The following is a 72,089-nucleotide window of genomic DNA, read 5'->3' as shown; positions in this document are numbered from 1 at the left end:
TTGTAACCTTTAACAGGGTTGGCTCCTATCAGGGCTCACTTGAGAAGAGTGAAAACTGGTGACTAGTTACTTGGTGGTTTTTTCCATATTGGATTTTCATGTTAAATCTGGTGTCTCTTGTGTTCATCTATTTTAATCTTTGCAAGCATAATAATAACTATGAATGCTAGATAATTAGTAATTAGTTAACCTACCGAGTTACAATATTCCTGCACTATTTACCGAGTATCAGCAGTAAATAAGTATTATAGACATCTAAGGGATTTTTGGAATTGTTTTTGTGGTAACTAATTCACCCCTCCCCTCTCAGTTACTTCATCTATATTTTCCAACAATTGGTATCAGAGCCTTTGGTGCTTGTAGGACAAGATTTCAAGGATCTAAGTGAAAGATCAAGATGTCTTATAAGAGGGAAATTCCAAGACTTAACAAGGACAACTTCTCAGCATAGCAAGGGTTGATGAGACTTCATCTAGCTTCTATTGGAGATACATGACTAAAATACCTTGATAAAAAATATGCAGAACTAGCTGGTACATTATCGGTCAATGATATTGCTGAAAAGAATACCCACAACATTATGATGATAGACATAGCATCTGCTCTGAGTTATAAAGAATTTGATGATATCAAGGATTGTAAATATGCCTTTGAAATGTGGGAAAAGCTGAAAGAAATCTATGGAGGAGATGATAATGTAAGAAGAGCCATAGAAAAAAGTCTGAGAGGACAACTTGATCAGATGAGGATGAGAGAGGATGAAAACATTGCAAAATATGTTGAAAGAGTCAAAGCATGTGTCAGTGCAATCAAAGCATCTGAAGGAGATATCAAGGAGGAGATAGTAATAAGTAAAGTTCTTAGAACTCTACTTCCCATTTATGCAATCAGAGTTTCTGCAATTCAAGAAAGAAGATGTGAAGCAAATCACAAGATAAATCTAGAGGCCATAGTTGGAAGATTAACTACATTTGAATTAGACAACTTTGACAACTACGTTCCAGCTTCCAAGAACATTGAATCAGCTTTTGAAGCCAAGCTTTCACTCAAGAAGAAAAGTAAAAAGAAAAAAAATCTCAGTTAGGAAGTGAAGATGAATCAGACCAAAGTTCAGACAGTGATCTTGAGGTGATTGAAGCTCTACTAGCAAGAAAATATTCTAGAGGCAGAGGAAAATATAAAGGTAAAGTTCCTCTAATCTATTTTTCATGTGAAGAAGTTGGTCATATTGCTGCTAGGTGCCCAAACAAGCAGAACAAAGATGAGAAGAAAGGTTACAGGTACAATGGCAAGAAAGACTTCAAATCATTCAAGGATAAAGGTAAGAAAACATGTTTTATGGCTAAAGATTCTAATGATTCTAATGATAAAAAAGAAGATAAAATTGTCTATATTGCTGTGAAAGATGAATCTGATAATGATGAGAAAATGGCACTCATTTCTCATATGAAAAAAAATGATACATGGATCATTGATAGTGGTTGTTCTCATCACATGACTGGTGATAAAATTAAGTTTGAATACTTTGAAGACTATGATGGTGGCAGTGTAAGATTTGGTAACAATGAACCTTGTTGTATAAAAGCAAGAGGAAGAATCTCTCTAACCAAAGAACTTATATGTGATAATGCCAATTGGGTAGAAGGACTAAAGCATAATCTATTGAGTGTGGCATAGCTACTCAATAATGGATTCAAAGTAGAATTCATGCATGGAAAAGCAAAAATTTTGGATGGCAAAGGAAAACTGATTGGATCAAGCACTCAAACAAAAGATAACTTATTTTATCTTGAACTTGGTGAATGTTCATGTTTTATTGCTCAAGTTGAAGAAAGTTGGTTATGGCATAAAAGATTTTGTCATGTCAATTTTGATAACTTGGCGAAGATAAGAAAATTCAAGAAAGTAAGAGGCATTCCTAATATAAAGAAACCTGAGGTTGGTCTATGCAAGAATTGTCAGATTGGTAAAATGGGAAAGACTAGTTTTAGAAATAAAATCTATCAATCTGAAGATATATTAGAAATTGTGCATACTAATTTATGTGGGCCCATTGGAATTGAAAGCTATACTGGAGAAAAGTTCTTCATTATTTTTGTTGATGATTACTCAAGAATAATGACTGTCATGTATCTAAAGAACAAATCATAAGCATTTGAGAAATTCAAATGGTATTTGGCCAGAGTAGAAAAGGAAACAGGAAAAAGATTGAAATGTTTGAGGTCAAACAGAGGAGGAGAATTCATTTCACATGAGTTCAATAAATTTTGCATTGAAAGAGGAATCAAAAGATAGGTATTAGCCCCTGGAACTCCTGAACAAAATGGAATAGCTGAAAGGAGGAACAGATCTATCATGGATTGTGCAAGAACCTTAATGATTGAAAAGAACATTGCTATCAAATACTGGAAGGAAGCTATCAGCACTGCAGTTCATAACTTGAATCGAGTACAACTTTAAAAGGACTCATTCAAAACTTCTTATGAGCTATGGTATGGCTATAAACCTAATGTAAGTTATCTAAAAGTATTTGGAAGTAAATGTTACATTTTGAAAGAATCTAGAAAAGGAAAATTTGATGTAAAAAGTGATGAAGGGATATTTTTTGAGATACTCTTGCAAAAGTAAAGCATATAGATGTTTGAACTTGTCTACTTACAAAGTCATAAAAAGTGCACATGTGAAAGTTGATGAGTTTGCAGAAAGGACTGAAGAAGGAAGCAAAAGGGAACCAGAAGATTATAGAAGGTTTATTTTCACTGAACCTGATACAGTACCAATCAATCAGGAATCTTCTACTCCCGAGTCATCAGTAACCAAGTTATAGGAAGTTCAAACTGAGCTACAGCAATTTGAGTTACATTCTAATGCTACCGAGCAAGTGTCTACCGAGTCTGAAGGACCGGAGCCAATATATATCGAGCTAGAATAACCAAAACTTGAAGTTGAAGTGCAAGAGGATAACAATAAAATTCATTCAAAAGGCAAGGAACCTGTATTAGCAAAATATGGCAGGAGACATCGTTCAGCAAATCAGATCATTTGAGACAAATCTGAAGGAACCATGACAAGAAGTAAGTTGAAAGGCACTTGTTTACTTGCTGATTTTGAACTTAGAAATATCAAGGGTGCATTGGGAAATGATAGTTGGATTGAGGCTATGAATGAAGAAATATAGCAGATAGCGAAAAACAAGACATGGACTCTTGTACCTAGGCCTAAAGATAAAAATGTGATTGGAACTAAGTGGGTATTCAGAAACAAGTTGGATGAAGATGGTAAGGTATCAAGAAACAAAGCTAGACTAGTATGCAAAGGATATACTCAAGAAGAAGGAATAGACTATGGAGAAACTTTTGCTCCTATTGCAAGATTGGAAGGAGTTAGAACCTTACTAGCATATGCTGCTCACAAAAGATTCAAATTTTATCAGATGGATGTCAAGTCAGCATTCCTCAATGGTATACTAGATGAAGAGGTTTACATTGAACAACCTGAAGGTTTTGTTGATCCAGATAAGAAGAACATGGTATGCAAATTACACAAGGCATTGTATGGTCTAAAACAAGCCCCTAGAGCATGGTATGAAAGATTGCATAACTATCTTATTCAGATTGGTTTCAAAGAACGAATGATAACAATAGCTTGTATATAAAGGAAGGACAAGATAATAAGATTTTCTTGGCAAAAATATTTGTAGATGATACTATTTTCATAGGGAATGATGATCTTTGCAAAGAATTTTTAGAACAAATGAACAAGGAATTTGAAATGTTTGAGTTTGGAGAGATCAAATTCTTTGTTGGTCTTCAAATTCAGCAGAATAAAAATGGTATCTACATCACTCAATCAAAATACATCAAGGAGATACTAAAAAAGTTCGGTATGGAAGATTGTAAACCAGTTGGGACTCCTATGTGTACTGGATTAAAACTTACCAAGGAAGATGAATCAAAAGTAGATCAAACATTGTATAGATCTATGATTGGAAAGTTATAGTATGTAGTTCATACTAGGCCAGATATTGCCCTTGCAGTTGGTATTGTAGCAAGATTTTCAGCAAAACCAAGAGAAAATCACATGATGGCAATCAAAAGAATAATGAGATATTTGAAAGGAACTGAAGATTATGGTTTATGGTACAAATTTGGAGGTAATTTGGATTTGAAAGTGTTTACAGATGCTGATTGGGCAGGAAACCTTGATGACAGAAAAAGTACAAGTGGAGGAGCATTCTTTCTTGGAAAGAGGTTGGTTTCTTGGACAAGTAAAAAGCAGAATTATACATCTCAATCTACTGCAGAGGCAGAGTATGTTGTTGCAGTAGTAAACTATTCTAATATTGTTTGGTTTAAATAGTTGCTAGAAGGCATGAAGGTGGAAATCAAAGAACCAGTTGTTGTGTTCTGTGATAATACAAGTGCAATAAACATATCTAAGAATCTAGTGATGCATTCCAAAACCAAGCACATTGCAAAAAAATATCATTTTGTCAGAGAATTGGTGCAAGATAAGGAGATCAGATTGGAATATGTTCATACAAAGGAACAAATTGCTGATATATTCACAAAGCCATTACCTAAGGATGCATTCTTGCATCTAAGAGGTAAGTTAGGGGTCACTCCCCTATATGAAGTTCACTAAAATGAAGTTTTAGTGATGCATCAACGCATACCAAGTCGAAGATCTATCAGTTGATGCAGCATAATCAGAAAATATTGCATATGAATCAGTACTAAAGGTACATTAAAATTCATTTAAGTTGTATTGTCTTTGGCATGTGTTGTCAAAGAGGGAGAGTTTTACTGTCATATCTTTCTGAAATTTGTTTGAGAAGAAAAGTTTGCTATGGAATTCCTTCACAGAGGGAGAATACTAAAAGAGGGAGAGTTTGCTATATAATATAAAAGGTTGTTCTGACAAAAAAAGACTTGTTAAACTTATTTTCAAATTTTATTCTGCCATGACATGTTGTGTTGCCATCAATGCCAAAGAGGGAGATTTTTGGATACAATTTTTAATTGTGTATTGTCTTTGATGTTACACAAATGTCATATCAGTCATCAGACAGAGTCTACCAAGCTCAGATGATCAACACAGCAATTTACAGTGTCTACCAAACGTTCCTAAACATTACTCAGTAAAGTCAGTTCTTACTGAGCCCACTTGGGCATCAAAGGATTTTGTAACAAAAAGTTAGTATTAACCGAACTCCCAAGGTTAACAAAGAAAAGTTAATGTTTACCGAGCTCACTCGAGCATCAAAGGATTTTGTAACAGAAAGATGGTATTAACTGAGTTCCCAAGGTTAACAAAGAAAAGTTAATATTTACTGAGCTCACTCAGGCATCAAAAGATTTTGTAACAAAATGTTAGTGTTAACTGAGCTCCGAAAAGTTAACCTCTACCGAGCTCACTCGGTTATCAAAAGAAATGTGAAAGAGAGTTAGCTTCTACCGAGCTCACCAGGTCACTAATACATTTTTCATCGATTTGCGATGACTAAGTGTCGCAATTATAACCCCAATGTGTCGCCACTGCGACAGTAATAGACGTCATTGTTTTTTAGTTGCAAATTATGTCTATCCTCTACCATTGCAATTACGATGCCTATCCGTCACTATAAAAACACTTTATTATGGCAAAAACCTCGTCGCAATGCTTGCGGCGTATGTTGTAATTGCGATGTTCTCCACAAGCATTGCGATGGGGTAGCGATGGCATCTGGCAACGGGGTCACTGTGGTGGCGATTCCGACATCCGTCGCAATGCCTGCCATAGACATCACAATTGCAACATCAATGAAAAATTGGGGCGGGGGTGGCAACGGCATTTGGCGACAGCGTCATTGTGGCAGCGACGCCGATGTCCGTCACAATGCTTGCGATGGACGTCGCAATTGCGACGGCCACTGCGAGCATTGCGACGGTGCCGCTGTGGTAGCGACGCCAAGTCCATCACAATGGTTGGGGGAATGTCATAAATGCAACGTCCATGGTAGAAATTGTAACGGGGCCGCTATGGTGGCGACACCAACTGCTATCAATGCCATAGCAACCTCACCACAAGCATATTTAGCCTGCTGCTTCAGCCACAAACATATTTGCAAGTTTGACAAGTAGAAATATATCTCCATTTCTCACATTTATTTGATGAATTTTGGAAGTATAAGGAAATATTGGCTGTAGGGATCTAACGTTGAATCATTGAAAAAGTTTGAAGTAATGCATCTTTTCATGATATTTTGACTTCATTATCAACTTTTTGCAGTGTTTGCCATGTTTTCTGAATGGTTGCCAGCAATGTGATTTTCCCTCTATTTTATAGGTTTTGCCCCAACATCAGAATATTGTCTAGCTTCACTTAAACCAAGTCTGTCAGGAACTTCTCTTTATTTCTTTAGCTTAGTACCATTTCCACTAGAAAGTTGCCCGTTTACAAGAGGCATCGGAGTATCACAAAATTTAGCAATATTACACCCATTCTGAACTACACCAACTGTAATTTTAGATGTCTTGGTTTGCTGCACAAAAACACAACCATTTATTTTGTTTGACAGACCCTTTCCACGGGATTGTTGTGGATACTTAGAAGCGACTAAACATGCAAAACTTTTTGCAGCTGGATACTCTTTTCCAGAAGGCATTTTTGTAGAGCGTTTCTGCTTAAGAAAAATGTCAGCCTTCTTAAGCTGTAACTTCGTGCATTTCTTCCTTTCATTGGATCGTTTCTTCCTCAAAATATGCATTGCTCTTAGAAGAAAATGCCCTTTGAAAGACAATGCTTGTAAAAACCGAGGACATGGAAGATGCTTCATAAGCTTCAATCTATTTCTACTAACGAGGTAGTGGTTGTCCTCATGGTGTTTTTGGTACTTTTGGTTGGAAATACATTTAGTTTCTTGACTATATTTCTGCAACCTATGTGGATGCATAGCTTTTACACATGACCCATTAATTTCCCTTCTCTTACAGAGAAAAGTACCATTTTTGCCTCCCTGCCAAAAGGAACATATAAAGATTCATTAGGACTAAAAGCAATTTTCTCAAAAACAAACATATGCATTGCAACATTAATACAAAAAACAAGCACCTGAAATAAGGAACCATCTTCCAGGGATAGGAGCTTAGCAGCCTCACTCTCATTATCTATAGAATTGTGGACCACACTACCATTCTCTAGATGCTCATCAGCTACAAGTTTACCATTTGAATCATTTTTTGGAAGTTTAGTAGCATGATGCCGAGTAATAATACCTGTCAAACCATTTGTAAAATGTTTGACATTCTCATGATCTGTTACCATTAATTTTTGAATAAGCTTCAGAATTTCTACCAATATAGTTCTCATTATCATTGCTCACATCACAGTTCCGAGAATGTCTAACAACCATATCAATAAAATTACCCACATAATCAGTTCCCTTTATTTCAGATTCTTGCTTCTTAACATTATTACTAGACCCATTCGATGTGCATCCATTACTTATGGTATGACTTGACTAGAAGATATTATTTGTTTGAATACCATTGGTTCTTAGAGGCACCATCTGTAATGTAGCATCATGATCTACTAATGATATGGATTTACTACATGACTGGCCATAACTTGTGTTCTTTTCTAGACTTTTTGAAATGAAATTGACATTTGACAAATTTTTTACCTGTTGGGGTATCTTGTTTACACCTGCAACACTAAAAGAGATTGCTATTGTTTGGACAAAATGCATGTTTTCTGTCACCTGGGGGCATTTGAATCTTGTAAGTGGTTTTCCTTTGGATGTCCAATGTTCAATGACACCCTCTTCTTTAGTTTAGAGCCATTATACTGAGATTCAGAGTCACCTGCTGTTTGAATGCTAGTTTTCTTATCTCGTATATAGAATAGCATGTAAGCTTTCTGGGAAAGAACACTTTTCTCACTGACTGAATAGACCTAGAGTACAAAATATCATAAGAATAACTTCAATCAGTCTAAGCGACTTCAATATAATTAGTGTTACCATATAAAGAAAAGGTTCTACATAAAATTGTAGTTCTTTTGTGTATTCTGTTATACACAAATTATAATGAGCTTGCTCCACAAAATTAAACATGTCTTCACAACTGTAGCAAATATATACCCGATTATCATCTAAAGCATGCCAGATGCCTGTGGATGAACAAATATAGTAGAAATGCATCTTCACATCCATTTGGTGAATGCACCATCCAAATTTAGTAAATGTTAAAAGATCAAGCATTTCTGAGGTTATATAACTTCAATTATTTGAACTAAGTGAGGATATCATTTTAATAGAGGCAATCTTGTTTTCTCTCAAAAAAAATATGGATATGGACAATAGGCCACTGCCTCAAGGGCTAAGGATGAGAAAAACACTACAGTCTAAGAATTCTTCACCTAAATCATAGTCTGATCAGGAAAATCTTAGTCTGTAGTGATAAGGGCTAATAATATTCACCCAGGGGACCTTTTGTCTCCTTTCCACTGTAAAACAATTGCAACTTGAGAAAGTTCAAAAATGAAGGTTTGACTCAATTTGTACAAAACCACTATACCCCAAAAAAATAAATACTAAAAGGCCTCATACAGAAATATCTTAGATTTTTTCTAGGGTAAAGTGGCAAGGAATGATATTGCTATCATAGGTCTTTTCAGGTTTTAATGCACAACTACAACAATTTTGGTCATATATGTGCTATTTAAGATTTTAACAAGACTTTATGCTAAAGCTTATAAATGATGGCTCTTTCTATGAAGAGTTTGGTCACATATTGGCTTTACAAATCTCGTGTTGGCCCTGTAAGTGCCCTAGAAGCAGCTTTTCTAACTCAAAATAACATCAAAAAAATGCCTTAGCAAACTATATGACTACATACAAGCGAATGTAATGAGAAATTTGTTCTTATGAACCACTACTTGTGAAACATGGGTCAAGAGTTGAATCCTATTAGCAATATCACAATTTAAGGTCAATTTTTCCAAACAAATCTTGAGAATATTTTTGATGTTCAATATGGTTCAACGAAGTTTAAACATGGGTCATGAGATATGAACTTTAGTTAACCACTAACCACTGCTCATTGAAATATGGATCACTGTAAGTTGAATCCAGATAAACAAGCACAAACTGATACAGTACAGAGCACCAAATATTTGAGTAATCTATACAAATCACAAGATTGTAAGAATTTGGATATCTTAATTAAATGTAGAGATAGCATAATTTGACACACTGCAGAAAAAAAACACTTGAAACTGAATCAATTTGAGAATAAGAACAAGTAAACATGAGAAGGTAACCATTAAAAGTGAGGTGCTAAAGATACATCATGGAAATTGGCACTTCTTATTGAAAACTCAGCAAACATGTAATTTATGTCATTCACAAAAGAAGTCATATAGTCTATTAGTTACAATTTCAATACAAAATTACAAATCATACCAAGGATGTTTTCCATGTCCTCCACAAAGCCCATGTTAAGCATTTCATCAGCCTCATCAAGGACATGAAATTTTAATGATTTCAAGTTTAGATTGCCTCTCTCAATATGATCCTGTGTAAAGAAATCGAAACATTTTTTTACCAATGAACTATTGCATATCAGGAAAGTAGTTAATAAAAGCTACTCACTTACCTTGATACGACTTGGTGTTCCGACAACAACATCTACACCTCTGCGTAGTGCATTCTCCTGTGGACCATACGGAGCACCTCCATACACACAACATGTATTAATGCCAACAGATCCACCATAAAACTCAAAATTTGCATGAACCTACATATCAAAAGTCATCATACAAAGTTCCCAGATTTGCTGATGTAGAGAAATTGCCAAAGAAAGAACATATTTTCAAAATACTAACATAATCAGATAGTTTACAGGTCAATGCTGACATAATACCTATTTTGCAAGCTCTCGAGTTGGAACCAAAACAATCACACTAGGTAGCTTTCCATAGGACTTAAATACGGAACACATCCGATAATTGATAACTTAATGACAATTGTCAATTGATTTATACACGTGCAATCTCCACAAAGAAAACAATAACTTGCAAAGAAAAATTGAACAAAATATAAATGGGAAAATTGATTCTCTTTTGGACAAAGGTATGCTGCTATAATAGGAGTACAAGGCCACAAAGGACGTAGAGTGTGTTCATCAAAATAGTGGACTTTGAAAATCTAAAACAATGAAGAATAGCTCATCACTTTTACAACTCTAAAACAATGAAGAATAACTAATCATTATGTTAATAAGACATCAACATCAGAACTCATAACATAAAGAGTACAATTATGACTGTCAGTGACATTATGCAAAAGATGCAGTGACCATGGAACCATCAAAAAATAGTGGCATTGAACATCAAACTAAAATACATATGCAGTCATGTGCTATAGAAAAAATAATCTAACCATCGACACTAATGACATAGCAGAGATAATGTCTAAAAATAATGGTCATGGCAAGCAAATAGGCATGTTGTTTTACAAAGGCAAAGGGGTACGAGTATGTTGTGATAAACCCAAACCAATGTTACTTGAGTCACAGTGATCAATCTAAATATAAGTTTAAGAAATATGTTAAGGAAATACTATAGTAGTAAGCTTATGAAATATAATGACGTCATTGATGCATCAGTGATAAAGGGAGTGGTCCCCAAGAATAAGAAACTAGTGAGTAAAGAAAACACATAGTTATCAATAATGATAAGAGTCTATAAGTCTCAAATAAGTGAGTTAAAATCCAATTCACAATGATAAAAATTTATACTTGACATGAAAGAACATGTCTATAAAACTGTTATTTAGTCATAAATTTATTAGAGATTCATAATATAGAATACCCAAAATGGATTCACTCCAGATGCATTCTTCACAAAGTTAATAAGATCAAAAGAGAAAATATTATCTCTTAATAATATGATATTTCCACTGACATTTAGTGTCTTCAAATTTCAAACTCAACATTTATCGTTTGTAGTGTCAATTTATTTTCAGCATGAATAAGACATTGAGACTAATATAAACTGAACTCAAGCAAGAATCAAGTCCAAAGGGATTGTGATGACCTGGAACAAAATACTCTTCACCGTATTCCAGAAAATAGTGTTCCAAAACAATTTAGGGTGCACCTCTGAGAGTAGGACCTAGATTCATATCTCTATTATTGAATTCAGAAGAGCAATTAATAGTATTTGAAAACTTGATTAGCTATAAAATGTTCTTGTTTGCTAGAGACACTTGAAAGATTTTCACCATTCTCCCCATAACCTCCAATTGCGTAAACAAGACCATCCAACACTACATAAGAAAATTCATAGTGTGCCACATTCATTTATGTTAGTTTGCTCCATCCAGCACACAGTCCAGTGCCAAGGGCTTATCAATCTGGCATTTCCTTATGCCAGAATGGAGTTAAAGCCTAAAGATATCTGAAATCCAATCATCTCACAACCTTAAAACTATCTCATCTAATCGAATTTAATGCCATAAAACATAACTATTTATCTAATTTTAGTTACATTCAATTCACCATAATACCCTGAAATAAATAAATTCCACACATAGGCTGATATGCAGTGAAAAAAGAGAAGTCGAGGGGAATAGAGAACTCCAATATTCAAGTCATTTACTACCCAATTAATTCGGATTATCTCCTGCTTCAGATGATCATCACCTAACTCCTTCAGTCTGGGCCTCTCCTAACAAGGCTTTTGCCACCTCATAAAGATAAATTGGATCAAGCTATCAATTCGATTGTTGCTTCTTATATGTGAAACCTAGCTTTTCACTCAATCAGCCTACAAATGAGGAAAATAGTATGCACCAAGACAATTATATGACAAAAATAAGGAGGAAGAAATCTGGCTAGAAGTCACTCTCTCCTCCTGAAACTCGTCCAAGAATTGAACAAATGCCTCAAGTGTCAGATAACTAACCTATTGGGGGAAACTAAAGCTTTCAGGGCGAAACCAATCATGTTTGTTGAAAAACATTTTAGCACTTCACAAATAGTAAGGACACAATTTCTACTCAATATAAATATCATAGAAAATACTATCATATTCTTACTAGGTTTTATGAGCAATAGAAAATCCTCATTTCTACTAAGCATGCCCGAGTGACTGGTGCAGGAGCACCTCTATGAGGGCCCTCCCCTTCTTTGTTTTGGTGTGTGTTGTGAATGTCAATAGCAATAACAGTCCTCCTTGTGATGATTGACTCAAGTTTTGATTGTGACTAGGCTAGGTGATAGTCCTAGAGGTCTGCTAAACTTTATGAATGTATTTTGCCCTTTAACTCAAGCAAAATGTCTATTTGAGGATTTTGGGCTTATTTTTAAAAATGAGCATAGGAGTTAGTGGTTAGTGGATTTGTAATGCAAATAAGAGCTTTATAGGACCTAGAAATAATACATTAGGATGAATGATCAAATATTACTCAAGCAACTTAATGTTGATCAAAAAGTTGCTGGCAATTTTTGCCTTGTAATGGAAAAATGGGCAAAGAGGCTTGTCACACCCTAAGACCCTAATACTCACTCCTAAACAATCCTATTTAATGCTTTGAAAACCCTAATGTTCAAGTAGTTTTTATTTTTTAGAGGTTTGGAAGTTGTGTTGTAGCAGACTAGTTTTTCTGAGAAGTGCAGCAGTCGCTGTTATGACTGTGATTTTGTGATTTTGTGAATATAAAAGTGTTTTGTGGAAAATTTGAAGGTTTTCTTTGTTTGTTAGTGTTTATGTTTTGTATTTGGAAGTTATTTTAGTTTTCTTTTACATTTGGTGTGTCATATTTTGTATATACAACTCTGTGTATTAGTATTCTGCCAGTTTTGGAGAGTTTCGTGGAAAATGGGGCTATAACTTTCTTATTCACCGTGGGTTTTCCATGGGAACGTGGATATTGAAGGAAAAGACCCTAATGTATATTGTTACTAGTGCAGGGCCCTTGAACAAACAAGAAAATAGTTTCTTAACAAAGCCCTAGGCGAGTGTGACTATACTCGGCTAGGTTGCAACAGTAGCAAAAAATGTGCTACAACAGGTGATTGGTAAAAAATCATGACCTAGCCTTTTGAGTGAGTAAAAAGGGATATGAGAACATCCCAACTACTGAAGAAGGAGGCTTGCTAAGAGGTGGAAGGCTAAGAAAAAGCCCAGGAGTTTGGAGAGTTAACAAAACCCTTAAAACCCTCACTTTTGGCCAAGTAAATTGTATAGCCTTTTGGGTGCCTGAAACCCCAAAAATCTTTTAGAGGGGATCAATCTAAGAAAGTGTTCTTTTTTTTAGAGGTACTGAATCTTTGATTAAAAGGTAAAACTCCCTACAAATCCAATGGAGGGCTAATTAGGCCTATTCTAATAGCCTAGTTTCCAAAGAAACTATCAAATCGGGTGAATGGGATGAGCAGTTGTGAAAAATGTTTCAAAAACATCTTCAGTTCTATTAGATCTTCCTCTTGAAGTGTGTAATAGCATAGGGAGTAGAAAGATCATTTTAACCTATATGAGGTCTTAGTTGTTAGAATGCAAAGCAAGAAGGTTAATGAAGGAGAGTGTGAAACTTGGTGGGAAGGTTAGGCATGTTAGGGGAAGTCCTTAGCAGGATAAGCAAGCCTATTACATGTTGTTTTACTTTTTATTACTATGCTCAAGAAGAAAGGAGACTGTAATGTCTTCTATAATCGTAATTCATATGGTTAAAAGAATCATATTTGTCTTCCCTCTACTCTTCCTCCCACACATCATTTATTCAATACAATAGAAGTATTTTAAACAACACAAAAGACTAACACATAGCAACCTACTCTAAACAATTATTTCATACTAATTTAACATCTTATACACCTTAGAAGTTTGGAAATATTTATATTATTTTTTATTACATATTGAGATGTTATAATCGATTTATATATAGAATAAATGTTTAGGCTGTGTCAAAACCTTCAAGGGATGGATAAGCAAGACAACACATACTTCATCATGCCCCCAGATACAGTGCCTCTCACATGATCTTTCTATCTCTTGAGTCAATTCTTTTCAATGTTCTTGAGCATACATAGAACAAACCTGCATCCTTTATAAGTTTAGGCCAATCTTGTGAAGCAACAACCTGAAAGTTCATGAATCACGAGAAAAATTAAACATGGAAAAAAATCCAATACTATCATCATTATAATCTACTAGAAATAGAAAATTGTTCATGTCCAAACCTATCAATAAATGCCTAAATGCAACACCTTTTCCTATAGAATAATTCATCTACTCTAATTTTAAAAACTTATAGAAATTATATTTCAGAAGTTTGTTAGGCAAAACACGTAGATAGATATGACATTATTCTCATGCTCAAATTACACATCCAGTGATAGCATAACATATATTAATTCAATGAAACTAATTTTAAGAAGGGTTCAGTAATCTAGATGCGTATTTCACATGTGAGCAGTGGTACTCTGCAACAATCATGAGATAATGTAGTTTAGATTTTGGTGAGAATGTTGAAATGTGATAAATAAACTTAAAGTTTCATCTAGAGTTACTTGTTAGTGAATGTACATGTAACTTCGCAAGGGTCATTTTGATGAAACTAAGTTACAATCATGATTCCAGGAACAACCTGTCAAATAATAAACAAGTTAGAATATGAATTTTATTAAATTTTAAAAGTTTAGAGATTAGAGATTGGGTCTGTGAAATTTAGTTTTACATGTTTAGGGATTAGATCTATGACTGGAGATGTCACTTTTATGCACCCACAAACTGAGGCAAATAATGGACATATGGGTTATGAATCCAAGATTCCAAACAAATATTGGTGATGGGACATAAAATTTTATGAATTGATTTGTGTCATATTTAAACTAATTATTCATTTGTAATAATTCAATACTGATATGTTGAAGTTCAACAGTTTAAACTAGCCTTTCACAGCTTCTATGTCCTATGAAAAAAAGTATTTTCAGTTCTACACTGAACTTATTTTCAAAGCAGCTTTCACAAAATTATAACTATTCTAGCCAACATTTGAAGGAAAGTCAGAGGTAGGTATGAAATAGATTGAGTCGATCTATTAAGTTAGACATAAGCCATTGTGTAGACTCTAAACTATCACATGGACTTAATTCATGCTCGCTCAACAAGTTGAGGGAGGAAACCCTAAAATCTTTGCCACACGGAAGCAGAGCTAAGGGGTTGGTTGTGCAAGTCAATCTTAGGAGATCCATTATTTTCTTCTAAAGTGAAGCTCTCGCCAGAAAATAGGGTTACAAGCATAGTAGCCTATTTGAATGTATTATATCCGACATGTGCAGGTCTTAATTTGGTGCTCCTGGTTACATTCTCCACTATAAAAGATGCTCGTGTCCTTCCACTTGAAAGGGGCCTTAGCAAGACACAGTGTTATAGGTCTAAACATAGGACAAAATAAAGAAATATTTAGTATCTTATTGATCTTCACTTTTTTTTGAGAATAGTTTAATATTCTCTACTAAATAGGGTCAACCACCTGAAGGTGGAAGCTCATTTGGCCCCACTCTCCTCCCTCTAACATCACTCTACATTCCCCATTAACATATAACATTCATTCATTCTTTCAACCATTAATAAAATGTAACATTCAATCAATATCACATGATAAAATACAAACATATCACATGATAACATTCATTAACACATTAGATTCGTTAACATGCAACATTCATCAATATTATGCATTAAGATATAATTCATGAACATTCATTAGCACATAATTAAATTCATTGAGACATAAAATTCAGTCATTATCAATTAAGGTATGTAGATGACAATCATTTCTTTTTTTTTCTTTCTATTTCTTTTTTCTATGTAAGCTCTAAGAGGAGCATCACTATCATCATCAATTCCCCCCTCATCAGTTGTTCTCTTCCCTGTTCTTGATGATATCAAATTCCTATGTTGTTGCAAAGGGGGGTCCTCTGCAATAACAAATAAAAGAGTTAAATTAAAAATAATTTATTATAATTGTTACAAGTATTTAATTATTTTAAATAACATAACTGTGGCACTCTTTACCTGATCTGACCACATCATTTTGTCTGGACTGAATGTCAACACAGTCATGAACATCGACCCCTCGATCCTCTACAGTTGCTATACAAAATGTTACGTTAATCCAAACACCAATTGCAATTACATATAAAAAATTTAATAGCAAATGTATACCTCCACCACTGGGATGCACATCATGTGAACCTTCAGCATCCACAGATTGTGTAGAAGGATTGTCAGCTGCATTCCAACATCCTACACATTGTTATCATTGCTTGCTTAAAACAGGTATACTCACTTTATATTGGAACTTAACATCAAATAGACTAATTGGTAACGTATTCAATTTGGAATAAATTTCATTTAGCTTATTTACCTGTGGCTTAGATGCATCATTATTAGAACCTTCCACACTAATTTTAGTTCGTAGTCATTCAACCATGGCTCTATAGCCTTGTTGGAAGCCAATTCTCTTATCCTCTTCTGTGAGGCATCTCTTGAACTCTGAGCCCTACATTTTTGCGTGGTATGGTGAATTTTACTTGCATTGTTTCATCAACCAATGGGGGGTAGTTAAAATATCAAAAGGAAATAGTAAATAGTTAGTAGGGTTTCCAACCCTTGTTACACCTTATTTTGGTCATGTTGGAGTTGTTCTAAACTATCTTTGGTCTTTGGGAGTCCTAGAGGATCCAATTTCACTCTTGGTTGGGTGTGTAGAATAAAGGTTAAGTGCTGCAATCTACCCTGTCACTGGTAACAGCAAGTTTACCTTAGACCTGATTTGTTTTGGGTTGTGTTGATGTTTGTTTTGGTTCCCATTTATGTTAGAGGGTTGGAGTTGTCCAAAACACTTGGTGTCAAGGTTGGGTGTATGAGGCCTTGAATGGTACAAGGGAGAAGTAACTAGTATGTAGCCTTATGTGATGAGTTGGGTCCATGAATTAAAGGAGTAGACGTTGTAATAGCAGATTAGTTCCTTATTTGAAGGTGAATCAAGCTTTGAATGTTCTTGTAGAGAATAGAGGATTGGGGTGATAACTTGAATTGCTTAGTTATTCCAAGGTGCTAGGAGTTTGTTGGTGCTTAGTGCAGGAGCACCTAGGCTAACCTCTACTAGTTAGTCAATTTTGGCTTGTACTTGACTCTAGCCAAGTCAAGAAGTTAGTGTAATTTGGTTGAGGACCTTAGAAGGTCTTGTTTTATGTTGGCTAGGTGAATAGGTCACACAAATAGCCTTTGTTAGTTGTTATTTAAATTCTTAATGTTAGGAGTTAGGGAGATTGAGTCATTAATATGTCTTAGGCCTAAGAATGGTTAATGGTTATTAAATAAATATGATGATCATGAATGATCTTGGATCCTCAAAATATGTAAGGATAAGAGGCCTATAATATAGGATTAAGGCATCTATCAAAGTTGCCAAGTGTTGTAAGAATGTTGTCATAACAACATTTTGCACTTATTGCAAATATTCCATGCAACATGGATAGCCTTGGATTCCTTTGATTGTGGGAGGTTATTTTTGACCAAATAGGACCTAGAATGGTGGAGAAGACACCTAATGGAGTGATGTCTTGAATCTCCAAGCATTGGTTGCATATTGTAAAAAGTTTGAGTTAATGAAGTGGCTGGAAAACTCTATTTTTGAAGTGATATTTCTGTTTTTGAAGGAACGGTCATACTTGAAGCCTAAAATGTGTTGATACAGTGGTTGAGATGTGTTATATAGTCATTTTGAAGACTTTTTCATGTTATGTGTTAAGGGTTTGGATGAAATCTTGAATATGATAAACCTAAGAGCAAGAACCTTCCCAAATCAGTAAAATGGGATGGAATATGAATGAATTCAACGTGAAGAAGGTCCCCACAATGAAGTTTGAAATTTGTGATGTTTTAGTGGATTTGGCACTTAGATCCATCTAAGTGAAAGTGAGAAAGAGAACCAAAATTAAGGTGTGGATCATCCAAGGTGGAGTTCTCAAGGTGTGACTCTTGTAGTAAAGAGTGAATAGGATTTAGTTAATGATCTAATCCTATTAGGAGATCCTATAGAAGCAAAGGATACTAGGGGATAAGAGAAATCTCTTGGTAGAAGTGGAAAACTAAGCCTAGGAGTTTTATCTTACACCAATGCTTCCAAAGCGTGTTACTCTGCATCATATATTGGTGTGGAGGAACACTGAGATCCAAGTTGAGGATTAGGAGCATAGACAAGCTAGTCTATCCTAGCATTTCCCATCACATTAAATTAAAAAATTGATACAATTTTTCATTTACTAATACTTACAACTCTTGCTTGAAGTTTCAAAAAACCACCAGAGCTAAGCTTGTGTGTCCCGTGCTTTTCTAGTCTTGCCTTTGTTGCCTTTGATGTGTCAAGCAATCTATGAAAAGTTTGAAATATGTTAGATAGTATAAATATAGAGGTTAATTAGTACATAATTAGATTCGCAACAGTATCACATACCTTGCTGTACTCTCCACTGGTGTAATATTATTTTTCTTGTCAGCTTTATACTTTCCATCCAAAATCAGAGCCTGCCACTCAACCTCAAGAACATAGGGCGGATGCTCGTACCTAGGGTTATCCCATAAATTTTTTCTGTATTGGTCCCTAATATACTTCAAAAATAAACTAGCTTTTTCAAGGAGCTTGTTTCTCTCGAATGCATGAGGTCCAAAGAGTTGGGTCATGCTCTCTATAAGATCATCCTTCAATGGTTTGTGTTGGTTATTCCACCTTTTAAGTAAAAAAAAGCATGTTAGACTCATAAATGAAGTGAAGCTACCTTTAATATAGTTCAAGAAATGGATGAAAAGGAAAACTATTATAGCAATGATATGAAATCAAAATAGTGGTTTTGGGTTTTAGTTAGGATATGATGTTCCACCAGGTACGCAAGGTGGGCCCAAATATTCGCAAACACTCATCACCAAGTTTTCTCCAAAAAACATCATTCCCTAGAAAACAATCATGGCATCATTAGTCGATGAAGAGTGATCAAAAACTAAATTACTATTATATCATATAGAATAATAATAACTTTAAAGTACCTAGAACTTTGGCTACTTTTAATGGAATGCCTTCATCATTGCTGATGATCAATATGACATCCTTCACTGTTCCCGTACTAGGAACATAGTAACATCCAGGAAATGATGTTGCAGCTCCTATTGCAAAAAGTTTCATAAGTTTCATAAGTCTTTGTCACAAAGTATAAAAGAACAAATGATAATTGATGTTAAAAAGTTGTAAAAAAAAAAATTGTTTGTTGCTATCATAAGAGAGAAAAAGAGGGATTTGTGTACCAACAGATGGTGCAACAGTCGATGCCTGTAAGTTGCGTGTTGCTGACTCAGCAGTCAGAAAGAGATTTGTGGTTGTCCTGGATGGAGGCGACATCATCATAGGATTCAATTGATGTGAAGCTGAAGAATAAAATTGTTAGAGCATGCATAAATATAGAATGCGTGGACTAGCATGGGCAAGATTGTTAGAGCATTAAAAAAAAGGATTGTTTGAGCATGTATTGTCAATGATTATGATCATTCTTATATATATTCAGTGGAAAACAGAAGTGGGGAATGGAACATGCGATCTACCTGAACCACCTACAACACCCTTATCATGGGAACGGGGCTCGAAATCATGCAAAAAAATCTATAAAGACAATGCATCCATATTTTAATTAATGTCATAAAAGAGCATAACATAAAAACCATTATTGAACTCTTTTTATAATTAAAAATTTCATTAATACTTACTTTTAAGGTTTCAGAGGTGTGCATTAATTCAGATCCCCTATCTCTTATTTCTTGAGTAGTAGGCTTTATGGTTGCCAAACGTAAAATTTCTCTGCCAATTTTCTTTAGCAACTTTTTAGTCGAACCGATCGGGTCATCGGTGTCTGCTAAATCAATATAAAAAGGGTCCTCCTCGGGGGGGGGGGGCTTCTGATCAGGGACTGCAAGTTCCTTTCCCTCCCTCTGACCACTAGCCCTCTGTGACAACAATAGTATTAATATTATCAAAATTACTCCAAAACAATGAAGAAAACAACATTAAAAAAATAACATTTTGCTTCTATCTAGTTTGCACAATTACAATGAGTTTTACCTGCTTGTGTGTAAATGAGTCAGGAACATCGCCAACATCCTCTCCGGGCGGTTGCTCCATATTGTGCCCCTGTGTCAAAGATCAAGTATAAAAATGTTAGCCAAAAATTTATTGACTAAATGGTATGTTGGAGTCATTGATTAGAAGTTGGTTTAATAGTATGTACCACCCCCATGATAGTAGCCTCATTTGTATCTATGCGGTTCAAATTGTAATCAATAAGAAGCTCTTCCCCTGCATGTATTGATTTTATTGCACAGATGAATACACGATTTCCCTCGCGCGCCTCAAATATGCAATTGGGTTGCTTTATAGTTGACCCGGGTCGTGTACTATTTATAAAACCCACAATATTTCCTATTGCTTTTGGCCTTCCATCAATGTATATAGCCACACTTTTACTTTGATTATTGTCTTGCTGTTGTATATAATTTTTCGAGAGGGCATACCTACGCATACTTTTTTTTTATTGAACAAGATGCATCCAACTTTTGTAATCGTAACATGGTCCAACATACTCCATCAATTTAGAAACTTTGTTGTAAGACACCTTTATGCCGTCCATAGAAAATGGGCCCAAACCATGTAGTGATGATGGTGCTATGCGATATATCCTCTCATCAACACAAAAATCAATGTTTATTGGAGGAAGTTCCTTGGGTACCCAATGTTTCTGTAGATGTTGGTACCTTAAGGGCACCTCGATGTCGCCTTCTATCTCATCATCATAAGAACATGACCCCCCTTGAGCAAGGAAAAATTTCATGCGTTTATTGAATTTCCTTCTAGCCCTTTGACCTCTAGTTAATCTTCCTGTTCTAGATAAACTACATGCCTCACTTTCCTCTTCTATTCCTATATTTCCCTCACTCGAGGAAGACACTTCTGACAAATACCTATTCACTGGTACCTACAAATGGGAGAGATCTTAGAAGACATCAATCTTGCTATTGATAAGTGTATTAAATAGATTGTCTATAAGGAGTATTGACTTATACCTGTCGATCCATGAGACTGTGCGGGATGCTCCTGAAAGGGGTTCAATTTTCTGCAAATGTAATTCAATTATCGTGAGCATAATCACATCATAATCATAATCACATCCATAATTAGCATCACATAAAAATTAAAAACATTAAAAGGTACACAATATAACACTTAAATCAAGCTCACATTATAAGCCTACTAGGGAAGTAGGCCTAGTGAAGGGCTAAAACTGGGTTTCTGTATCAGTTGTTGAGTTGAGGGCTTAGTCACCTTGGGGACATGCTATTTGAAGTTGTTTGATGTGTGTGGAGGTGGAGGAAACACCTAGTTAAGGTGAAGTCAAGTTTGGCGCCTATTGAGGCATTGTGAGCATTTGATAATTTGTTGATTAGATTGCTTGGATGAATCCATTGGATGGATTGAGGGACATTCATGGGATTATTCCAAAGATGTAGAACCTAAGGTGGCATAAGGATTTGGTGTGCACTTTGATAGGTTATGGAGTTGGCTTGGATCAAGGAGAGGGATCTTATGAAGATGCTTGGTTGGTGATGTGAGAACACTACGGAAGTCCCTCTTTTTATGAATGATTGGAAGTCCACCTAGGGTATTTGCATCACCTAAAGAGGCAGAATTATTAACCAACAAATTAGGTAAGCACTTATATTATGTTTTCCCTATGAATTTTATTCTAGGTACAACTCCCTTTTATAGATATTTAATGAATTCCATTTTCTAAACTAAACACTTACAAATGCTTTTGACTTGAAAGAAAATAAGGCTCAATACATTCATTCATCAATATGTGTTTTAAATAGTTTTATTTAATTAATTTAGATTAATAGTTAATTTAGATTAGCAGTATTCTATTTGTAGTTGAAACTTGTAGCTTTTAAATAGATAATGAACAAACTATGTAACCATATATATTAGACAAATATATTTCTATCAAGAAATGAATATTAAATAGATTAAGGATTGATGACATACCTCTAAATTTCGTCATCATCATCCTCATCATCATCATCATCATCATCATCATCCTCGTCATCATCATCATCGTCGTCATCATCATCATCATCCTTGCCATCATCGTCATCGTTGTCATCGTCGTTGTCGTCATCATCAACATCATCATTATCAACATCAACATCATCTTCATCATTATCATCAGTAGCAACATCATCATCATCATCATCTTCTTCTTCATGACAATTTGTGTTAGGAACATCATCCAATAACTGTCGATCGTGATCACCATCTACATCATCTTCTACTTCTTTAGTATCTTCTTCTTCCATCATATTATACTTTATTGGCCTTCCTCTCGGTGCATGTCTAACAACAAATGACCAACCCAGTTTATGTGGAACCTCTGAGTAAAATACCTGCTCACATTGGCTTGGAAGAACATAGGGCTCATCCCCAACTGGCTCAAATGACCTTGTATTAACCATTGTAAATCCATTATCATGTTCAATAACAGTTCTATCAAGATCATTTGGATTAAGTCATAGCCTGTACCATTTGACAACGAAGAGTACTAATTTGAAGGAACTAAAGTCACACTCAAGTTTATCATCCAAAATGCCATAGTATCGATTTTCAGACTCTCGAGGATGTAAGTCATTTCTAGATGAAATATTAGTCACTTGAAAGACTGCAGTTATTCCTGAATCACAAGTTTTCTTCGTGTCATCCAACACTTTGACGCGAAATTTCTGACCATTACAGAACATAGCCTTGTGGTGTTTAACTTGCAATAATATGTGAAACATGTCAAAATTATTGTATCATGAGTTGATAAACCTACGGGTGATTAATAAATTTGTACGTACCTGGAAATCTCTTAAACCATGTGCTAAATCTATTTCCCTTTGCGTAACATTGGAATCTCCATTACAATGAGCTTCTTTAACCAATGAAGATACACCTTCCCATGTTAATGTCCAACTAGAGTGTTGACATCGTTCAATCCATACCGTCATCCAATCAAGATTGTTTGCAATATACAAATGTAGTGCATCCCACTCTCGAGCACCTGTACAAAAAAAAATAGGCAACTTACAACCGATTTACTTTGAAGATTAAGAAATAATTTATTACAATAACATCTTATAATTTATTACCTCTCACTTTCCTCAATGTACCTTTCCCCATAAAGTACTCCCCTTCTAATTTTTTTAAAGGCTTGAGATCCCAAATGCGATCTACATGGATATTTGATGCAAATTTAGGAAGATATTTAGTAATGTACACCTTAGTCTAGTATACCATATATCCCTCTACCATAAAACCCTCAAGATGTGCTCTTTGTCAAACCAAAGCCTTCAAAGATTTCAAGTGCCTCTCAACCATCCACATTGACCTACTGTGTACAGGTCCACACAATTCAATCTCCTCAACTAGGTGTATGAGGTAGTGTTCTTGTGCATTGAAAAAAGTTGGAGGTAGACACTTTTGCATTTGACACAATAAATGAGAAATTCTTCTCTTCCAATAGTTTATATCTTCTTTATGGATTTCTTTAGATGAAAACCACCTACATTAAGAGATTCAAGTCACAAAAAATATATAGATACGAGACTTTACAAAATAATATACAATAGATTACATAGCAAGAAAAACAAATCACGAATATAATTAATAAATACAACAAATTGAACATATATTACTGCTTACTTCATGTATTTTTCAAGATCGTATATCACTTGTTTGATGTTATTGTTGAAGGGCTCTGGGAGAGATAGAGGAAGCACATACTGTAGTAATTATAAACCAATCATTTCATTGTTTTCTAACATAACATAACGAACAGTACATGTAGTTTATGAATATATTGTAAATACAAAAGAACATAACTTACCTTGATAAAAGTATGCCAATCATGCGTTTTGAGCCCTGGCCCAAATTCACTTTTTTTTTTATATGAGATTGTTTATGTTCGCAGCAAATCCTGTGGGAAATCAAATTTTTCGTATGACTTCTTTTATGGCATCACTTTGCTGCTCCGTTAATAACCAAGGAAGGGCACTTATATTAATCTGATCTCTGTTGCTATTTGAGTGAATGGAATTCTTCAATGCATGATTGGATCCATGAATGTCATTACAAATTTTGACAATTTTTTCTTTGTCATGCCTTCCATCCAATATTTTCCACAATGTCTCTATTATATTCTTTCCAATATGCATAGTATCAAACAAATGCACAATTTGTAAGTGCTCGTAGTAGGGCAACCTACTAAATTGTCTAGGATAGCTTTTTAATCCCTTTGGAAGGTTGTCAGTACTGCCTTGACGACCTTCACGATCATCAATTACACAATTAGTAAACAAAAATTACAATAGAAATATATAAATTACAAACATAAACCATTAGGTGGAACGACATTACCTCAATGATTAATTCTATTATATTCCAACTTCCATAGGCGAGGTGTCATTCTTCGTGGCTTTGATGTAGTCTCTTCTTTCCCATTGAAAAGATGTTTTTTCGTACTTCGATACTTATGATTCCTGTGGAGGAAGTGTCTACACTCATCAAACACCTACTTTCCTAAACTTTTTGAATGACGAGATTTCATCTTTGGACCACAAACTAGACATGCAATTTTTTCCTTTGTTTGAAGACCTACAAGATAATGATATAATTGGATTATTAAATATGTTGATTTTTATAATTAGAATTATCATGCGCAACTTGAATTCACTATAGCATACCACAAAAATGTGTTAGCCCTGGGGCATCATGTATTGTCCATGCAAGTATTGCATGGAATTGAAATTGTCTTTGTCCTATTGGTCTAGACATGTCATACATAGTGACACCATTCCATAACTCGACCAACTCGTCGATAAGAGGCTCAATATATACATTCATATCTTTAACTTGATATTTACCTACTTAAATGAACAGTAACATTACATAATTATTGTGACCATTTTACTACAAGATTTGTAAGTACATGTAAATGAATAACAATCAAATGATAAGATACTTGGAACAATCATTGCCAACATAATGTGCTCCCTCTTTATTGACATCCACAGAGGAATGTTAGTGTTAATAACAACAACAGGCCACACCGAGTAAATGGATCTCATCTCTCAAATGGATTGACACCGTCCGCTGCCAATGAAAGCCTGAGATTACGAGGTTCTTCTTTGAAGTGTTGCCACTTTTCCTCTATGTGCATAAATGTCGAACCATCCACAGGGATTCAAATAATGTCATCTCGACTTCTATTGTGTGCATGATAATCGATAAATTGAGCCAAGCTACTACACCTGAATAATTGTCACATCCGTGGAATAATGGGGATGTAATGAAGAACCATTTGAAGCACCTTTTTTGTTAGTCGATCTGTTCGATATCTACTCATATGACATACATGACATTGTGTTGCAAATTCATGTTCTTTATAATATATAATATGATCATTTGGACAAGCATGTATTGCTTCATACTCCATTCCAATATCTTTCATAACAGCAGTTAATTCTTGATATGAGCGAGGTAGAATATTTGATGATGGTAATAGAAACTTACCTATCAATCTACAACAAAAAATATAAGTTGTTAATATAAACAATATTAGTGGTACATTATTCACCCTTTGTTAACTATAAAGACATATATGACATACCTTAACATACGTGACATTGTTATGTTGGATAAACCATTCATAACCTTCAAGTTCAACAACAAAAATACAATAGAGAGAAGAGTTGTTTGGGAGTCTTTGTATAGGGGCTCGTATGCCTTCTGAAGTAGAGGTACATCGAGGCTATCATCATCATCATGATCAGATACGCTTGGACTAAATGTGTCATGGATCAATGTATTTATACCATCCTCTTCAATTGTATTTTCTGGCGCATGATCGCCATCTTCCATGGGATCATTATCTTCACCTTGGATATTTGCACCTCCATGTTCCTCCACTTCGAAAATCATATTCTTCAGATTGTTGTGGTTCATATCATGTACTTCCCTGAGAAGATCAACCTATATAAAATTGATTAACATAAATAAACCATGATCATCAACTCATCATCAAGTGATTTCATATGTATATAAATTGTTAAAATGATATAATGAACGACTTACTAGTGGATGATAGTCATGCCCCCCTTCAATGTGACCATTCTCCCTACAATGTCTCTTAACTGTTTTCATTAACGGTCTTCTATGATTTAAGTCCTTATAAATATTGCAAGGACAATAACATTTTCCATCACCTTTTTTTTCAAGTTAGACCACAATCTAGCGATTGTCTCCCTATTTTTTTCTTCACTTATATTATCTGGCATGATCGTTCTTTGTAGAAAGCAAAAATCGGGCTATGAAAGATTCGGTCTACAACTTTCACAAACTAAGAAAAACTGTCGAAAGTACAAAAATCTTCTTAGACCTAGCTAAATACTTTAATATTTTAAAAATAATTTCTTTGACTTTATCCCTAAGATTATTTGTAAAACTTTAACCAACCGCCTGAAGGTCTTATTTCAAGAGACCTTACAACATTAAGCCATTAAAAGCAATTTCAAAACATATAAGCTAAAAGTCTAGTTAAAATATACATTAGAATAAAAAATATACAATTTTCATACCCAAGCACGCAACTATAACTCATGCAATGGCCTTCTTGCTTAGCTGTAGAAGCTCTCCAGCAATCAAATTATACAAATTACAAGGCCTAACATCAATTTCAAAACATATAAGCTACAAGTCTAGTTAAAATATATATTAGATTAGATTCAACAATAGCAAGCAATGTTATTCAGAATTAGATTCAACAAACCTTAGCAGTGTAGATAGCCATCTCCTCTAAACTGGACTCCAAACACGAGGGGGCATTCACATACTCTTCCCCTAAAGGTATCCTGAAGAACAAAAGCCACTATTCTTGAGTTTGTGAATTGCACCTCAAGATGAATGAAGCTTAAAATGAATGAAAATTGTTTTCATACATTTAAATCAAGATGTAATATTTATTCATAAGTATATACCTTGCAAGCACTTAAAATTGTTGTTATATGTGTTGCAGGAAAAGAAGAAGTTTCAAGATAAGTTTACATTGTTGTTATATGTGTTGTAGGAAAAGAAGAATTTTACATTGCTTTAACTTGCCATTGATGAGTATCATCTAAGACTTTTACACACTTTTATATGTATGTTCAATGAGCACAGATCAAGAACAATGGTAAATGTTGAAAATAACAAAACAGATATGTCATCAAATGGAATCCATAACAGTGATGACGAGATAGTGAGATGGACTGTTATAGAAACTCAGAGATGATAGGACATAACAAGATGTACATTTACCATTGTCTAGAGGAGCATCATCATCAGAGGTTACAGAAGAGCTATCAACAATGATATGAGTAGATTTAATGACATTAAAACAGCATGATCGCAATTAATTTCAGTGAAGAAGAAGATCAAAACTATGATAAATATTAGAGAGCATGACTCATATGATGAGGGGCAGAAAGAGAGATAATTTCACCTTTTTGTTAAGGTATTTAGAGTGTTTGCAAGGCGATTCACTATCCTTGGATACATTCACAGCTTTTATTTGAAGGATATTCACCATATAATGATCATCAATTTATTGTCTTGTCTAAGGGGTCCAAGCACTAATGTCAAAGACCATTTTCTGTTAATAATGGTACAACACTTTTGGTGAAGATACAATATTTGTGATTGTATGAAACGATGCTCTTGGTTACACAAAGTAGACCTAGAAACACAGTAAGAATATTATGATGGCCATCAGACAACAAAGAGCAGTGAGGTGGCCACGGGTAGAAACAATGTGTGTACCATATAAAAGCAGCAATAATATATGTATAAGAGAAAAAGCAGTGATCAAACAATGTAAGGAAATAGTGAGCAGATATGCATCCAAATAGCACCACTGCAATGAAAAAACAATGACATCAGAGAGAAAGATAGTGGTGAATATACATGCAAAACAATGATTGATGTTATGAATAAATTATAAAAAATGAATGTGAATAACAATGACATGGAAATAGTGAGTAAATAGGAATATCGATATCAGAGGATAGGAAGATCGGAAACAGTAGTCGGAGATTGGTAATACAACAAAATTGGGTACATTATTCAATTTTTGAAGTTCTTCATTGGAGGGGTTTAGATAATTGGCCTATTAAGTTTTATGCTACTCGAGTTGTACTTCCTAAGAATCCTCCTTTTAAGTTCCAACCAATGTGGCTTCATTTCATGGCTTTGTGGTTCTGAGATGGAGGCTTGCCATATGAGCATATGATAGAAGTAAGAAATTACAATATATTTAAATGGCATATCAAGAAATGGTCATGTATTGGTAATATTTATGCTAGGAAGAGGTAGGCACAAGTTCGTGTGTTGTCACTTACAAAAATTCAGGATCTTGTCTTTTCATAGGATTTGAGTAGAGAGGAGTCTCAAGTTGTTTGAGAACTTAAGTAAGTAATGAGAACTATTTTTAGGAAGTAGAAGGTAAGGGTTGATTAGCTTTAGGAAGGAGATATGAATATAGTCTTTTTCTATAATCATGTGCAAACTTATAGTTAAAATAGGATTTATATATCTATGTGTTTTGGTAGATCTTTGTGAATAGTTTGGCACAGTGTAATAAAATTCCAAACCCACTGGCCTATTCACTGCCAGAAATAGGGTTTTTTGAATAAACATGCCATTTTCTTGAACTCCTACAGTGCTTCACAACCTTTTGAGGGCATTCAATGTATAGTGTATTATATCTTTTTGCATTGAAAACAAAATTTTGCAAGCAAAAACACAACAATAACACTGTAAGTTTGGAGTTTTAGTTAAAATATCAAGTCTGCAGATTTCATGGAGCTCAAAGATTGATTAAATATGGATATGTAGGGTAGCCATTCTTCTAGCTGATTTCCTCATAGGTCCAGAAAGGTGTCTCCCACTGGTTATACTAAATTAGAAACTTAATTGTAGCTCATTCTTTGGTACTCCAATTCATGACCTGTTGTAAATGGACAGTCTCTCAGACTTCTTGTCGATACTAGATCTAGTTGTCAATCTCGTCATCTTGATTTCATTTCCAGGTTTATTTTCTTTCTTCATTGATTCAAAGCCTTGTTTATAAAGCATCAAGTTGAGAAAGACATCCATAATTAGCCATAGATCCTTAGATCAAATTGCCTCTGCACTCTCTTGAGTGTCCTCAAGGTGGGTCTTCAATTTGGATGGTCCTTGGATGCGTGCCTTGCATTATTCTCATGAAGAAGGGATTGGGAAGGAAAGGAGGAACATTAATGCCAATGTCAAATAAGATATGTGCTGGCAATATACTGAGTTGGGGACACACAGTTTCCCCCAATTTCAATCTATCCTGGCAATATATTTAGATCACATTGATTCCTCCTTTGAGCACAGAGCTCGCTTTTTCTGTTAAGCCTTACAGATTTTCCATAACAAGTTTATTTGGGTAGACCATCGTTGACTTTAATATAAATGAACTCAGGATTCTCCTTGGGAAGTTGAGGCTATATTCTCAGCAGTTAAAAGTTGAGTCTGATATCAATCTCCAGTCCAAGATATCAGCATCACCCTTTATCATTGGTTAAAAATTGTTTAATTGGTGAGCAGCTACACTTAATGTGTGTTGTAGTGATGGCAGGTACCTGACATCAACTCCAACTAGCTTCACAGGTCTACCTGTGTCTATATCCCCAACAGTGGTTAGAGGAGATAGTCACATTGGCCCTTCATAATCTATAGTTATTATCGTTTCTATTTGGGTCAATGTATCTTTATTTAACTAATTGCACCTCTGAATACTGTATATAGGTAAAGTCCAGATCGGTTTTATTAATTTCTAAAACTAGTTTTAGGCCATGAATGACATTTTACTAACACTGGATTTTGTGCATTGTGATATGTTATCCCCATGTCAAGCATTGGGTATAATTGTTGTGGAATTTTCATTTCAGGTGCATTGGGATCTGAACTCTTGGTATAGAGGTCGATTGAGTGTGCATATGTGCATGATTGGACATTTGTCATTTTGAGGTTATATTCTTTGTGGTAATACACTTAAACTTTACATGTGCTATTATATGGCTATGTGATGTCAAATGTACTTTGGATCACTTAGGGATTCATACTCTTGGCTGAGATGCCAACTGAGTATGCTTGTTGCACATTGCCTTTGCTTGTAAAAGGGGATCTATGCGATGTTGTGGATAATGTGATTTGGTATATTAATATATTGGGATATTTCTTGGTAATGTGAGATCTTATTGAGATCCACCCTCTTGGCATGTTGGCCAATGCAGTCATGTTATTATATTGTAGCCTTCCAACATATTCTTCCTCAAAGTTTATATATACATTCATTATACACGATGACCTTCTATTATCAATATGAAGCGATGCATAGATTCATACGATATTTCTGAAGAGCAATATTCTAATCATTAGCACTAATCAATAACAACTATGTCCTTGTGCGTATTCAGTCAAATGCCTGGGTATTTCTGCTATAGTAATTCAGGGGTTCTCATAATAATCTTCAAATTTATCCCACTATGTTTGATAGTCACTATTCCTTCTCCAATCATTGTGTAAAGGTATGTACAACTACACACGACATGTATATATTTTAATCTCTAAAAACTAGAGTGTTTGAAGTCTTTTCTGTCATACTCCCCAAGTGCAATTATTTCCAATGATGATGTGGGAACCACTGCCTTTTGCTCACCACTTCACGTCCATCTGCATATTTGAGCAATCGTTATGGATATCTTATACTTGTTTTGGTCTTGTCAATATTTGTCGCAGGTAGAGATTCATATTTCTGTGTATTTGTGGAAAAGTCCACTTGAATTTTTAGAATTGATTGAATTAAAGTCAAATGACAAACTAAATTCCCATATTCGCTGACTATAGTGTAAGAGATGTTGAGCATGTAATTTCATGCTACCAGTTTTTCCATACCAAAATAGAAGTTCACAATCTTCTTCCTTAAGTTTTTCTCTTTCCAATATCTGATTGTGTTAATAGTTCCTTTGGTGAATTTGATCTGTATGAAGAATTGCATAATATGTTGCCATACTATGCTGGTACATATGTTTCAATAGACCACCCCTTGAAAAACTTAACATGAATCCTCCATCGTTAATTATGCTTAGTTGTAATATAGGAATTGCATCTCTTCTAGTCCTCATTTTGACATTGATGCTGACACTTCTGATTTGGCTCACACTTTTGACATTAAGCAATATTTAATCATGAATCTCTAACATTCTCCTAATCAGTATATTGTTTGAACATAAGTAGTGGGTAAGATCTAAAAATTGATCATTGAGTGCATGCATCAAATTGGTTTTTAGGATTTAGAATGGCGAAAAAATGAGGATTTACATAGTCACACATAAAGATTCTCCCCTTGGCATGGTAAAAGGGACTCTAAATGTGCCAAAATTTAGAGCAACTATAAGATGTGATCACGAAGATGAGTAGTCTCTCGGAGGTAAAGCACTAGACAATGTTGATTGATGTATCTAAAGAAGTTCGGCAGGGATGTATAGTGTCTAAAAAGACAATGAAATCTCCCTTTGATCTCATGGTAGGAGGGGCAACAAAAAAAGAAGTGGGTCTCTATTTCCATCTCAAAAGTATGCCGACTTTCACAAGGCTATGATGATTTGTGAGGGTAGCTGTACGATTGAATCTACGAGCATGCCATGGGCAGTTTCTCTAGGCTATGGGTGAGTTGTGAGGACAGTACGCATAATAGAATCCCCAAGCACGCCATACATGCTTTTACAAGGCTATGGGTGACTTCTGAGGGCAGTATGCATAATAGAATCCTCGAGCACACCATAAGAGGTTTCTCAAGGCTATGGCTGAATTGTGAGGGTAGTTTCACAATTAAATCCCCAAGAATACCAAGAGTGCTACCTCAAGGCAATGGGTGACTTGTGAGGGTAGTTTCACAATTAAATCCACAAGCATAATACCATAACCACTTCCTCAAGGCAATGGGTGACTTGTGAGGATAGTTGACACGTGTATGGGCATGTGATGACATTCCCTATGCACTGTACTCAACCACTAAAGTCCTAGTAGTAGGAATAGCAGCTCTTGGGTATTGGTTGATTGAGTGTGTTTAGATATTGCATTGTGGCCATTGCTTCATGTTGTGTTGCTCCATGTTTTCTCTTAAATAACCCTATGATTTATTTGCACTCTATATACATTGATTGGTGTGAGTATGCTTATACCTCTTTGTATGCCTTGTGTTCTTGTTTGGGGCTATGTGACTATCTCCACAAGCATAGTGAGGCGGACCTGAGAGTACCATATGATTGAGTGGTGTGACAAGGCATGAAGACATTATCAGAAGTGGACAGCAAATTTAGTATTGCATGAGATAATACATTTCTATAGAAATGTATTATCTCATGCACATAAACTATTCGATAAGATTCCTACACAAGATTTATCTCATGGGCTGCAATAATTATGAGATATCTGACACATGGCTCTGGAAAAGATTTCTACCAATTTTTTGAACAAATACTTTCAGCACATGAAGGCAGATTACATCACATTTATCAGTATTTTGTGTGCATCCTTTCATGCAGGCGTAATTGATAAGGGAAGTATTTTATCAAGATTATCATATCATGACCTTCCATAGAGAAGTATAGTTACATGTTTGACCTTTTTGGTGGAGATGAGCTTTCAGATGAGGCTATATTGCCACTCAACCTTATGCTTGAACCCTACTCAATCTCTTAAACTCTAGCCAATTATAAAACTAGCATGATAAATGGACTATTATACCAACATACCAAAAGCTTATGAAAACACCACTAGACATTAAAAAAAGGTACTTTAGTCTACTTTTCCCTAATAGGAAATGTCATTAGGCATGATAGCGTTATGATCCTTCTCTATCCAGTTCAAAGAATTATATGCAAGACAAGGGTCTAATGTCAAATAAGAGTTGTAAGGATGGCTAGATTGTTGGTCAAGTTTGTATATTTTCAAGTTTTAGTGAGACTTAAAAGAATACACAACGTATCATCTTGAGGAAGGATGTAGGACACTGCTATTGGATCATCTAACTTTTACACATTCTTGTATTATGGTTCCCTCCCCCAAAGAACCTACCAACAAAACTAATTCCAACTTATTTGTTGAAAAAAAAAAGTATGTGACACATAACTCCTTAAACAAGAAAATACTCCAGTGAAAATATAAAACATGAACTCATGAAGGACTAGTACCTTATTTATCATCATGTTTCTATGCTATTGTCACTAGTGATAACCTTACTTCACTAGTTTTCTTGGTAGCACTACACAACCAATAAGCCATGTCTTCTTCAAGGATGAACATGTAGATTACCTAACAGGAGTGGACATAAGTGCTTGTGTTCCTCTATACCATTTTCGATTCATTAATCATTAGTAGTGGATAACTATTGGGAAAGGTTTGTCACAGTAATATCTTGCACATTAGTTAGGACTTAAGGCCCAAGACTATATATAAAATGAAGTGCAATTGAAATAAAAAACACATAAGAAGCATAGTGTAGTTGATAAAGGAAATTGATCAATTCATAAAGAGAAAAGGGTGGAAATATTAAACATACCAAGTTCACCCATATTGAACATAAAATATATATACAACTAGCAATATGGAGTCATACATGGGCATAAACTAGAAGACGCACTAGAAAGAGAAAAGGATGTCGTGATTCTGATTGAGAAAGATGATTGATACAAATCCAATAAGCAACCAATGACATATATCGATAGTCAATATTTGATGACATGTATATTCATTCCAGTCAGCATATTTGAGAAGAGCTTGGGCAAAAGCAATAACAGTATATGTTGTTGATACATAGCCATTGAAGGATAGATAAACATTGATCTTATTGAGCATTGAGTCAGTACTTAACCACAGGCTAAGAATCCATGTGGATATGAAAACACAGCAACAAGAGTGGAGTTCACTCAAAAACATGTATAGAGGATATACGGTGATAACATTCTAAGAGTAATGGGTTTGTTTGTTTCTCACCTTGCCATCATCCTCCTTTGAATGTTTCCCTTGGCCCTTTCGTCGTAGAGATCGCCATAGAATAGTAGGGCAAGCAAGCAGTTAGCAGATGCGGGTCTCTACCCCTCTCAATGCCTCGAGTTGAGGGAGATAGATACAGGCTAGAATGAGAAGTCTGGATGTAGATGGCAATCAGGCTTTTGTGATGAGTCAACTCACTGCTAAAGTCTCCCACCTTTCCTTTTCGAAGAACCAAGATACAATGAACGTCGGTCCCTGTGTCGATTTCAAATGACCATTTTTGGTTTTTTTTTCCCCCTTCTCTAATATCCTTGCTACGAAATAGCAACATTTAGAGTGCCATTGGGCATTTACTCATAAACAACCAGCCTTCGAAAAGCCTCTGCACATAATCCTCGAAGAGTAACCAAATTTTCAAATGAGCATTTTTTTTTTTTTTTCTTTTATATCCTGTTAGCGTTGCAATTGCAATGTTTTCGAGTTATAGTTGGAAAAAAAGGGCCAAAAATCACATAACATTTTTCGCAGTCACAATTCCACTCCATATGTATTGGAGATAGCGTTGCAATTGCGACGACATCGAGCTAAAATTGAAAAAAAAAAGCGAAAAACACATTACATTTGCTTGTCGTCACAAATTGACCCCTAATGTATTAGTGGGTCAGCAAAGGAAGGTTAGTGCTAACCGAGTTCACTCGGTCTCCAAAGGATTTTTGCAGGGTTTGCAGTGTTTACCGAGCCTCACTTGGTTAACACTAAAAAACCATTTTGGAGCAGTGGTCACTGAGCTAGGCCAGCTAGTGAAGGATTTTATTGTTTTGATATTAAGTTCAATTGTTTCATGCAACCGACTGATGTAATGATTTTTTCAGTTGTTGTAACTTATATTTGAGCCAACTTGATAATCTGAAAGGTATATATTTAGATGTTCAAGTTGTGAATCAAGAGGTGAGTGTGATTATATGGATGAGGATGGGATAAGTGAATATTGAGCGAATTCTGATGAAGGATTAGATATCCTGGAGGAGCTGCAAAGTTGTATTCAATCAGTAAGGATCCAGTAAAGCAGAACAGAGATTTATAAGCAGCAAAAGATAAGTTGTACATCATTCAGGTCACCTCATTGTTGCTTTTTAATCATTGTAACAGTGAATCTAGAATCTCTTAACAGAGTTGGTTTAACAGCCATTTTGTAAATCCTCTAATAAGGTGACAATTCAGTTGATTTGTTCTAAAGACCTCTAACCAGGCCACTCCTAACAGGGTGATTAAATCATCTAACAAGGTCACACCTAACAGTGTGTATTGCAACCTTTAACAGGGTTGGCTCCTAATAGGGCTCACTTCAGAAGAGTGAAGATTTGTGACTAGTTACTTGGTGGTTTTTCCCATATTGAGTTTCTACGTTAAATCTGGTGTCTCTTGTGTTCATCTATTTTAATCTTTGCAAGCATAATAATAACTATGAATGCTAGATGATCAGTAATTAGTTAACCTACTAAGTTACAGTATTCCTGCACTATTTACCAAGTATCAGCAGTAAATAAGTATTATAGACATCTAAGGGATTTTTTGAATTTTTTTTGTGGTAACTAATTCACCCCTCCCCTCTCAGTTACTTCATCTATATTTTCCAACAGTATGTCCCAATTTTCAAGCCATGCCACACAAGATTTCCATATTTAAATTTGGGAGTAATAATCATGGAAGATATAATAGAAAGAAGAACTTTTTAATTTGTGTTTAGTGGCGTATTTTCAAGGGATCTCCAAGTCCATTTGAGATAGAGATCACCTTTAGGGAATTGAATGTAATTATCCAAGGTTTCCCACCTAAGGTTGATCAAAGGAGTTTTAATATATGGAGAAATTAGTTTGGACAATGGGGTAACCATCCCAAGAATCATCCCAAAATAAAGTTTTGTTGCTCTATCCAATGTCCCAAGATAGTTTATTAGTTATGAAATCTTGATGAAGACACTCCCCTTAATACTAAAAATACATAACAAAAGAAAAGAAATAACAACAATTTACAAGAACAAAATATGGGCTTCTTATTATCACTACAAATGTAAAAATTACAAAATTTTGAAATAAAATATGAAAATCCACATGGGTGCCTTAAAATAATTTGCAATATAGAGTTACAAACTATCACCCAAAGCCCTCCTAGACAATGTATGATCATTCCTTATATAGGCATTTTACACTGCTCAAGAAGTTTCTGACATCAAACCCTTATCCTTGAGATCAAGTAACTCTAAAATTACATATAGAGTTGGCCTGATACACCTTTGACACTTATTTTGGAAATTTTGGTCAATCCAAGTTTGAAAGGCCATAACTTTTGAATTGTTTATATGATTAGGTATTATAACCCCTTTTCAAGATCCACTGCTCTTGTTCTATAGGACCTGATTGGTGCAAACTTCAAACAACCCCATTTTGGAGACCATTCGGGACTTCTAAGGCCTTCAAAACTAAGCCTAAAGTTTTTATACCAAATTTACATGCAAAAAAATCTACAATAACTCTATGAATACTCATATTATGGAACTAGTCCTCAACTAGTAGGTTGATATATCCAAGATGAACATCCACCTCAGAATACTATTACATTTGTTACCAAATTACCATGATAGGTCCATTGCAATTTTGGCATCGCAACCTATTACCATCAAAATTCTAATGGCTTACTGTCGAAATTGTAATGGATTTGTCATGGTAATTTGGTATCAAATGTAGTAGTGATATATATTAGGAAAGTCAAAGATCGTATGACTGACTTACTGATGCAGGAGCATCTAGAGGTATAAGGGCAATCCTAGGTCACCCAAAAAAAAATGTGCTTAGACTTAGTTTTTGTTTCATGTGTTTTCATTTTTGGATACCCATTTGGGTCAAATAAGGGTTCCAACTCTCACAGTTCCACTATCAATGTTCTAGGATAGAGTATTTGAACATCTTGGGATACATGTAAATGCTAAAAAAATAGGAGTATGTAATTGAGCCATAATTTTGGTGAACTAGGAGGTGTAAATTGGCCAAATGAATGTAATTGCAATTTAGAGCATTCTAGAAAAAGAATCAGGTCAAAAGGTCCCACGGTTTGAAAGTTATCGCAGTTTTTTGGTTTTTGGAGACCTCCTAAGAATGCTTCAAAGTCAAGTTAGGGGCATTAAATGACCTCAAAAAGGGCCAAAAAATGGAGGATGAGCAAAGCTGGTCCATAGGGCCATAGAGCGCTTCAAGAGTTTTCCGAAAATGTAAATGGTTCGTCAATCAGAGCTACAATTCAAAAGTTATGCCTCTCGAAAGTTCGATTACCGTTTTTGAATTTTTTTAGATTTGCACCAACTTCTAACGCGGCTTCTGAAGCCTTCTACTTGGTCGGTGGATGCCTACTAGCACTCTCTAGAATGTACTCCTAGTCCTTAACCCTTCGGGGTCTATTTAAGGACATTTTTGGCATTGTAAAAGGTAGTTCGGGGTGGAAATTGAGAGGAGGTACCAAAAAGAGAAATTATCTCTAGATTTATGCTATTGTAAGCCCATAGGGCATGCTTTGAAGTCTATTTTCTCTGTACTGAATGTACTAGCTTATTTTCATAGTTAATACAATTTCCCTTTTCCTATTGTGTCCATTCTGTGCTTGGGTTGTGTCCCCATCACTTACTAAGTAGAAAATCTCCATAACAATAACTATGCATTGGGACAACCCTTATTCAGGAAACAAAAAGGAAATATTTTTGGTTGATGTAATATTTCTTTTACACCAAGGATGCTCCTGCATCAGACACTCAAGGTAATTTGAGAAGTGACCTTGTCACATCTTAGGTGTTAAGAGGAAAACCAAGATGGTCAGCCTCCTCCTTTTCTAGCCATGATGAATTGTCTAATGGTCTCCCTTTCTAGTTGACCAAAAATTATTTATATGTTCTATTCCTTGTGCTCTTTCTAGTAGGACTGTCCAATATCTCCTCAATTTCCTTTGTAGCTAAACTAGCCGCTGGAATAGTCCACTTGTCTTCTACAACTTCATCTCCATCACCTTCTTCATTATAGTTTTTTAAATCTAAAATGTTAAATATTGGTGAAATATTCAGTTCACTAGGCAACTCCACTTCACAAGCATTTCTAGAATCATGCCTTTTCACTATCTTGCATGGTTTAAACTTCTTCATTCTCATCTTATTATATGTACCTACTAGAAAATTCTCCTTTCTCAAATGAACCATGACTTCATCTCCAATATTAAATTCTTAATTGTTAGAATGTTTAAAGGGGGGGTGTAAATCAGTTATCCAAGGTCCAAATGTACCAATTCTAAAAATAAACACTTCAACCAATTCAGGTCAGACATCCATTAGCTTGACTTCTATAGCTAATTATCAATAACATCAAATAGCAATCCACTATCCTAATTATAATAGACTTGCAGAATGTAGAACATTAACAATAAATCATCACAAATAACATCCACACAAGTTTGACACTAGGATTTAACGTGAAAACCCAATTTGGGAAAAAGCACTAGTAACATGTCATCGATATTTTCACTCTTCTGAAGTGAGCTCTATTAGGAGCCAACCTTTTAAAAGTTACATAACACACTGTTAAATGTGACATTGTTAAAAGATTTAATCATCCAATTAGGAGTGGCCTTGTTAGAAGACTTTAGAAAATTCTATTAAAATGCCACATTGATTAAAGAATTTACATATGATTGTTAGTTCAAGCTTGATTAAAGGATTTCAATATTGATACAATGGTTAAAAAGTAGCAATAGTTTTGATCTAACAAATACAACACACTTTGCAAATATAGATCACAATTTGGCTCACATTTTGATCCACTATTTGGCTTCATTGTCATATTTCAATCCAAAGTATTTTTTAGTGGCTAATATTCGCAAATTGGCTAATTTTAGATTTGTTGGCTAATAATTTAAGATTTTATACAACCTAAATTGCCATAGTTTTATAAAATTTAGTTCTAAAATATTTTAAATTGCTAAATAAATTATTTTATTGAAAAATTTTAACTCAAATACTTGCCACAATATTCGTTACATGATTAGATTTGAGTCAGTTAAATATAATATATTATTGGAGAAATTAAATTGAACTCACCAATAATTATCATAATTATTAGTTACTTTAGGGATATATCACCAATATTTAGTTTTCACTATTGATTTAAAGTATATGTAAAGATCCTCATAATATTCCACAAGGTAAAAAATGTTTAATTTTGATTTGTAATATTTCTTGGTGACTAATGAACTTCCTATTGTTATTGAGATCCATTACTATTTTATACAAAAAAAATTATGATTTGAAAATAATTGCCAATATTAACCATATTTAGAATAAAAAATTAAGAGATTTGATAATACAAATAATTTATTTTTTTCAAAATAATGAAATATTAGCCAATGTTTTATATCTTCTTTTGGAGGCAACTTTCTTAAAGTTTACCTTGTCTCAGTCTTTGATTCGTGTGAAAACCTTTCAAGCAATCACTCTTCATCTTCACAATTCTTCTTAACCTTCTAGTTATGTTCACCAATCGATAGCATCAAAAAAAGCTCCAACCTTACTAGGTTATCCCTTGTACCTCCTTGAATATGTAATTATGATCTTTTTCTTCTTAAACACCACCATAGATCTTAGGTTTAGATTAGATTCATCAAATCCTTCTAATATTTTGTCTCCTCTTTTCTCTTCTAGAAACTTCTCCAAACTTCTCCTTCAATCCCTACATAGAAATGCACAAATATAGTTTCCCTTGATTTAAATATTCCAGGTCATCCATGCTTATCTTCAACATACTTTACATAATCTAAAAAACCAATTGTGTCATCTAGAAATCATGATTTTCTCATAAACTATTAAATGTTGCCCCTCAACCAACACTGAGTTCTAACGCTTGATCATCACTGGGTTACCTGATTGCTACTAACATTTCTATTCGATACATATACTGACTCTAGGTCAATATTTATGCTCAATTGGCACTACATCTGCTTGACACGTACTATCACTTGGTCAACACTAGCATCACTCAACATACACTTCAAGTTCCTAAATTGCTATGTTTCTTGATCAAGCCTGTGTATTTAGTCAATCTTTGACCACTTCTTCAAGCCTTCAGTACAACTGTCTTCTTTAGTTGTAGCATGATTTAAAAAATCACTTTATCTTGTCAAAGTCTAACTAATCAAGTGCTCATTATAGTTTCTTCTCATAACTCAACCTTTCATCTAGGTGTTATTATTATGTCCAAATTCTCAAAACCTCTTCATCAATCATCTAGATATGGAACTCAAATTTGATAGAAAATTGTCTTACCAATAAGATTTGACATCAATGACAATATAAATATTATTCCATTTGTAGTTTCTAACACTTATACCTCCTTTTCACATCTTCCTTAGTCTTTACTACTTATTCATCTTTGTAATGTGCTTCATCAACTTCTCGTGGATGTTCTTCAAATGCTTAGCAAAATATTCCACTTCAGCACTACTTATTTCTCCTTTATCTAACTGTCTCAACTCTTAAGTGTTTGTGGAACTACTCCCACATACAACATGGAATGGTGATTTACCACTACTCTTATTGACAAAATTATTATATGCAAATTCTACTAGTGGTAAAATCAGATCTCAACCTTATGGCTTATCTCCAACCAAACATCTCAGCAAATTCTCCAAATTTTGATTCAAAACTTTTGTTTATTCATCAGTATGTGGATGGTGTGATGAACCAAACTTCAAGTCTGTCTTCAATTTCTTCCACAATGTACGCCAAAAATAGCCAACAAACTTGGTATCTCAATCTAAAAATATATTCTTTGGAAGACCATATAATCTCACCACTTCTCTGAAGAAAAATTCCACCATATGAACATCATCACTAGTCTTCTTACAGGGAATAAAATGTGTCATCTTTGAAAATCTGTCAACCACCACAAATATTGAATCATGCTCTCACCGAGTCCTTGGAAAACAAAGAACAAAATCCATGTTGACATCCTTCCATGGCTTCTCTAGTACATGTAATGGCTGATACAAACCCATATTCTGCTTCATTCATTTTTCCATTTGTCTTTCTCTACAACTCTATACAAAATCCTTCACATCTTGCTAGAATTGTGGCTAGTAATAATTCTTAGCAACTAAAGTAATGGTTTTATCTCTCCCAAAATGTCCAACCAAACCTCCACTATTCTTCTCCTTGATGAGATTCTCCCTCATAGAAATTTTGTGAATGCATAATTGACTTCCTTTGAACAACATACCATCTTGAATTATGAAATCTAACAACTTTTTCCTCTCAAGTGTAATAGCTTCTATACAAGCCTTCCAAGCTTTTCCAAAATCAAGATCCTCTAGATACAAATTCTTGAGTTCCTTGAACACAACCACCTTAATTTTCATTTTTGTCAGAAAAAGATGTCTTCTACCAAGAAAATCCACAACTCTGTTAGACTTCTCACCCCTGTGTTTCAACAAAAAGTGTATAAAACTGCAAAAATTCAACCCATTTCAAATGCCTTTGGTTCAATTTTTCTTGAATATTCAAATATTGCAAAGCTTGATGATGAGTATACAAAAAAATATTAGGAAAAAGATAGTGTCTACACTTCTTCAATTCTTGAACTATAACATAAAATCACAATCATAAACATAATATTTTCTTTTGGGATGATTCAACTTCTCATTGAATAAGCAACAGGTCTACCTTCTTGGCTCAAAATAGCTCTTATTGTAGTACTACTAGTATCATAGTCTACTTGAAACACCTTATTAAAATATGGAAGTGCTAAAACAAGATGTTTTATAACTTTTCATTTCAAAAGATTAAAACTCTTATCTACTCCTACAGTCCACTTAAATTATTCTTTATGGCCTCTCATTATTTCAATCAATGGTCCACAAATACTTCTAAAACCTCTTATAAAATTTCTGTAAAAATTAGCCAGTCCATGAAAAGATCTTACCTTAGTTACACTCTATGGAGTAGGCCATTCAAGGATAGCCTTCACTTTCTTAGGGTCCATTTTCAAACTTTCTACTAAAACTACAAATCCTAGGTACAATAAATCCTTCTTCACAAAGCTACACTTCTTCAGATTTATGAGAAGCTTTTCTTCCCTCAACTTATCAAACACCTTACAAATGTGCATCAAATGCTCCTCCAATGTCTTATTAAATATCAAAATATCAGCTAGGTAAAAATGGAAAACTTACCCAGAAACTCCTTTAGTACCTCATTCATTAGTCTTATGAGATTTCTCAATACATTAGTTAGCCCAAAAGGTATGACCAACCACTCATACAATCCTTTCGTTATCTTGAAGGTAGTCTTTCACTCATCTCCTTCTATAATGCGAATATGATGGTACCCACTCTTTATATCTAGCTTTGTGAGATACACAACTCCACTCAAGGAATCTTTAATATCATCCATCCTTGGCAATTAAATTCTATACTTGATTGTGATCTTGTTAATAGCCCATGAATCTATGCATAGCCTCCATTATCTATTCTTCTTTGGTGCTAATACTATTGGTACAACACATAGACTTATGCTCTCTCAAATCAACACCTTTTGTAATAACTAATGCACTTGTCTATTCAACTCCCCACTTTCTGTTGGTGTAATTATGTGTGCTACCTTGTTTAGAAAATTGGCTTCTAAAATCAATTCCATCTATCGTCTGATCTTCCTTATGGGTGGTAATCAATCAGGGACATTATTTGAAACTCTTCCAACAAATTTGCAACTTTTACAGGCACCTATTTGACTTCTTTTTTACCATCTTTTGGGATTATAGAAAAATACATATGCTCACTCTTCATACCCTATAGAAACTTCTTTCCATCAACAAAACATACTTTGGTAGCATTACATACCTTTTCATTTGTATCCTTCAATGGCTGTAGCTTATGTTTCTCTCCATCCTTTGTGATAGTGTAGGTATTTGTAGGTCCATCATGTACAAAATGCCCATCAAGCTACCATGGCCCACACAACAACATATGACATGTCCATATGTATGATATCACACAACACCTCATCCTGGTAGCTTCCAATCTTGAACTTAACTAAGCATCACTCATTGACCATGACCTTGTGGTCACCCTCTACCTAGGCAATATGGTATGGATGCAAGCGTTTCAGCCTCTTTAGTTTTAACTTTGTGACCATCTTTTTATGACTTCAAATTGTTAGTACTTGCACCATCAATGATCACATCACAACACTTATCTTCACATTTTCACCTAGTGCAAAACAAACTCCTTTGATTATGTTCATTCTCACCACTCAAATGACTCTTTCATTAACCACAACTTCTCCTCTTTCAGGATCTTCAGAATGTGATGATTTGGCATCTTTGTCAACATGCACAACTTTAGCCTAGCCTTCAATTCTTCTATCATTTCTTTCTTGGCAGTGGGAACATTCAAATTCTCTATGCCCTTCTTCTTTGAAGTGAAAACTTTTTCCATGTAAACCTCCTCTTCTAGATCCTTGCCCTCTTCCTCTTCCTCTCTAATCTCTGTTGTTATGATCATGAAAATTATTGGAATTATTTCTTCTCTAGTTATGACAACTACTATTGGCCTCATCCTTGTTCTTCTAATCATCATTTCAACCCCCATAAGATTCTTTCTAGATATTCCATTATGACCTCTACCACTATTTTTGTTATCAAAATCTTTGCTCATATTCTTCTCAAATCTTAGGGAAAAATGGTATGCCTCCTCAATAATGGTCATTCAAACTAGTCTCACCTCCTCCTGAATGCTTGGCCTTAACCCATTATGATAATGAGCAACTTTCTTAATTTCATCTTCTACATGGTTGATTCTAATGAAAACTCGGTAGAACTCTTTGGTATACTCTTAAACAAATCTTCCTGCTTGTTTCAACCCATGCATTTTATTCAACATATCAAGCTCATAATCTATAGGAATGAATTATCACTTCAATTAAGATATTATCCAATCTCATTTAATGACTTTATCCTTCCCTCTTCTATTTTTCTCCAATTAAATCTCTCGCCACTAGATCTTTGTGTGTCCCTTAAGTTTGGCCTTCAAAAAATTGACCCTATCTAGATATTCAATATCTTCATACTCAAAGTACTCTTTTAATTCATTGATCCAATTGATCAATTCCTTTGGGTTAAGATTTCCAAAAATTGTGGGAACATAGAACTTAGGTTTTTTCCAATCTTGGAAATGACCCTAAAAAGTGTTTCTTCTTCAAGGTTCAAAACCAACTCTTCTTCAACATTTTCTTTTTCTCCTCCATCCTCACTTTCATCTCTTATGACACGATTTATTCCTTTTTTCATTTGTTCTTCCAATGCTTGCATCTATCTCTGGAGGTCTCTAAAACCCTTAAGTGTAACACTAGCAACTCTTCCACCATCCCACCTTCATGGAGGTATTTTCGTTCGTCCATTAAAACCCTAGTGCAAATTGCCTCATAATCAATGATCTATCTACATGCTCAAGCGAGACCATGGTCTTGGTGCAATTGCCTTACAATCGGCAATCTATTTACACACTCAGGAAAACCTGCTCTGATACCATTTGATGAAGGGTGTTCCCCTTAATTCTACAAATACATAACAAAAAGAATATAAATAACAAAAAATTGTGAGAAAAAAAATAGGCTTCTTATTATCACCACAAATGTGGAATTACAAAATTTTTAAATACAATATGTAAATCGACATATGTGCATTCCTTACAATAATTTGCAGCATAAACTTGTGAATTATAACCCATAGTTGTCTTAGAAAATGTATGGGCATTCCTTATATAGGCATTTTTACACCACCTAGGAAGATTTTAAACATCAAACCCTAACCCTTGAGATCGACTTACTCTAAAATTACATATAGAGTTAGCTCAATACACCTTTGACACTTATTTTTGAAATTTTTGGTCAACCCAACTTTGGAAGGCCATAACTTTCAAACCATTGCTCTAATTGGCTATTATAACTCCTTTTTACGATCCACAGCTTTTGATGTACAAGGACCAACTTGTGTAAGCTTTAGTTGATCCCATTTTAGAGCCAATTTGAGGCCTCTAAGGCCTTCAAACCTAAGCCTGGAGTTTTTATACTAAAATTGTACACCAAAAATATGTAATAACTATATGAATACTCATGATATTGTACTAAGCCTAAATTGGTAGGATGACATATCCAAGATGAACATCCACCTCTTAAATTAGGACATTTTGAACTCGTATGAATGACTCACTAAGCAGAAAACCTCTAGAATAACAACAAGACATATCTTTTCATCTATATCCTTTAATGGAATCAGCTTATGTTTCACTCCATCCTTTGTGAAAGTGTAGATATTTTCATGCCCATCATGTACAACATGCCTATCAAATTGACATGGCCTACCCAAAAACACAAAACATGTCCATATGTATGATCTCACACAACATCTCATCCTAGTAGCTTCCAATTTTGAACTTCACTAAGCATCACTCATTGACATGACCTTGTGGTCATCCTACACCCATGCAATATAATATGGATGCAAGTGTTTCCACTTCTTCAATTTTAAATTTGAGACCATCTTTTCTGACACTTGATTGCTAGTAATTGCACCATCAATGTGTTGGACTAACCATCGACCTTCCCCTTTGGGATTCGTGACATGGCTTAATAACCTCTTGTGTTCTATAAGTCTAATGGTTGTATCAGGCATTAACATGTCAATTTTTTGGTGCAACAACAATTTTAGCTTGTAAAAAGTGGTATTAGAGCTTGGTCACAGGTTTGAATCTCCTCGAGTAATGTTGAGGGTGGAATTGTTGGACTAACCACCGGCCTTACCCTTTAAGATTCATGACATGGCTTAACAACCTCCTATCTTCTATAAGTCTAGTGGTTGTATTGGGCATTAACAGGTCAATTTTTTGGTGCAACGACAATTCTAGCTTGTAACACAATGATCACATCACAACACTTATCTCCACATTTTCACCTGGTGTGAAATAAAATCTTCCTTTGATTAGGTTCATTGTCACCACTCAACATGACTATTTTGTTAACTAGGACTTCTCCTCTTTCAGGATCTTCAAAATGTGATGATTTATCATCTTCTTCAACATGTCCAACTTTGGCCTAGCCTTTAATTCTTCTATCATTCCTTTCTTGGCACTGGCAACATTCAAATGCTCTATGCCCTTCTTCTCTAAAGTGAAAACATTTTCCATGTAAACCTCCTCTTCCAAATCCTTGCCCTCTTTCTCTTCCTCTGTGATCTCTATCGTTATGATCATGGAAATGATTGGAATTATTTCCCCTCTAGTTTTGACACCTAATATTGGCCCCATCCTTGTTCTTTTGATCATCACTTCAACCTCCATAAGACTATTTTCCAGATCTTCCACTGCGACCTCTATCACTATTTTTGTTATCAAAATTTTTGCTCATCTCCTCCTCAAATCTTAGGGAAAAATGGTATGCCTCCTCAATAGTGGTCATTCAAACCAAACTCAGCTCCTCCTGAATGCTTGGACTTAACCCATTACAATAACAAGCAAATATATTCTTATCATCTTCTATATGGTTGATTCTAATGAGAACTCAGTAGAACTCTAGGGTATACGCTTGAATAGATCTTCTCTCTTGCTTTAACCTTTGCATTTTATTCAACAATTCAAGCTCATAATCCATAGGAATGAATTGTTGCTTCAATTTAGCTATCATCCAGTCTTGTCCGATCATTTTATCCTTTCCTCTTCATTTTTTTCTCCAATTGAATCTCCTACCACCAGGTCTTTGTGTGACCCTTCAATTTGACCTTCACAAACTTGACCCTATCTCGATATTCAATATCTTCATACTCAAAATAGTCTTCTAATTCATTGATCCAATCGATCAATTCCTCTAGGTTAAGATTTCCAAAAAATACGGGAATATCAAAATTAGGTCTTTTTCCAATCTTGGAAATGGCCCTAAAAAGTCTTTCTTCTTCAGTGTCTAGAATCGCATGTTCTTCAACATTTTCTTCTTCTCCATCATCCTCACTTTCATCTCTTATGACAAGATTTATTCCTTTTCGTATCTATTCCTCCAATGCTTGCATATATCTCTGGAGGTCTCTAAAACTCTTGGGTGTATCACCTATGACTCTTACACCATGTTGTTGTCGTGGAGAATTTTTCACACTTCCATTGAAACCCTAGTGTAAAATGCCTCATAATCAATGATTTGTCTACATGCTTAGGTCAAACCATGGTCCTGGTGCAACTACCTCATAATTAGTGATCTATTTACACACTTGCTCTGATACCACTTAATGAAGGGTGGTCCCCTTGATTCTACAAATACATAAAAAAAGAAAAGAAATAAAAATAAATTGCAAGAACAAAATATGGGTTTCTTATTATCACTGCAAATACAAAATTATAGAAATTTTGAATACAATATTCAAACTAACATGGGTGCCTTCCTTACAATAATTTGCAACACAGACTTGTGAATTATCACCTAGAGCTATCCTAGACAATGTATGGGCATTCCTTATATAGGCATTTTTACACCACCCAGGAAGTTTCTAAACATAAAACCCTAACCTTTGAGACCAACTAACTCTAAAATTACATATAGAGTCATCTTGATACACCTTTGACACTTATTTTGGAAATTTTGGTCAACCCAACTTGGAATGCCATAACTTTCGAACCATTTCTTCAATTGGCTATTATAACCCCATTTCTAGATCCATTGCTTCTAATGTATAAGGACCAACTTGTGTAAGCTCCAGTTGACCCCATTTCAGACCTATTTCGAGGCCTCTAAGGCCTTCAAAAATGAGCCTAAAGTTTTCATTCCAAAATTATATACCAAAGAAAATGATTATGTAGTGTTGGATGATACTCCAAAAGATGATGTTCAAATAATTCCTCATGACTTGCAACAACCATAACAACAAATACCACACACCCAGTGATTCATCATATCGGTCTAGGTAGAACAAGTTACCTCTTGTTTATTCTCCACTTCCATTAAGTTCTCTAGAACCATCATAGATCTTAGCCTTCTTGTGTTGAAACGCAACTTTGTAACCCGAATTGTTCAATTATGCAACACTCAACATATTGTAATTTAGTCCTTCATCCCAAAAGCAATTATCACATTTGACCTTAATAGTCAATCGTATTGATCCTTTACCTTCTAAATACATGGTGCATCATTACCAAACTTAACACAACTTCCTTTATATAATGTTTTAAGGTTTCAAACTTACTTTTATTACTAGTTATGCGATATGAGCAACCACTATCAATTATCCATCTATCACCTTTTCTCACATATGAAATGAGTGCACTTTTCTCATCTTCATCAGAATCATATTTGATTGCAACATAAACAATTTCATCATCATGACTATTAGAATCAGTATCAGTCTCTTCTTCAACAATGTAACAAGATTTCTTACCTTTTCCCTTGTATTCTTTGTATCCTTTTTTGTCTCTTCCATCTCTTCTTCCTCAATACTTGTTGTCTTTCCTTTCATCCTTTTCATCCCTATCAAGACATCTTGCAAAAATATGACCAACTTTATTGCATGAATTTTTATATATAGTAAGTTTATCTTTGAATTTTCCTTTGCCTCTTGGTAGCCTTCTAGCCATTAATGCTTCAAGATCATCAAGATCATCATTAAATGATTCACTATCACTATCCTCATACTTTCCTTTCTTCTTCTTAGCCTTATGCAAAACTAATTGTGACTTGAAAGCAAATTCAATAGTAGGGGCAGTAGAATTATCAAGATTTGGCAATTCAAAAGTATTTGGCCTCCCAATAAGACCATCCAAGGTCAGATCATTACCAAGAGTACATCTTGATTCTTGTATTGTAGAAACTCTAATAGCATAAAAAGGAAGTAGGGTTCTTAGTACCTTTCAGATCATATTTTCATTATTGATTTATCCTTCACCTCCTCTAATTGTATTCACCACTTTGATTCAACCACAATATTGTTCAATGTTCTCACCTTCTTTCATCTTCATATCATCAAAATTTACTCTCAAGATTTTTGATTTAGCTCGTAGTACATTCTTGTCTCCACCATAGGTTTGTCCCACATTTTCTTTGCAATAGTGCATTCCTTTATATCATCAAACTCTGACTAACTTAGCATGGATACAATCTCCAACATTGCATGATTGCGTTCTTACTTCTCCTTTATTTTCTGGGTTATCATATGTGCCAGTACTGCTATGTAGTTATGCTCTAGGTACTATACTACTAAGTATCCAAATTCCAACAATGTAGATCTTCATCAAAATTTTCCATGTAGGGAAGTTCTCCTTGTTTAGCTTGGGTATCTCCTTTTTGAACATCTTCATCTTTAGCTTTAAGTCCCTTCAAACTTTTCTTACAAGTGCCACAAGCTATGATATTGATTTTAGAATAATTGAGAAGGGGTGAATCAGTTATCCTCAGGTCTAGATGTTCCAAATAAAAATTTAACCACTTTTAACAACTCAAATTTATTCATTAATCCACTCAGCATCTATATTAGTTTAATAGTAACAATAGCATGCAGTTTACCAGTTCAATAGAAACTGACTTGCAGAATGTAAAACACTAAACAATAAACCATCTCAAACAACATTCACACAAGTATAACAGTAGAATTTAATGTGGAAACCCAATTTGGGCAAAACCACTAGTGACATGCTACCAACTTGTCACTCTTCTATAGTGAACTTAGCTAAGAACCAACCTTGTTAAAGGTTACAACACACATTGTTAGGTATGGCCCTATTAAAGGAATTAATCAACCTATTAGGAGCAACCTAGTTAAAGGGATTAAGAAAATCCTGTTAGAGTGACACCTTGATTAAAGGATTCATAAATGACTATTAGGTCAACCTTGATTAAAGGATTTTAACTGATACAATGGTTATAAAGTAACAACAAGTTGATATGATAAATGCAAGTCACTTTGCAAATATAGATCACAATGTAGCTCATTTGCTAATTCAGTGACTAACCTTCATATTCATCTCCATCTTTGATCTTCTCAAAAATCCTTCAAGCAATCACTCTTCACCTCTACTTTGCTCCAAACTTCATAGCCTTCAGCTCAAGTTCTCCAATCAAAAACTCAATAGCGGCTAATCTCTCTAGGTTAATCCTTATACCTCCTTAAATAGGTAGCTTTGATCTTTTATGTTTTAAACATCACTTTTGATCTTAGGGTTAGGTCAAATTCATTGAATCCTTCATTTTATTTCCTCCTTCTCCTTCTAGATACTTATCAAAACTTCTCTTTGAATCAGTGCCTAGGAACACTCGAACACAATTTATCATGCATTTAATTCTCTAGCTCATCAACACTTATCCTTCACATTCTTTGACCAATCCAAAACTTTAACTATGTCGGCTAGGATTTACAATTTCTTTATAAACTATCAAATGCTGACACTTGGTTAATACTAATTTCCTTGGCCTTGGTCATCACTAGACAACTCAGTCATCACTAAACTATCTTGTTTGGCTTATATTGTCTTTTCTTGGTCTTTTACTGATGTGTGGTTGACACTATATTTTGGTCAATCATAACTATCACTCGGTCAATACTAGCACAACTTGACTTCAACTATAAGTTCCTTAATCTTCTACTATGTTTCTCGGTTTAGCCTATGCATTCGGTCTTCCTTTGATCATCTCTTTTAAACTTCAACACAACTGTATTCTCCACTTAGTGTTATCATTTGAACAACACATTATCTTGTCAAAGTTAAACTAATCAAATGCCCATTGTAATTCCACATAACTCAACCTTTCCACTAGGTCTTCTTGTTATCTCTTATTTTCAAATCTTCTTCATCAATCATCTTGATATGGAACTCTACTCAAGTAACAATTGTTCCAATTGTAGTTTCCAACAGATATCATCAAAAAGATGATTCTTAGCCCATGTATTTCTAAATTTTGATGCTATTTGGTTTCCCTTAAATGCAATCAAAGTCAGGAGATTTTTTGTGCACTCCAAGTGTCATATCTTGCTCATTTTTTTATTTCATTTTCAAACTCGAATATACGGAGGAAATCTCTTCTCACACTGTATTCAGATCTTTTGTTATGTCCCATAGAAATTTTATCATATATTAAAGATTATGTGTGAAGCTATTTTTTTATTTTTCCAATTTTAATTGTAGGAATCACTATTGGGGTTTGGTTTATTTCTTTATGTGTGTGTGTGTTGGTGGGGGGGAAGGGGCAGAGAAGGGGGGGAGGGGGTTCTTTCCTTCTATCATTAATTTCAGAAAACCCAAACCTTCTCACGTTCAAAACACTTTAAAATGGCCAATACCACTTCTTCCTATGACCTACTTACAAAACACAACTACTTAACATGGAAATCCTCCATGACTCAACTTTTCATATCCAAGGGGTTCTGGTCTTGTTTAGATGTCGTTTATCCATTATTAATATGATCATTTTAGGTTATGTAGCATAGAAACAAGATGGATGAATCTATGGGTTTGAGTTCCTTATATGTTTCAAACATTTTTAATTTCATCTTGATGGGTGCAAAAATCCTCTTGACATCTGGACCAAGTTCCATACTTTATTTGGCACCATTAATGAATTTAGATAACTTCGTATTGAGTCTAAACTTACTTGACTTGTACTTGATTCAATTTCTTTTATTAAGGATTTTCTAATGAGTTTTAAACAATACAAATAATTGCTAAATGGTTGTGGTAAGACTAAGACTGATAAACAATGGTTTTCCTTATTTTGTGATGTGAATATCAAGATTTAACTGTGTGATTTTGAGTCAAACTCGATGACCCGTGTTTCATGAGTAGTGATTCAACATGAATCCATCTCTCATGAGAATAAATGGAACATTTATCACTCATTGGATCTAGGTGATGCTCACAAGGGTGAAGCACCGAGACTTCCCGGGAGGTTACCCATCCCAGTACTACTCCAGCCTGAGCGCGCTTAACTACAGAGTTTCCTCCATAGTTAAACCCAAAGCTTGCAACCCCATTTGCAAAACCTTCACCAAGTGTTGTGCCTTATGAACCATTCATTAGAAAGCCCCTTAAGCTCATCAATTGATAAGTAGGAGATAATTTCCACAAACAGTCAAATTGTGATGTGAATATCAGGATTTAACTGTGTGATTTTGAGTCAAACTCGATGACCCGTGTTTTATGAGTAGTGATTCAACATGAATCCATCTCTCATGAGAATAAATGGAACATTTAGCACTCATTGGATCTAGGTGATGCTCACAACGGTGAAGCACCGAGACTTCCCGGGAGGTCACCCATCCCAGTACTACTCCAGCCTGAGCGCGCTTAACTACAGAGTTTCCTCCATAGTTAAACCCCAAACCTTCACCAAGTGTTGTGCCTTATGAACCATTCATTAGAAAGCCCCTTATGCTCATCAATTGATAAGTAGGAGATAATTTCCACAGCAAGTCAAATTGTGATGTGAATATTAGAATCTAACTGTGTGATTTTGAGTCAAACTCGATGAGTCAAACTCGATGACCCATGTTTCATGAGTAGTGATTCAACATGAATCCATCTCTCATGAGAATAAATGGAACATTTAGCACTCGTTGGATCTAGGTGATGCTCACAAGGGTGAAGCACCGGGACTTCTCGGGAGGTCACCCATCCCAGTACTACTCTAGCCTAAGCGCACTTAACTACAGAGTTTCCTCCATAGTTAAACCCAAAGCTTGCAACCCCATTTGCAAAACCTTCATCAAGTGTTGTGCCTTATGAACCATTCATTAGAAAGCCCCTTAAGCTCATCAATTGATAAGTAGGAGATAATTTCCACAGCAAGTCAAATTGTGATGTGAATATCAGGATTTAACTGTGTGATTTTGAGTCAAACTCGATGACCCGTGTTTCATGAGTAGTGATTCAACATGAATCCATCTCTCATGAGAATAAATGGAACATTTAGCACTCATTGGATCTAGGTGATGCTCACAAAGGTGAAGCACTGGGACTTCCTGGGAGGTCACCCATCCCAGTACTACTCCAGCCTGAGCACGCTTAACTATAGAGTTTCCTCCATAGTTAAACCCAAAGCTTGCAACCCCATTTGCAAAACCTTCACCAAGTGTTGTGCCTTATGAACCATTCATTAGAAAGCCCCTTAAGCTCATCAATTGATAAGTAGGAGATAATTTTCATAGCAAGTCAAATTGTGATGTGAATATTAGGATTTAACTGTGCGATTTTGAGAACTCGATGACTTGTGTTTCATGAGTAGTGATTCAACATGAATCCATCTCTCATGAGAATAAATGGAACATTTAGCACTCATTGGATCTAGGTGATGCTCACAAGGGTGAAGCACCGGGACTTCTCGGGAGGTCACCCATCCCAGTACTACTCCAGCCTGAGTGCGCTTAACTACAGAGTTTCCTCCATAGTTAAACCCAAAGCTTGCAACCCCATTTGCAAAACCTTCACCAAGTGTTGTGCCTTATGAACCATTCATTAGAAAGCCCCTTAAGCTCATTAATTGATAAGTATGAGATAATTTCCACAGCAAGTCAAATTGTGATGTGAATATTAGGATTTAACTGTGTGATTTTGAGTCAAACTTGATGACCCATGTTTCATGAGTAGTGATTCAACATGAATCCATCTCTCATGAGAATAAATGGAACATTTAGCACTCATTGGATCTAGGTGATGCTCACAAAGGTGAAGCACCGAGACTTCCCGAGAGGTCACCCATCCCAGTACTACTCCAGCCTGAGCGCGCTTAACTACAGAGTTTCCTCCATAGTTAAACCCAAAGCTTGCAACCCCATTTGCAAAACCTTCACCAAGTGTTGTGCCTTATGAACCATTCATTAGAAAGCCCCTTAAGCTCATCAATTGATAAGTAGGAGATAATTTCCACATCAAGTCAAATTGTGATGTGAATATCAAGATTTAACTGTGTGATTTTGAGTCAAACTCGATGACCCGTGTTTCATGAGTAGTGATTCAATATGAATCCATCTCTCATGAGAATAAATGGAACATTTAGCACTCATTGGATCTAGGTGATTCTCACAAGGGTGAAGCATCGGGACTTCCCGAGAGGTCATCCATCCCAGTACTACTTCGGCCTTAGCGCACTTAACTACAGAGTTTCCTCCATAGTTAAACCCAAAGCTTGCACCCCCATTTGCAAAACCTTCACCAAGTGTTGTGCCTTATGAACCATTCATTAGAAAGCCCCTTAAGCTCATCAATTGATAAGTAGGAGATAATTTCCACAACAAGTCAAATTGTGATGTGAATATCAGGATTTAACTGTGTGATTTTGAGTCAAACTCGATGACCCGTACTCAAAGAGATAATTTCCTTATTTTCTTAAAGCTTTGTGGAAAATTTTAAATTTTTTGTTCTACTTTTTGTTTCACTATGGTTGGGTCCTATAATCACCATGTCTACATTGGAGGTTATTTGTGATTGGTTGACTAGAGAGAAGACCAAGCTTACACATTTGGACTCTCTAACAGGATCAAAGAACAAAGCCTTGGTTGCTCAGACATAAAAAGGGAATCCAAGGCATAAACAAGATTCAGTTGGAAGTGGGAGTTCCTCCAAGCCAACTCCAAATTAGATTCAAGAAAACCCAATCCAAAAGGAAAATCTTTTAAGTTTGGTGAGTCTTCCTCCAAGAAGCGAGAACTATATAGGCGATTCATACAATTTTTGTGGAAATAAAGGACATCTAGTTTCCAAGTGTTGGAAACATTTAGAGGCTTTAGAGGAGGCCATACAAATTTTCAATAACATCACATTACTTCTTTGAATACACCTCTTTCTTCCATAGGAAAGGGATATTCTCTTTCTTCATGAGCTCTTTCTTCTACTTCGTCATAGATCATTTCTTTAGGTGCTTTATCATATGACACACTCAATTGATTTAGTCACCTGAATTTCCCATAATGATACTTCACATGTTGTAGTTAGTGGCTTAGAAAAATCTTCAATTACATGTTTTGGTATAGTTTCATTGGATGGTGGTTCTCTTTATAATATTTATCTAGTTTCTAATATTTCTATGAACCTCCTTTCCATGTATTAGTTTTTCCTTTATAGCTCTGGTAAGATAGTTGAGCTCTTACTACATGGTGTGGTTATCAAGACCTCCATGATCCTAATTTGGTTGTTGTTACTGGGAGTGTTGATTCTAAGTTTCCCTTATACAGGTTTGATGGCTTTAAGAGTTTATACAGTTCAAGCATTTCTCTTGCTACACATGGAGACTCAATGAGAAGACTTTGGCATGAGCATTTTGGCCATCTCAATTATAGATATTTACAATAGATGAGAAGACATGCACTTGTGATTGGGTTACCACATATTTATTATACATATGGTGTTTTCCATGGATGTGTTTTTGGTAAGCATCACTAGGATCCCTTTACCATAGGTAGACCCACACGTGTTAAGGCACCCTTGGGATTAGTCCAAAATGATCTCATGTCCTTTTCGACTCCTCTTTTAGGGGCCTAATATATACTAGGATTCATTGATGAATTCTCCATGTGTATATGGGTGTACTTCCTTAAGAATGAGTTTGATGTCTTTGATTAATTTCAATTCTTAAAGACATTTTTTGAGAAGCAGTCTAGACTTGTTAGTAGGAGGATACATAGATAATGGGGGGAAGTATGTGAATTAGTCTTCCAAAGATTTTTGCACTAAGCATGGTTTATTGCATCAGTTAATAGTGCCCCACACTCTTCAATGGAATGATGCCATTGAGAGAAAGAAATGACCTTATGAGAGATGACCAATTGTATGATACAATTTTGAGATACGCAGTCTTCTTTCTAGATTAAGGCAGTGAATTCTGCAAACTATATTTAGAATTAGATGCCTCGTAAGCCATTATGACATATGACTGTTGAGGCGACTTGGTCTTATGTCAAGCTTGATGTCTCTACATTTCAAGTTTTTGGTAGTGAGGCTTGGGCATTTATTCCAGAAGCTCCACGAAAATCCATGTAGAGGAAGAGATGACCACTAATATTTGTTGGCTACTGTGAGGATATGAAGGCATACAAGTTATTTGATCTTGATTCTGGAAAGAGGTCTTATTTCAGTGAGATCTTTAATTTGATGAGCACTTTCCTCATATAGATTGTGTAGCACTAGTTTCTACATATAATCATGTCAAAATCGTCCAAAATACCCATTAGAAGAATGAAATAAAATAAAATAAACAATTTTTGTGCGATTTTGTAATATTTTAGCTAGAAATGTTATGAGAAATATTAGATCTAAGAGAGATGTGAAGCATATTTCACAAGTACTACATACAAATTACACAATCAACACTACCAAGTGCTACTGGTAGTTAAAGCTCCATAAATTTCCAAAAATCACATGAAATTGATTATAATAAAAGAATATACTATCACAAAATCTAAAATACCTAAAAAGTAGAGGTGAATATAGAATATAAATTATACTTCTACCCATGTCTGAGTAATTTATACATTGCAATTCTCAACATTAAATTTTTCAATTTCATCCATACAACAGAAGAAGTCATGACAAAAAGAAAGCTTGAAGCAACAAAGAAATTAAAAATTAATTCTAAAAAATTTATGTTGAAATCATATAAATCAAATTAGAAAAATCATTCCCACACACAACACTAGAATATGGAATATAAATTACACTTCTACCAAAGTTTGAGGGATTTATACATTGCAATTCTCAACATCACATTTCTCAATTTCATCCATACAACACAAAAAGTCACTACAGAAAAAGATGCTCGAAACAACAAAAAAATAAAAAATAAATTCTAACAACCTTATGTGGAAATCATACAAATCAAACTAGAAAAATCATTACCACACACAACACTACAATAAAACTATTGATTTGTACATTTTGACGAAGCTCTATTGCATCCCTTGAGTAAAATATTCTCTAAAATTGAAGTCTTTCATCCTCTAACCCTTACAACTTATAGAATTTTGCTCACAAGTTGTAATTTTGATTTTTCTTCTTCCATTTAAGATAACTATAAAACAAGACGTTCACATAGTATAGGATTGAGAACATGCTTTAGAAATAATCCCAATTGAGTCTCCAACCCAAAATATATAGGAAAAACATAGGTACAGGTGCTCAAGAAGATGAACAATGGACATTTGGAAGAAAATGACAAGTCAAATTTTACTCTAAAATCTCCACCTTCCCTAGTTGTCCAATGATCTGCCTATTCTATGCAAACCCTAATAAGTAAGAGATGGAATCATATAGAAATAGATCTTGTAAAATTTTCTCATGGAAAGACCTAATGTCATCTTTGGTATAATTTGAATATTATTGAATTTTTAATGATGCAAAGTCCCACATAAGTAATGCATTAAAATAATACGAATCTAAGTATTAAATATAATAGTTTCTAACTAGATCATCTTAGCTCACCAAAAATATCGAAAATAAGATAAATTTGTCAAATTGAAAATTTATTAGTCAAAACATTACAATTTTAAATTGACAAAATTTTTACATGCAATTTGTGTTAGTGATCTTTTAAAAATGTTGTTAAGGAGAGAGAAAATGATTAGAGTAGTTGTAAGTAAGCATTGCAAACTAACATGAATAATTCTACATCTTCCACATTAAGGATTGTATAGATAATTGTTATAAACTCCCCTTGCATATACTTATTTAAAAAAATGAAAAGTATTTTCTTGTATTATCCACTTGTAATGTAATCGTCTATTTAATGAAAATGCAAGTTACATTTTCTAAAGGTACACTTGGAACACATTTATTCTCATTTGGAGGAGTTAGTAGTACCCACAAAGCTTGAGTTATCAATAATAGTTGATAACATTTGAATGTTGTTTGGTACATGGTTATGGTTATGATAAATTGCATCTGACATCTTCACTAGTGCGCTTTCCACTTGTTGCATGCTTGGTCGATTGTTAGGTGTTTGAGAGGTACACAACAAACCAAGTTGTAGGAGACCATCTAGTATCGAATGTTTCAATGCTCGTTGAACATCTTCATCTCTATCAAAAATATTATCTAAAGAAATGATTTGCATGGAATTTTCTATTATACTTGGAATTGTTGTTGAAACCCATTGAGGCAATAATAATCCCCTAGTGAACATTTCATCCGTGGGTTTCTTTTCTGTAAGCATCTGCAACATTAGAATTCCAAAACTATATACATCTCCTTTTGTTGAAATAGTTCCTCCAACTCCATATTCTACAAAAAAAAACTACTCTAATAAGAACCATAGTATTATTAATCATATAAAAGATAACCATAATCATAAAATAAAAACACATATTTTCTTTGTCTTTTTTAGTCTTTATGTTTTAACATGTGTAAATGTATAATTGTAAAATTATTTATTTAAAATTTAAAATTATATGTGAAATATAATCATATTAGTACTGTGTAATGGTTAAGTTGAATGTTTAAATAGAGACAATGCCTCTCTCTTCAAAGCATTGGAACCCTTTCCATAAAGATAGGTAAAAGCTCCCCTTCTATAAATAATAGGTCAAATACAATGAAGACATTTTAAATCTACATAATTGTAATAAATATTAATTTAGGTAAAAATTATACATAAAATATCTAGACTTATATAATAGAACATCCTTAAAAAAATTTAGAACATTTTATTTTTATAAATTTTATTTTTTATATAAATATGTAATTTTTCGAGTTGGTTAATTTTGAAAGTCAACATATATATATATATATAAAGTGTTTTAATTGGACAAACAAATTAAAAAGTAAAAGTGCATTGAATGCTACAGTTGCCTTCCCTAAGAACTAATAATAAGAAAAACCATTAAACTAATAAATAGATTAAATATTCAGTCAACACATAAGAATATAGGCATATGCGTGGAAAACCAACAAGAATATTCGACAAATAGAAAAAATATCGGCTTCCGTGTAGAATTTTTCCTGTGATAAAACCCGTGATGCATACAGACAAAAAGATTATGAAAAATAAGGGAGAAAAGTGGACTGACCTGGGGGAATGTAGCCGACTGTCCCTTGCAGCGCTGATGTAGTTGTTGCCGCGTCATCAGTTGGACTGAACAGCCGCGCAATTCCGAAATCTGCCACGTGAGCAGTCATGTCATCGTCCAGCAGCACATTCTGCGGCTTTATATCGCAGTGCACTATTTGAGGCGTGCAGTCGTGGTGCAAGTAACTCAGCCCGTGCGCCACGTCGGACAATATACTCAACCGTCTCTGCAAACTCAGCCGTCGATCCCCTTGCAGATGCCGCTCGAGGCTTCCGTTGGCCATCAATGGCAGCACCAGAGCCTGGAAATCCCCCGTCGAGCACGATGTTATTATCTTTACCAGATTCCGGTGCCGGACTTTCCCCAGGGTTTTGCATTCTTTCATGAAGCTCTTCTCTGCAGCTTCTGAGCTCGAAGCGTTGAAGATCTTTACGGCGACGATCTCGCCGCTTGACAAGACGCCTCTGTAAACAGATCCGTAGCTGCCGGTGCCGATTAAATTATCCCGGCTGTAGTTCCCTGTTGCTCTTTTGAGTTCTTCCATGGAGATCTTCAGATTTCCCGCTGTTTTCATAATAGTGCGAGATGAGGTGCGAGGTGCTCTTTTCGGAATGTAGATCCAGATTATCCAGATCACAAGCCCTGTGAAAATTAATGCTCCGGCTATGCCTACTGATGCGCCGATCAGTATTGTGTTTCTGTGTTTCTTGTGTTGCTTTGAGGTTTTTAATGAACAGGCATTCAATCCCGAACAATTACCGCACAATCCTGGATTTCCAAGGAAGGATGCCTTGTTCGTCTTCTTGATTGAACCGGAACAGGGGACTTGGCCTGTGAAATTGTTATTTGATAGGCTCAAGATTTCGAGCATTTCAAGCTTGGCGATGGAGGCGGGAATGGGGCCTGTGATATTGTTGTGAGCCAAATCCAGTGTCACGAGAATTGAGAGTTTCTGACCGATTGCTGATGGAAGGACTCCCTGTAGATGATTGTGAGAGAGATTCAAGTATTGCAAACCTACTAACCCTGTAATTTGTCCGGGGATGGCCCCTGATAGTTTATTCACCGACAGATCTATGGCCTGTATCATTTGCAGTCCTCCTATTCCAGCAGGCACTGGTCCTGTCAAGATGTTATACGATAAATCTAGAAATGAATTCAAGTTCCTTAGGTTTGCAATTTCTGAAGGGATAGGGCCAGAAAAATTGTTACAGCAGAGTTGGAGATCCTCGAGAAGCCGGAGGTTTGCAATTGCTGAAGGTATCTTACCGTCAAGTCTGTTCATGCTCAAATTTAAGGTTCTTAGTGAGTCGAGTTTGAATATGCTCTCCGGGATTGATCCGGACAGCATGTTGTCATTGAGATAAAGATATTCAAGGCTTTGATTCAAAAGCTGGATTTCTTCAGGAATGCTTCTCTGCAATTTATTTTGACTGAGATCTATAGCTACTAGGTTAAGCAGATTGACGATCTGAGAAGGAATGGCGCCTACAAGTGAGTTTTTGTCCATGTAAAGCTCTACCAGAGCAGAAAGATTGCCGATTTCTTTAGGTATGCTACCGGTAATCTTGTTCTTCTCTAGGTTTAGGAAAACGAGAGTAGCAGAAAGCTTACTGAATATGGATCCAGGCAAAGTACCTGTGAGCTGATTTGCGGAGAGATCAAGCTTTTCCAGTTTTGAACAGTTGGAAAGCGCTTCCAGGATAGGGATCTGTCCAGAGATTGTATCGCTAACAAACTCATTAGAGGGCATATTGAGGACCGTGAGCCTTGAAAGACTCCCGAATTCCTGCGGAATAATTCCACCGAATTTGTTAAACGCGAGCTCCAGGTGAGAAAGGCGGGAACAATTTGCAAGCGATTTAGGGATGCTGCCGCTTAAATTATTTCCGGCGAGAAGCAGCCACTCCAAGTGAGGCAACCGAGCTCCAATATCTGCAGGCATCGGACCGGAAAATCTATTGAAGCTCAGCGACAAGTTCCGCAGGGCTGTAAGGTTGAAGAGACAAGGCGGCAAGGACCCGGTGAGATAATTATTATCCAGAGAGATGTGCACAAGGCGGGAGAGCTTTCCGATTGCCGGAGCAAGGGTTCCGGTGAGCTGATTTTGTGAAAGATCCATCTTTCGCAGCATAGAACAGTTTCCCAGCGCCTCAGGAATTCTGCCGCTGTGATTGTTGCCGTAAATTGACAAAATTTCCAGGCTGCCTAAATTTCCAAACTCGGACGGAATATTTCCCGTCAGATTGTTCTTGGAAAGATATAACCGCTTCAGATTCCTCAGGCGGCCGAGCGCCGCGGGTATTTGGCCGCTAAATCTGTTGAGAGAGAGATCGAGGAATTGCAGAGAAGAGAGATTGGCAATCCGAGAAGGTATAAACCCTCCCAAACTCAGATTTTTGAGATTGATTGCAACGACAACCATTTGTTGATTGAAAGCACCGCACTTTACACCCGTCCAGTTGCAGAAATGGCGGGATGTTTCGTTCCAGTTGTGCAAAGCCGAAGAAGAATCATGTGTTACTGCAACTTTCAGTGCCATGAGAGAAGCTACTGTATCTTGATCTGCTTCTCCTGCTGATAGAATGAGCGGTGGAAACACAAGTAGAACAGATTGCAGAAGCAGTAATATGACGACGGAAGCCATGATTGTTCTGAAGCTCAAATCTACTTCAGAGTTCTTTACATATTTTCCGCAGGCAAGCAATGAACATCACACCAGGGAGAATTAAGCTTGAGAAAAGTAGGTCAATTTCCTCGGACTTACGTGACAATTACATTCAACAAATTCCTTGCTTTGATTTCGGAGGCAAGTGGATCTTTCAATAACTTAAGGTTCCATTAACGACTTTTACACATGATGGTCCCCGTAGTGAGTTTTTCAAGGGTCAAATAATTACTAGTTTTTGTTTGTGCTGCAGTTGTTTTCTATACTATTTTATGTACTCATATTTGCCTCATTCAATGCAAAGTAATAATAATTTTCCTAATTCTAAGTACGAAACAATTTTTTAACGCAAACTTCTTTTTTTCATCATTAACATTAAATTGCGTGTAATTTGAGGAAAGTTATTTGTCATCTCCATTAGAATTAAGAGATATAATATATTATTTTATTTTAAAGAAAAGCTTTATTACCACGAGGCAAGACCCAATATGATCGAAATTCACCTAAGAGTTGTTTGAAAACTTATCTTTATCAGAATTTCAAGCTTTTTAGATGGTTCTTGTATTTAGTTCTTTGAAAGCATCATTTCTTTGGGTTTTTATTTATAAATTTTTGTTTATTATTATTAATTTTAATTCTATTATCCTCTTTCATTTATGACATATTTGAATCATTCCAATCTTATTGCCACCATATAATTTTATAGATATGTGAGCTACTCCCTCATTTGTAATGCAATAAAAATCTACCAATTCACAAATTTGTAATTGTTTATTTCTTCTTATTTAAACTTTTTACTTGAAGTCAAAACTATTTGAAATAACACTTTTTAAGAAAAACTAGCTTTGATAATTTATTTTCAAAAAGAGGTTATAGAAATATAGTTTGTTTTCATATTTAAAAAGAACAAAGATTATAGAGGTAGGGGTTTTCTTTTAGATTTATTAAAAAATAAAGATAATACAGATAGTATTTAATTTTCAGATTTGAAAAACAAACAAAGAGTATAAAGATAGAATTTTGCATTTATATTTTTTCAAGTTTCATAGAAGTTGGCAAAAACTTTGATAGGTATATAAATTTGAAAATAAATGCTTAAGTTTTAACCATTCATAGAATTGTCTGTTTCAATTGTTATCATATGTCATGTATTCTTCTCAAAGTTTAAACTAATGGAAATAACATTTTTAAAATGAAACTAGGAGATTATAGATCATATTTTTAAAAACTAAATATTCTTAGATTATAGAGATAGGATTTCATTTCACATAATTTATATTCCAAAAGATTATGATATTTTTCTACAACATTATGCTATCAACTATATAATGGTTATCACCAAGTATTTGCATTTTGGACTTGATATCAGAACCATAACTCCCTATTGTTCATGAATGCCAATGGGGTTGTTACCTATTAAACCTATATGTTATTAAAAAAAAATGGTCAATGGAAAAAAAACCTACACCAATTGCTTAGCTCTACAATGACTTACTATTCAAATTATTCAAGTTGTAATTTCTCTACTTTTTAAATAGTTTAAAATGTGTTTTCCATTTAGCTCTAGCATGTCTTATTGTTCAAATTTTTCATTTTCATTGCTTCGTTAATGAAACAATCTATAATTTGTTTAGAAAATCTAATTATAAATCTAGGCATTGGAACAAATACCTTATTTTTAACATAACATATTGTAGCCTATATGTGAAAGGGTTGACTTTTTCTTTTGTATATGGCAACACTTACTAATTTTTATTTAGGATTTAGACAAATGCTTCAAGCTAGTAAGAAATTTACCTTGTTGTTTGAGTAAGGTTTTAACGAAGGATTTGAAATATGGAGACTATTTTTTTCTTTTTTCTTTTTGCATTAGCTTTATTACAAGTTAGTGTTCAAACAATTCATTTTTATTACCACAAAGTTATTTAAGCATGACCTTCTTTATTTTGGGTTTACAAAGATTAATCTAGAGCCAAATTGAGAATAAATTTTAATCTATTTAAACTATGATGTAACGATAATGAAAAATTTGAATCGTAAGTCACACCATAGCTAAACTGTGAGATTTTTGAAAATTGCTTAAGCTTTAATTCACACACATATGCATTATCAAAAAACTTACAAATTTATCTTTAGTTTTCAAAAATTAATAAGAAACATCTCAATTGAACACTCTAATTCCATATTCTTCATAATGCTAACCCATGTTTCAATTCTATATACTACAACACTGTCATATTCAATTTTAGGTTTCTCTTCTTTCAACTTGATATGGCTCTCTATTTTAGTGTGAACTATAAAATTATCCTACAACTATATCATCACTTATTTAAGTAAGAGCATGAAGATATTTGGGAATCTATCACTTAGTTTATTCAATACTATACTTGTGGTGAAAACATCCACCTTTATGATGATTAGATTTATGATTTTTTTTGTACTTTTTTGTTGTGGGAAATTGCATTCCTCGATTGGTGATGCATGGGGGGAAATAAGTTTGTCACTAAGTAGTATTGGCCAAGAATTGCTCAAGCCTTTGGAGAAATAAATGTTCTAGTGATCTAAAGTTGTAATGCCCTGCGAGGGAACCCAAAAGAAGTTAACCTAAAGTTTAACTAAGTTTGACAAACATTTTTTTTGAAAGATAATAACTTAACAACAATAAATATAATATAGCGGAAGCAATTAACATGCATTCATACGTCAACAACTTATAAATAGGTTACAACTCTTAAGGGTCCCATGACAATGAATCACATTTAATTTAATTAACACTAACTCAAATATATAATAAATCCACATCAAAGAATAATGTACACGTATGATTCCATTTAAATAATATACAATTATATAAGATACCACTTGATAATAAATAGAATGCACAATCATCCACTGTACAGGTGACATGGTATGAAAGGCTGAAATAATATACATCATGAAATAGATAACATCATCTCATAAGATCTATGAACTCAAATACAATACACTTAGAGCATAACCATCCATCATAGAAATAAAAGACCAGATAAAAAGAAACATCTGCACAAACACATCCAACAATGACGTTTGACAGTCGAATCTCAATGGTATAAGAAAAAGCTCTACCACCCAACCTCGTGGAACCCAGAAAGGCCCACTCCCATCGCGCCGAGGATATAAACTCAAGTCCCAAACATGATAACAACACAAAAGTCAAAACCAACATCCAGGTTTAAGGAATCACCTAAAAGCAAACTATCTCAAAGAGTACCAAGACACAAGTATCAACTAATCCCAGAGGCAACACAAACATGTAAGAAATCTATTATGCATGTGGACAAGTGTCATCGCATGAGCCAACTCTAAGGTTACCTGACTAATATTTTAATCCTCTGGCCCCCTAGTGACTCTATGCAACACTAGTATCCTTTTGTATTGACAAGGCATACTAATGAATCAGCTCTAAGGTTACCCAACTATTCTTTTAATCCTCTGGCCCCCTAGTGTCTTTATGTGGTACCAATATCTTATTAATCCATTTTAAACCCATTTAATGAAATGTTACTATGGTGGCTTTTTGTAGTACCGATATCTTATTAATTCATTTAAAACCGATTTAATGAAATGTTATTGTTTGCACCCTAAAATGGTCGCCTAGACTTTAGGCCCCCATTATTCAATTTATTAAATGTCATGAATCAATGGTTTGCAATATTTTATTAAATCAATTCAAATCAATTTCTTTGATCAAATTGTAATTAATTCAATTATTTCAACATTTCCTATGGTTTGATCATTTTATCATAAATCTTAATTAATTAAAACAAAACCTCTCTTGTAATTAAATAATTAATCCACATTTAATTAATTAAGAGAAAAACCTGCCTTTTAATTTAATTAAATATTTCCTATTTAATTAAAAGAACTTGCTCTATTTTATTTAAATAAAATCCCATTTGAAAAAGGAAATAAAATAACTGAAATATTTTTTCCTCTACACTTAAATGCACATATTTCTAAGTGAAATTCCATTTCATTTTCCTCCTCTTTTCTCATTGAATGAGCCTCTTAATCTTAATCATTCATTCTTCTTTATAAGGGAGAGCCCTCTCCTCATTTTTGACATCCATCATTATGCTATTGTTATGCTATAGGTTTGGAGAGAAATTTTTTGAGGAGTTTGAGCATTTTGTGGAGAACTTCTATCTTCTTGGCTTCTTCTCTCATGCATCCATGGCTTCCATCATCATGATCCATCCTTGCATTTTTATAAGTAGATCTATATATGCTTTCATAGATTAATCTTACTTATTATTTCCTTTCATAGATAAGATTTCCTTTCTTGCATTTCTTTGTATTGTTATCATTTAGATTATCTTGCATCTTCATTTGCATGCATATTTTGATCTTTGAATCTCTTGTTTTATGGTGTACTTGTATGGGCACAAACTAGGTCAAACTGAGAGCTTCCATTACAAGCCCTTGCACTCCATGAATAGAGAGCTATGAGTCACCATTTGAGACCTCATTCTTGAGCAATCTTGGACATAATGATTCATAGAAGCGTGCTCACATTTTAGGCATACATTCTTTGGTGCCCACCATGGGGAAACCCACATTTACTAGCTGGTTTTAGATATTTTTGGAGCTAACCCTCTTATGTGGATTTGTTAAAGACAAAAAACCCTAGAGCTTAAAGATCTGATCATATCTCCAAATAGCTTGGTGCTTTGGTCTAAATGTTTTTTTGCAAGTTGGCAACATGTCAGAGAAGCTTCAATATTTTTTTTGGATTTTTTTGACATATTTTATTTTTTATAATTTTTTCTTGATGTTTAATGAAAAATAATTTTAGGGTACAAATTAGCAAATTATTCAGAAAAGTCTACATCTTTGGAAAGATCTTTGAATTCTAAACAAGATTGGTTCTTTGTGTTTTTATTTTAGAGATCATATTAAGGCTCAATAATTTAATTTTAAAAAATTGGCCTGTTTTTACAAAATGGTTCCCTAGAGCACAAATGAAAATATCTTTTCAAAATTCTAAATTTTTTGAAAGCTCTCTAATTCTTGATAGGGGTCTCTTTTCTACATTTAGGGTTTTGGATCCGAATTCATATCATATAGGTCCAATCTTGTTGACTAGGTCAAAAATCAATATTAAAAAAAGACATTTAATGAATAACTTGCATTTAATTTTCACATGGATCAATGCATGATGTGAGCTTTCATTTGGGTTATTTGTTGGTTATTATCGCTCTTAAAAATTAAATTTTTAGATCTAACCCTAGTTTTGCATAAGTTGGATATATATTACATATCTTGTGTTTGTTTATTTTGCCTGTTGCTTTGTTCATTGCGAGTGAGCGTTCAAGTGTAAATAAAAGGTACAATAGATAAAAGATGTGTTGCAAGGATTACCAATTATTTTGTTAGATCTCTATAACATTTGAATTTGGAAATGAAATGAACCCTCTCATGTGTTTGGCTTGAGTGCTTTTACATGCTTTCATAGATTCACACTAAATTTGGTGCTCTAAAATTGGATCTAGATTTACTTTCATGCATGTGTTTCACATAGTAATTAGGCCCTATGAACACTATTTGTGGATTTCTTGAGGGAATGTGCTTTATTCGCTTGCCTCATATGTGAAGCTCTTCTTGACGATAGATCCCCTTGTAGGTAGGGAAGGATATTTGTTATTATATGACCATTCCTTTTGAATTTGTCCTCAACATCCATTGGTATTTTCTCTTCTGAGATTAGTGGTGTTTGTTATTGGCTTTTCTAAAAAAATTGTGAGGTGATTTCAAATTAGTGTTTTAAAGAACCTTGTTTACTATGTTTAGGTAAGGTGAAGAGGCTAGAGGAGTATGCTTTGTTTCCTTTTGGGCACATCAGAAACTTGGAATCATTGAATCCAAACCAAGTCCCCATGTGGTACAACTTTGTGGGTCTTCCTTGATTAACGTAGTGGACATTCCCTTTATTGGGTCAACCACGTGGACAAAATCTCAAGAGGTAATAGCCATTTTTGATGTGGTAGTAGCAACCACTATATAAATGTCCTTGTGAGGGAAATACTCACAGTTGTAGTCTTTGTTGGGTTGTTGGATCTCCTTAGTATCTTCAATTAATTAAATTCTTGAAATATGTCAAAACCATGGTGCACCAGGATTAGATTTTTCCCACTCTAGATTGCAAAAGCTGTAGAGTTGAACACTACTAAGAACCTCAGTACTGCCAAATTTTCTTTTTTAGGACTATGTATGTGATTGGAAAATATTTTGAGAACATACAAAGTGGTGGTTCTAGGGATTAGACTGATACTACGACACTATTCTTGTTCATGTGCAAGGTTGCTTTGTCCCTTGCTCATTGTTTGAAGATGTTTTCTTGAAATTTCTGATTGATGTCTTGCATGCCTGGTTCATGATTCAAAATTTATCACACCTAGTTGGATATTTTAAACAATTAAATTTTGAGTTCCTAAGTCGAGACTTTATGATCAAATTGCTTTGCTATCTTATTATTTCCAGTCTCCCTAGGTTGATCTGGTTCATATTAGGCTACTTACCCCGTTACATGAAGCTTGTTTGCACCTTGGGTTATTGTGATTTGATCCCTTGAATTAGTGATCTTTGATTTCACAAGTGACCTTGTTTGGATTCGGTAAGTTAGAGACCATCCTTGTTGAGAAAGATATACCTTTGGATTCTTTGATATTATGCTTGGAGAGTCTTAGTAATCTCTTGTCCATCCACTTTCATAAAAAATCAATTTTAATTATTTATAATTTGGGTAAATCATCCTCTTGGTCCATATGTGCTAGGGTATTCACCCAAATTTGTGGGCAGCTCTGTGGCAACATTGGTTTATGCCTATTGCAAAATTCTATTTTATCACATCTCTTTTGGACAAGTGAGTGCTTTTACTATCCTAGTTTGGTACCAATGTTTCTTAGGGTTATCCTATCTCCTAGTACCTTTTTTCTCATGTTGGTTACAACAAGATATCAAGTAGATCAATAAAAGTGACCTCAAGTCATCTTTAAACAATTACCTTTAGTTCAAACTCATCAAAGATGTAAGGGAAAAGAACCTGTGTTTGTTCAATTGCCTAAGAATATTCCAAAAGCTTTGTTTGACCCTAATAGTGACCTTATTGAGTTGAGTACACCCTTAGCATCACCTCACTTAGATATAGATATGAATTTTACAATGGCGCCACAAAAGAAGAATCAAAGTGGTGAATACTATGTTGCCTTTTTGAGTGGTGATCCCACTTGTGAAAATAGACCAACCTCACCCCATAGTGAGGATAGATATTTAGATGCACACCAAAGGGTTGAGAAAGGTAAGCATTATACCTATCAAGAAGACGAATCCCAATATAATGATAAAATTAGGAAACCTTCTAGCGCTCATGTGAATGTAACATTTACTGGTAATTATTTTAGATAGTCAAGACCATGTACACCACTCATCTCACCTTTAGGTTATGCGAGTGACATACTCAAAGTACTTGAGTGTGAGAGAAAATCCCTTCCAAAGGAACAAGCTAAGAAGGAAGAAATATTTAGACACCTAGAGGAAGAAAGACAAGTTATAATTGAGATAGAAAGGAATGTCCGTTAAGAAACACAAGACCTTCAAGTTGGTGGTGGAAACAACTCTCCTCCACTCATTGCTCTTGAGACTCCAAAAAATGGAAAACATTGGAGAACACCTTCACCATCTTGTATTCCTAGAGGAAGGAGAGCTTCAAGACATGATGATTATAGGAAACCAACACCTCCTAGAGTTTGAAAACAACCTTCACACATGCTCATCATGGTGCACAATATTGAGGTGGTAGCTTGAACTTTGACCACAATTCGTATGATTTCATGGCTATGGAACAAGACCCACATTTTCAACAACATATGGACGCATATATGGAACAAAACAAAGATGCATTCTTTCAACATTTAATCAACAAGGGTGCTAAGGTCCCTTACAACTTTGATGTAGATAAAAAGATTCAAAAGCATGATCCCTTTATGAAAGAAGAAATTGACCAATTGAAGAAACAACTGAAGCAAATATCAACACCCAAGAGTTCTTTTTCACTTGATTTAGTTTGTCCTAATCCTTTTGATAAGAGTGTTGACATGAAAGATTTTCCTAGAAAAATTGAGATCCCCCAATATGAAAAATATGATGGAAATAGGAATCTGAATGATCATGTGCTTAAGTTCTATACTATGATTTTTGAGTTTTATCATGAGGACTCATACCTTATGAGATTATTTCCCAAGAATCTTAGGGGTCAAGCAATGGAATGGTTTACCTATACAACTCCTTCTGTTAAGATGTTCCCTATGTTAATTCAAAGATTTGTTCAACACTTTGCATACAATCTTTTACAGTCTGTCTCGCTATTGGAATTATGTCACATAAAGAAAAATCAAGGAGAGTCCTTTGTTATTTTCTTGCAAAGGTTGAGACAAAAGTGCTCTCGTTATTCTAGGACTATTACTAAGAAAGAAAAGATTAAAATCCTCATTAGAAACATTGTTTCTGAGATGAAGTACGAAGTTAAGAAGATGGTTTTTGAGTCCTTTGATACCATGGTTGAAGCCACATTTAGAATTGAGGATGTTTTGAGAGAGCAAGGTATTTTGACAAAAAATGGAAACAACAACAACAATGGTTAGAATAACAACAAAGTAACAAGCCAAGGTATCAAAAAAGGCCTAAGGGAGAGAAACATAACTTTACACAATTGGGTGAGTCATATGAAGACATATTCACGAAGCTCCTTGCTCATAATCTTATGCACCCTTATGATGCTAAAAAGTTCTTCATACTTGAAGTTAAGCCACGATGGTGGGATGAGAAGGCCTATTGTAAACTTCACAATGGCATTGGACACGATATTGAAAACTATGAGAGATTTAAGCATATTGTTCAAGATCTTATTAAGAATGGAAAAGTTGAAATAGATGGATTAAACACCAATGCTAATCACACAATGCTCAAAGAGCCTTTGCCCATGTATGATAAAGGGGAAGCTTCCTAACCTAAGAATGGCAAGGTTGCAATCAATTACACTTATGCAAATGTAAAAAATGTTGTAAATATGCTTAAGATTGTAGAAGAAAGTGTCAACATGATGGAAGATAAATATCCTAGTGGTTATGATTTAAATTTGAGCTCTCCTATTCTTGGTGAAAAACCTATTTTTATGCTAAGGGGTGCTCACTCGAGAGAGTCATCTCAAGGTCCCCTTTTCATTAGAGGACCCAATTTAAACTAGTCAAGTAAACCTAAGCAAGTGTCTTCCCAAAGTCTCAATGCTGCTACGCGAAGTCAAAGTCCCCTTTTCGTCAAAGGACCTAGTTCAAACCAACCAAGTAAGCCAAAATAAGTGTAATCCAAGTATGTTCCTTCAAAACTAGTGGTTAATCCTAGGTCGAATTATAATCTTGTTGATAAATTGCAAAGAACCCCTGCTCAAATTTTGATCTTTGAGCTTTTAGAGTTGTCTCTGAGACACAAACAAATTCTTGAGGATGCTTTGCACATGGAAAATGTCCCCAAAAATTAGATGTCTATCAATTCTAGAACATGGTTAATCATATTGCTAGCCCTCATTACCTTTCCTTTCTAGAGAAAGATGATAAATCTTTGAGCCATCCACATAATATTTCCCTTCATATTGAGGTCATGATCTATAGAACCCATGTTAGGCGCGTGTTGATAGGTGGGGGTTGTTAGGCTTAATATGTAGGAGTTGATGAAATCCAACTCTATAGTCGCCAAGATCACCTACATGCAAAAAACCTGTCGAAGGGAAACCAAGAAGGAAGAGGTGGAGCTTGGAAAAACCCTAAATAGACATGAGAGAGAAATGATGCAAAACAATGAAATTGTATTTACAATGAGAATGTGTTGTGAGTTACAATGAGAGAGAGACCAAATATAAAGGCTTCATCGAAGCTTGTAGAAAAAGCTGGAAAGTGGTAGAAGATAAGGTTGACAACTAAGCACTCTTCCACAAAAGGATGGAACATGCTAGAAGGGAACAAACTACTATTTTGTCAACAACTAATCA

At 34.8% G+C, this 72,089-nt stretch overlaps 2 protein-coding genes across 3 annotated transcripts; both read right to left on the bottom strand.

Moving 5' to 3' along the window:
• Positions 1-15,694: 15,694 nt before the first annotated feature.
• LOC149531665 (uncharacterized) lies at positions 15,695-20,221 on the bottom strand. The gene is made up of 11 exons (XM_089808384.1): positions 20,162-20,221; positions 19,810-20,031; positions 19,648-19,705; positions 19,354-19,473; positions 19,099-19,215; positions 18,936-19,005; positions 18,512-18,784; positions 18,332-18,428; positions 16,216-16,296; positions 16,066-16,134; positions 15,695-15,968 (listed from the first exon to the last, which is right to left on the bottom strand). The coding sequence occupies exons 1-11, from the start codon at positions 20,219-20,221 to the stop codon at positions 15,936-15,938; spliced, it is 1,200 nt and encodes a 399-aa protein (XP_089664510.1). The 3' UTR covers positions 15,695-15,935.
• Positions 20,222-21,159: 938 nt separating this feature from the next.
• Positions 21,160-62,339, bottom strand: LOC149531664 (uncharacterized). Of its 2 annotated transcripts, none has more exons than XM_089809465.1 (2): positions 59,344-62,339; positions 21,160-21,209 (listed from the first exon to the last, which is right to left on the bottom strand). In XM_089809465.1, exons 1-2 carry the CDS (start codon positions 61,988-61,990, stop codon positions 21,202-21,204), a joined length of 2,655 nt encoding a protein of 884 aa, XP_089665591.1. In that variant the 5' UTR covers positions 61,991-62,339; the 3' UTR covers positions 21,160-21,201. The 2 variants fall into 2 exon arrangements, with proteins under 2 accessions (XP_089665591.1, XP_089665590.1); XM_089809464.1 differs by lacking the exon at positions 21,160-21,209 and adding an exon at positions 57,977-58,558.
• Positions 62,340-72,089: the final 9,750 nt, after the last annotated feature.

Source organism: Cupressus sempervirens, chromosome 11, assembly GCF_028749045.1.
Source record: "Cupressus sempervirens isolate cs-2001-9-10 chromosome 11, ASM2874904v1, whole genome shotgun sequence".
In the NCBI taxonomy this organism is placed as follows: domain Eukaryota; kingdom Viridiplantae; phylum Streptophyta; class Pinopsida; order Cupressales; family Cupressaceae; genus Cupressus; species Cupressus sempervirens.
The sequence above is the reverse complement of the archived record's forward strand: the minus strand, read 5'-3'. Positions and strand labels throughout refer to the sequence as shown.

Excerpts from the sequence above, each read along its gene's own strand:
- LOC149531664 (XM_089809464.1), bottom strand. The coding sequence starts at position 61,990 with ATGGCTTCCGTCGTCATATTACTGCTTCTGCAATCTGTTCTACTTGTG. Across the intron at positions 58,559-59,343 it reads AGTCGGCTACATTCCCCCAG|AATATGGAGTTGGAGGAACT; the intron begins GTCAGTCCACTT and ends TTTTTTTTGTAG.
- LOC149531665 (XM_089808384.1), bottom strand. The coding sequence starts at position 20,221 with ATGGAGCAACCGCCCGGAGAGGATGTTGGCGATGTTCCTGACTCATTT. Across the intron at positions 19,216-19,353 it reads GACTGTTGCACCATCTGTTG|GAGCTGCAACATCATTTCCT; the intron begins GTACACAAATCC and ends TTTTTGCAATAG. Across the intron at positions 18,785-18,935 it reads GGGCCCACCTTGCGTACCTG|GTGGAATAACCAACACAAAC; the intron begins GTGGAACATCAT and ends TTTACTTAAAAG.